A 72089-nucleotide genomic window follows, 5' to 3' on the forward strand; every position below is an offset into this window, starting at 1 on the left:
TCGGAAATTAATTTGACGATGATTTCTACAAATTTCAGGTCTATTTTGAGTAACTGCAGACAGACAGAAGCAAGACAGAACTTGCATAAAACAAATATATTTTTAGAAGATTATATAGAGCTATGTCCCTGCTGCTTGTCTTCCCTGTCTAGCTGCTCTGTATACGCCCACACATAATATAAATTAATATACACACTAAATTCTAATAAGTAGATAAACAATATAAGTTTTTGTATCAACAAACAGAGCAAACTGCTTTATTTATACGATTTGTGCCAGTATATTTCAATAAGAAGTTGTAGTAGTGCTTGCTCAGCTTAGTTATTCGTCCTCGAACTCAAAATTCGGATGTTTCGGCCGCGGTTATTATTGATGAAACTCTGCTGCCAATTGCCTTCCAAGCAGCCACCTCTGCAAGCACAGCCAAAGATGTTGCAGGGTCGACGGCCACAATAAGTGCCCACCAGGCGCTTGCCATCGGCACAAATGGTAATCGAGCACCTTCCGCGAGCGATATTACGTCCGCCAGTATCCCGACAACTGCCTCTTCCCACAGTATAAGTGAGGACCATTGAACGCCGACAGCACTGTGCCTGAGCGCTGCCCACATAGGCCAAGACACAGACGACAGCCAGTAGAATGGTTATTTGCTTCATCTCAGAACGTTTCTAGTTAAAAGTTAACTCGGCTCGAGGGTATTTATAGGAATTTTTGGGGTGACTGAAGTGAATGCAGCTGACATATAACAATTAAAACGAACCCCATCGAATGGAGCTTTTCATGCCCTGAACCCATTGAATAGGGGTATTCTGCTCAGAATTGTATTGTTAAGAGTCAGAAGGCGGCGTGGTCAATGTCGGACAGCATAAGTAACTTACTTAGCCCTCTCTGTTGAGCTGTTTGACTGTTTGTTGATCTTGGAGCTGCTGGGAGCTTGAGATTTGAAACTTCTCATTTAGTTTCATGCAATCGATATGTTTTTCAGTTGTTATGTAATCAATTAAATCAGTTTTAAACGAATACGCAGATTCAGAATTAAGCTATTTTTTTTTCTAGCTTACATTTTTTTTATTTAATTTAATATATTCTATAAATATATATAAATATATATAAATAAATAAACGAGTTTATTTGAAAACGTAGTTTTTGCGGTACTCAGGGTAACTCCTAGTCGGACACTCCCGGCAAGGATTGTTTTACTTGTTTTTTCTTTAGTATCAGCACGTGTCACTTGTCTTTTTCAGTTATTGTGCGTGCAGAAGACAATATATAAATGTATATAGGTACTATTATTGGTTAGAAGAACTCGGACAATGTTAACAAGTATTATCAATGGGCCCATTGTTCAAAACATATGTTTAAATGTAATTTAAAATTGGGTCATAGTTAAAACAGATTGTCCTTAACACATTTATTTTCGCTTATCATTTGCAGTACGAGTATTTTTATTTATAGATATTCTACTCCATTACCATTATATCGTTAAATAACTTGCTTAAAACAAGATCTTCAATAAAAACTGGAAGACTTGAAGTGTTAAAAACTGTAAATTTCAAGTAAATTCAATTTTCAAAATTCAAATTTCAGAAGTAAAATGGATTTTGTGAAAAATAGATATTTTCTTTTTTTTTTAGAAGAATGTAGGTGTATATAAAGATATAATTATAGCTTGCATAAGTGAAAAAGCAATTAAACAACTTAAATTTGTATATTAATAAGCAGAGCTTTCAGTTTTATTTGTAGAAGTCTTATAAATGAAATATTTCAGTAGTTTCAGTTATAGAAGTCCTTTCACTGCCTATGAACTCCATGTGGCATCCACAACTCTGATGTTCTGCCGTCTATTGTTATTGAGGAAACTCTGCTGCCAATCGCCTTTAATGCAGCCACCATCGCAATTGCAGCCGAATATGTTGCAGGAGCCACGGCCACAGTAGGTGCCAACTAGAGGCCGGCCATCGGCACAAACCGTAACTGTGCACGATGAGGAGCTAAATCTACGGCCACCAGCATCTGCACAGGTACCGGAACCGACGATATACCTAAGGGTTAAGTTAACCCGACAGCACTCTGCCTGCACACTGCCCACATAGGCCAAGACACAGACAAAAGCTAGCGGAACGGTTATATGCTTCATCTCAGCGGCTTTTTGGGTGAACATTAACTGATCTACAGGCTATTTATAGCAGTTTGATTGCTGATTACGCAAATATATCAGATTGTATATTATTTTCAATAGGGCGTATTGCCAGCAAGTTAATACGATCAATTGTCTCATTCTTTTCGTAAACTTCAATAAGAAAATAATTAGTTTTGAGTTCAATTGAGCTCATTGTTGGCAAACATATGTTTTAATTCCCTTCAAAATTGAGTCCACTTCAAGTCCAACTTGAAGAGCTATAAAATATATAGATATAAGATATTTGCTTTATAAACATTTGCCAATCTTATGAGTTCCAGCTGGACTCCAAGATTCTGATGCCCAGGCGTCTATTATTGTTGATGAAACTGCTCTCCCAATTGCCTGTAATGCAGCCATTATCGCAATTGCAGCCCACTATATTACAGGGTCCACGACCGCAAAAGGAGCCCACCAGCCGCCTGCCATTGGCACAAATGGTAATCGAGCACTTGCCCAGTCTGCCTATACGACCTCCAGCATCTGAACAGGTGCCTCGAGCCACGGAGTACAAGAGCATCAACGAAGGCCGACAGCACTGCGCCTCAGCGCTGCCCACATAGGCCAAGACACAGACAACAGTCAGTGGAATGATTGCGTTCTTCATCTCAGCACGTTTCTAGTAGAGAATTAATTGAGCTTCAGGGTTTTTATACGCATTTTCTTAAGAACTGTAATGAAAGCAGGTCACCTACTTTCGCTTGGCTTATGTTTTGTGTACTACTCAGGCGCTACTATTTTTATGAACACAGCCATATATCATTTATACAAAGCCCATTGAATCATTTATTTAACTGCTCAACTGGCAGGAGACAGTATATGAATGCATTTAGTTATATTAATTAGTTTTGAGCAATATGGTGATATGGCATAGACCCACTTAGCTCCATCTGGTACTCAAAACTCTGACGTTAAAGCGTCGATAATTGTAGGCAAAACTGTTCGCCCAGTTGCCAGAAAGGCAGCCACCTCCGCAGTTGCAGCCGAAGATATTGCAGGATCGACGGCCACAGTAGTTGCCCACTAGCGGCCGGCCATCGGCACAAATGGTAACCGAACATGTTGAAATCGTGCTGTTGGTGCCACCTGCTTCTCTGCAGCGACCTGATAACACGGTATACGAGACGGTCATTGTAGGCCGACAGCACTGGGCACGAGTGCTGCCCACGTGGGCCAACACACAGACGAGAGCCACTAGAATGGATAATTGCTTCATGTTAGTGTTGGGAATTGACTGAACAACAGGGTATTTATAGGAACTCTCGGCGGAAATGTAATTAATAAAATCGAATCCGAAATACCCTAACATAGTAAACAGTTTTCTCTATTTAGTTTAGTTTAGTTTTCTCACTCTCAGATCTCTTTGCCTTTGGCAGCGCAGCATTAAGCGAAAGAAATGTCAAATTAATTGCATATATAATTTTATTATAATACAATTATGAATCCAGAAAGAGTATTCAGTATTCCTCTTTTGAATCACAGTCACAATCAACAAAATGCCTCCAAATTGCTTTTATCTTCTTTATTGTCAGCACACTTTACCCAATTGTCTTATTGCTTTATTGCACTGATTAACTTGAATAGGACAATATTTAATGTTGTTAACTTTTTATGAATTCAAGTGCATTCATTAATCTTGTAATTAGGTCAAATTGCACTTGCGTTGAGAAGCACGCCACGCTTATAACTTGATCGATATTCATTTTCATTTAGCTTCGAAAACTAAAAAAAAATTTAGAGATTAGATTAATTTTTATAATTTCTATTTTACATATATTATATATATATATATTGACCACATAGCTCAAGTATTTATAGGAAGTAACTGTAATGCTTGTTATTTGATCATCGATTTTTATCGATTCTAAACAAAGAAGAAGAAGAAGTTCAGTTAGCGAAAAAATATATAGCGTATAATCGGATAGTCGGATATATGGAGAGATGGACGTTTCTAGTTGAGAATTGACTGAGCTTCAGGGCATTTATAGGAATTTTTAAAGCTGTTTTGAATGCTGATAACATATAAAGACGAAACGCTGACATGACTTTGACTCATTTTTTTAAATATTAACTTTTAAGATTTATAATCAGTAAAAAATTGTAAATATTTTATAAGAAATATATATTTATATGATATGATATACACATATGATAAGAAAAGAGTATCCGAATATGCTTTCAATTAAATTTTAGTTTGTTTCATTTACACAAAAGATATTTAGTTCGGGTTGCTTTAACTTTTATATTAATTCATTCCCTCAAAAATTGGGTCCATTTCTATTTCAAAGGCATGCTTGCCAATGGAATATTGCACAAAACAAATATACTCGCTTCACTTGCTGAACGGGCATAAAAGGGTCGCTAATGCTAATGTTGTACACAATTAGTCTTAGGCAAATATTAGCTCGTTTAATTTAATTGCTGGAAAATAAAAGTTTATGCTTTGAAATTGAATTTGTTTGTTTTTATATTTTTCATTCATTTTTTCGTTTTTTTTTTGTTTTTATTTTTCGTACATCGTTTAATACAAATACATTAACATTTCACATTTAATAATTATGTTTACTTTTAGTTGCAGTTGATTGTGTTTCATTTCTCGCTGTGTGCAAATACATATACACACATATACACATACATATATGTATGTATTTATGTTTCATATGCTGAAAGTGCAGGTTGTATTCATTATTAATTATGATTTATATTAGATTTACATATGTAGTGCTTGCTTCTGTTTTGGCCAACTATATCAAATTGTATTTGTTAGATTTTATCTTCGTTTTGCATTACATCGAGAAAGTTTGCTTGACTATGCAGTTACTATATAGTCAATATATATATTTAAATATATATACAAATTCAACAGTTGCCTTGTTAACTTTTCATTCTTCTGCTTGGCGTAGTTGGGCGCTTACAAAAAGCCGCCCTTAACCGATTTGTCGCCTTCACTGGACTTAAATAATCTTCATTTAATATAATCAAAAAAAACCATAAAATAAAAAAATCAGGCTAAAAGAAAGGCGGCCCACAGATACAGCCACTAACTCAGAGTGCAGTGCCAGCGCAGCAGGGACGCCAGGCACAACAGCCAGGCAAATGTGGCTGAAAGAGCATCATAATTCGATTATATGGAAACGCACTCGCGCTGTGTGCGGACTCACCTGCTCGGGCGCTGGCACAGGTGCCATTCTCAGTTCGCCGCTGATTGACGCCGCTGTCCCTCAGCGCCATTATGGTGGTGCGCAGCCAGCTCTCACGCCGCAGGCTGGCCACGCCCAGTATATCCGACACGCAGCGCAGCTCCAGCATTTCGCTCTTGCCAATGAAGCGCTGGTCGTCGATATGCAGTCGCAGTTGCAGTTTGCTCGCATAGAGCGGAAAGCCCTCGGTGTTGTGTATGACTTCATTGATTTGCGGCTGCAGCTGCATCTGTGGTGCCTGCCACAAAATTGGAACAGATTAGTGAGTGCTCTAGGCGGCAGTGACCGACTAGTCGATACCCTGAAGCCAGTTGCTTGTGCTAAACTAAAGGCTGTGCTGCTTCATATTTTAAGAGTTTAAAGGCAAGAAACTAAGCTCGAAATTTCATGTCTCCAGCTTTAAAAGTCTATCAAATAATAGTTCCACATATAAAAATTTGTAAACTATTTTATTTTTGCCAGCTAAGCGTAGAACTGAAGAGTCTCAAGCATATAGCTCTTGTAGTATTCGAGATAGCGGCTCAGATAGGTAAACAGACGCACATTCACCTCGCTAGAGCTATTCAACTCATCTATCGGGCCAGCCATGCCTCCTTCTGCCAGTTGCACACACAAGTGGATGCAACAGTCATACCCGGTTTTTTTACTAACGTTCTCAATAGCTTCAGGGCATTAAAGGCGCAAATCGAAATCGAAATAGTGGGGCCGAGCTGCGTTGAAAGGCGCACTTGGCATAATCAGTGTCAGTGGAAGTTTCGCTCGCAATGCCACATGCCGCAAGTAATTTTTGGACATGCAGCATGGCCAATGTTGCAATCAGTTTTAGGCCCTGTCCATAGCTGTCTAATGTGCATTTCGGGCAACGGTGCGTATGCGTAACGTGCCCAAATTGTGTACTTACAGTTTTGTTGTTGATATACCATGTAAGCCGCGCCGCAGGACTCGACCACTCGGAGCTGCAGTTGGCCAGCAGCGTATCGCGATATTTGTACGTCCGTCTTATGCCTGAGATCAGCGGATCAAATTTAGGCAGCACTGTGAAGCAAGCGAATGAGTTTAACGTGAGTTGGGGCACGAAATGAACTTAAATTGTTAAATGTTTGGATAGCTGTGTATGTATAGGTATATGCATAAATATATATATATATATATATGTATATATATTTGTATATGACAAGGAATTGATACGTATTTTTACTGCCATTCGAATTGATATTCAGCTTTAACATAATGCTGCTGATTGGGCTCTGAGTGTACAAGAATTTCTTCGTCTTAGAATAAACACAAATAATAATTGGGTATTCAAGCAATGTAAATAGCTGAAATAAATTACAGAAAAAATATTTTAAAAAATTTTAAATATTTTTCTTCTTGTTTATGCTGTTCTAAGATCCTTTCATGTGAATGTCCTTACAACAGGTTTATGCTTATCAAACATAAACATTATTTTTCTCTAAAAATAACCATTCTTCATGGCCACAGTCTCCCAAGGCGTGTAATTGGAGCATAAGGCACAAGTATTGCTCTCATGTTTTTAAACTCAAACGTTTTGTATGTCAGGAATGGTCGTAAATTTCATGTTGCTGCTTGAACAAGTGTCTTACGATATCGTTAAGCCTTCAGCCTCTACAATTTCCTTAAATTACAGCTTAATGACAAATTTTTCATACTATCTTAAGAGCAACAAAAACTTTTTTGCTTGAAAATTCTTTCGAAAGCTTAAAAAGAATTTTTATTGTTTTTTAAGAGCACATTTTTTTGACAGCTTCAAATCGAAAAAAATCTAACTTAACATCTTCAATTTTCAGCCATACAATTTTTTTTTTAATTGCTGTTTTTATTTGCAATCTGCTTTATACTAGACAATAAATAAATTTACTAGCCAATAAATAAATTTACAAGACAATAAATAAACCGGATGGCTAGGGCTCCAATGAGATCATACAACTTATTAAGAATATATTTTGATATCATTTATTTTTAAATTATTTTTTACAGTATTTTATAGGATTTATCAAAGTTTATAGAGTCATATATAGATGAGCCACTGCACAAAGGTCATTTAGGTAGGCTTAGGTTCTGATATTTTTGCTCATCAATCAGTCAGTCAGTCAATCATTAATTACATACAAAAAGCAGTAGCTTAAATAAAATTGATCAGAAATTATGTTATAAATTTCAAGGCTTGAACTTTAGTTACCTTTATCAACATGCTCGACTAGCGCCTATTGAACCTAGGATAAATATTATATATTTTGTGAAATACACAAATTTCTATTTGCAATTGAAGCATTTTACTCTCAAAGAGCAACATTTGTATTTACTTAACACGGAGTTAACGCCATTTAACTAATAGTCGAATGGGAATCAAAGACAGTGGCTGCAGCTTGGTTGTTTGTTTGTTGTTGGTTGGTTGTGGGTCAGCTGAGGTGTTAGTTGCCAGAGTACACCATCGAAGCACTTAGGTAATTATCAAGCAACCAGCAGTCAGTCTCTAAATATTTGTTCAAAGTGTTAATTAATCTTTACAAATAATTGCACAGGACAAACTTTTTTGATGAAAGCAAGAATAATTTGGTTTATTTCGTTGATACACACACAAACACACCCACACACACACACATATACTGTGTAGAAAACAAAGTATCCGTCACCAGAAACCAACAACCAGCAACAACAAAGACCAACTTGAGTTGAACCACAAAACACTGGGCAGCAACAATAACAGCAACAACAACAGCAGCAAAATTTTAGCTGAGTTTGAGCTATAGTCAAATGAATGCCGACTGCCGCAGTTGTTGCTGCTGTTGAAAATTTGTGAAATATGCTAAGGAGCCATAGTCGGAGCTGTAGTCGAAGCCGTAGCCTTAGCCGTAGCCGTAGCTGTGGCCATAGCCAGGGCCGGAGGCATGGGAATACAAGCGAGCGAGCGCAGGACAGGACAGGGCAGGGGCCATCAAAAGTCAGCAGCAGTCAGCAGTAGTATAAACTTTTTAATTGACTTAATACAAACCACTTTGGTGGAAAGTTTGCCTGACCCTGTTGCTACCTCGCCAGCCCGCCGCAGCGCTCTGGCCTTCAGTTAACCCACCGAGTACCGAGTGGCAAGTATTTTGGCCAAGTGCTTGCCAGCTGATGATGATTGGGAGCATGTTGTGCCGCTTTTGGTGGCATCACATCAGCTCGGACTGGTCAATGTTGCAGGTGTACGGTACGGTTGGTGGTGCTGGCGGTGGTAAACAGAGCTGTGACTCGAATTGGCAAAAGGCAACACGCAGCATGCGGCATGCGGCATGCGGCAAATGCGAAAATTGTACGAAAACAAAGCAATCAACTCGGATAAATAAACCAAAAATGCCAAAGTACCAGTAAAACACACACAAACAACAACAAGAACAACAACGTGAACAACAATACCAAAGGCAACTCAAAATAAACAAAAATCAAACGTAAACAAATGACATGTCTTGTGGCACATTGAATACCCTAACGCATTTGAACTTGTACTCTGTATATATATTTGTTGTATTTTTATATATATATAATATATATATTTATATATATATATATATATATATATATATATATATATATATATAATAAACCAAAATATATATATATATTATAATAAAATATATATATATAAAAAATTTATACAAAATCATATTTAATTTGATATTTGATGAGCTTTTCGTTTGACTGTTTTATAAATATATCTCGTCACATAAAATGCTCTTCAAATATTTTTTAAATATATAATTTAGATATATAATATATATATATGATCTATATCAATACTAAATACTAAAACTTTGCAGTGCGAAACTGCTTGAGGCTGCCATATCAAAGCCAACCTGAGCCTGAAAAATAATTCATTTTAAGCCATTCTTACTACTTCTCATATATCTGAAGCTAGGAAGCAGCTCAGAATCATGAATTTAACTAATGTTCATAGAAAGTGAAGCGAAATTGGAGTGTGGATAATAAACAAGCCAAGTCATCCACAGAAAATTATTTTTGCTTGCTATGGGTTGACGAAGTTATTGATTGACTGCAAGGGTTCTGCTGCTTATGAAAATCAGTTTAAAAAAATTCATATCATTCATATCAAAAATATATTTTTATATTTTATTAGGATTTAAACTTATGCAACTCTAAAAAAAGCTATATATTTATTGTGAAAGTTTTAAGGAATTTTTTACCGAACAAAGAATTTTGAGCTAGTGAAACTGGCTAAAATGAAACTTAAAACTTACGAAAAACTTCTCAAAACTTCTTTCGAATTGTTAGACTAAGGAGTTTTCTAAGCAAATACTTAATTAGTTTGCAAATATCTCAAGCTAAATGTGACCTGTCCTGAAAAAATGGAGCTCAGTTCCTTCGCGTTACATTCAGCTCAATAAAATGAAGTCAGCGTCTGCGCAAGAGTATTGAAAATAAAAGAACAAAAGCCAAAATAAAGTAAGGAAATAAATGACACTATAGGCAGTTGGGGAAATTGCTTGCTGCCAGTTTGAATGCTAAACGAGACCAGAAAACCAACAGCAACGGGGGCAAGAACAACAATGAGTTGAAGAAGTTGGAGTGAAAACAAGCCGAGCATAACAAAATACAGGTGAGGCACTTTGGGGGCAGCTCTGTGTCCGGTGCGAGCACCGCAAATGATGAACCCATATTAAAAACTCAAAAGTCAGAAGTGCTTGATGGACAGAGCTGGTTAGACCTTTAAGTATATATGGTATAACAATATGGGAAATCTCTATAGTAATTAGGTGTGTGTGTGTGTGCTTACAAAGGACACACACATTTAGATCACATCCTGAGCAAACTTTGACGAAACTTAATCAGTGGCTGCCAGTGCGACACATGGCACGCAACTAAGCGGAAAAATATTTGCCAAGCCAAACTTTTTACACGCTCCACAAAGCCTTTGGCTTGTTGTTGTTGTTGTTGTTGTTGTTGTTGGTGCTATCATCAAAGAGCGCCAGGTGATTGCCGTTAGAAAATCGAGACACGGCAAACACTTTTGCTGGCTGTTGGGTTGAAAGTTTTTCAGCTGTATTCGATGCTGGGCGATGGCACTTTGGTGACAGAAATACCCAAGTTGATTGTTGGTCTGTCAACAGCTTCTCGCAGCCATTGAAACAAAAAACTGAGTACAAGCCACTACACTACACTACACTGCGCTGGACAACAGAGCCGAGCACAGCACAGGGCCTCGGCATTAAGTTGAAACTACGTGCTGCATCGGACATGGGAGACATTGTTTTATGCAATGGAGGGCGGTGGCAGAAGCTACCCGGACGAAGGGGCGTGGCTGGTGCTCGAAAACTTTTGTCACCAGCTCAGCTCAGCTCAGCTCAGCTCGTTGATGAAGTTTGATGGCCAGCGCTGGCTGGTTGGCTTTTATATTTGGTAATGTTGGCTCCTCATTTTATATATGGCTTGGATTGTCCTTTTTACGGCTTCGGCTGGACTCACACACACAGAGAGAGGGACATGCGGACAGGCTATATGCATGGCAGTTGGCATATGCCAGAAATGGCTCACAACATGCTGAAAATTCAGTCATTTCTTTTATGTTCGGGCGGTCAGTTTATGTCTCTCGTTGGTTATTGAAAAATACGAGCTAAATATGACAATCTTTTCAAAAGAAAATTGTATTTGATTTAGTCCATCAAATACCTTTCTCATTGACAGATTTTGCGATTGATGTAAAAAGCTTTAAGCCAACTGCAAGAGCTGGCCTTAGACAAGAGCAAGGGATAGTTTGAGCTGAGTCTGATCAGTGAAGCTACTAAAGCTTTAAAGCCTTGAGACTCTTGTAGAGCTCCTCTCTAGACGTGCAATTCAGACTTTTAATTTTAGATTTTACTTTCTTGTTATCTGTATATAACCTCTTAGGCTTTGCATTTTAGTCATGCCTTGGCCTCAAACTAAGTTCTCCTCTCTTTGTCTCTCTCTCTAGCGTCAACTTGAATATCCTAGCATAAAACTTCTCCTCGCAAAGTTTGCTGTATATTCATAGTTTCATTGCAGACGTGATTTACTGTTTGGGAATAGATATCGAACTGTGCAGAGGCTTAAAATTGCATTAGAAACAGGTTTAAGTTTCAATGAGTGGAAAATTATATAATACAGAGTAAATATACTCTATAAAGACTTCAATATGAATACATAAAACAGTGTATATATAATCTATGAAGAGTATAGTCTACACATTATTCAATTACATATGGAAAAACTAATATTCCAGTTACCAACAAAATTAAAAACAGTTAAAATCATTAATGGCTACGCTAGAAATTAAAAAAAAAATAAATTTACAAAACATTTAGTTTTACCATACGGAGACTTTAGTGGAGCCAAAAAGCTGTAAAGTTTTAACTTTTAAAATTAGAAATGATTTGAAATAATTGTTTTTTTTTTTTGCTTAAAATATATATAATTAATTAGCTAATAAGAATTTTATCTAATTTTTTTAATTTTCAATATTATTGATTTTTAAAAAAAATTGTAAAATTTCTCTATTTATTTGGCCAATCTCTCATAAAAAATACAAAATTGCCTATGAAAATGCAAATATAAATTCGCTTAGCATTTTGAACTTAAAATGAGTTTCTTGAATATATTTATATTATTTTTTGTTAAACAAAGGTAAATAGTTCTTCAAATGTGAAAGCTCCCTAATTTGACTGAATATAAAGCACAATAGAGACAAAGGTTCAATGCCTAATCAAAGTCAAAGAGAGAATGGTAAGAAGCGCTTATATCAAGCTGTGGAGGCAGAATAAACTATTTATTTATACAAAGTTGTTATGGGTTTAATTGAAGCATGTTGAGCAGGTGAAATCAAAGGAATTGTAACGGCATGATAAAGCTCGAATGGCATTGGATCTAATCTAGTCATTGTTATTTGCATGTTGAACAAGTTAAGCGTGGCTTACTGCCATATCTAAGCACAATAGATAAAATTCAAATTGACATGCAAATGGCATAGACGACAAACAATCTCGAGGCGAGAGTGGCAGGCGGGGGCGGTGGGTAGCAAGAGGGAAGTATTCTTCGTGGGACATCTAAAAACATCCAATTAAAGGCAAAATGCGAATTCAAATTTGATTGTTACGCGTAAACAAATGCTTAAGTGCGCATTATGCAAATCAATACTCTTAAAGTAGCGTCAATAAATAAAGGACCTCCAAGCGTCGCTCTCAACTTGGTTGCCACGATTTGAAGTAGCAACAAATCGCTGAGCAGGAAAATTGCGACAAATAAATCATTTTGAGCCGCATTCGCGTGCGCGTGCAACAAAAGACATAAGCAGCCCATTTTCATTTGCGCCAAATGACATTTGGGCCCGAATCAATTGATTTGAATTTCAAAGTGTGCCAGCGTACACACCCGACCGTGTCGCCGACCAGAGTTCTGCCGCAACCGTTCCCTTTCCCATGCCCCAGCCTGGCCGCAACCGCAGCGGCTGCGTCATCTACGTTGCCAATCAAAGCGAGTGCGAGCTCAAAATGGCGGCCATCATTGCCCGCGGTGCTGACATTAACAAAACCCAACTACAGCAACGCCACGACCAGGCCAAAAAAAAAAAATTAGCTGCTGCTGTCTTTGTTGTGCCCTCTTCAAATTAGTGTAAAGGGTATGCTCAAGCAGCGTCAAGCTGATGTAACATAAGCTGAGCGAGAAAAGCTCAAGAATTATAGATTCATATTGCAGGGAGAAAGTATAGGGGGAGAAAGAGACGGAGAGAGGATGGCAGAGGAGAGTGATAGGGGGAGAGAGGGAGCGAGAGAGGGAAAAAAGAGAGAGAGAGAAAGAGCAAGAGAGTGGAAGCGAGGGGGAGATAGAGTAAGAGTAACACTGAGTGCGAGAGTAAGAGAGAGAGAGGAAGCGAGAGACACTGACGAGAAATGTAGAAAGAGACGGGGAGAGAGATAAAGTGAAAGACAGTGAGAGCGAGTGACAGCGATAGAGAAACAGACAGACAAAGTGAAAAAGTGAAGGAGATAGTGAATATAAGAAAGCGTGAGAGAGAGATAGAGAGTATGAGAATGGGTATGAGAGAGAGAAAAGGGTAAGAGAGAAATAAAGAGAGAGAAGAGAGGAAGGGTGGGAGGGATAGACTAAAAGTAAGAGTGTATATAAAGTAAGAGAAATAGCGTGAGAGAGAGTGACTGATCAAAGAGAAGGATAAATTGAAAAACAGTGAGAGGGAGTGAGAGAGAGGGAAAGACTGCGAAAAAGGCAAAGAACTCAGCCATATCAGTGATGAGCAGCTAGTTGCATATGCCTCATATATTTCTAGTTGGCAGCATTGATGAAGCCACCTACAGGGTATCCTGCAAGTCGTTCAGCACTTATTGGCCAGTTTTCGATGTTGTCATTGTTGTTGTCTGAGTTATGCCCCGATGTCTAGTGGCTGGGCTGCACGTGACAACGGCACAGCCGCCTTTTTGGAGGCAGATTATAAATTGATTCGTACAAAGCTCACAATTGAGTTGAATTTGGCGCAGGCAGGTGGGAGAGCAGTCGAGATAGGGGCTAGGCTGCTGGGCGACTGAGCTCTAGATTTATTAACAATCATTACTCATACAAATGGCTGAAGCGTGTCACAATTTTGCAGCATTTATGCGGCGTCCTTTGAACTGCGTACGCGCCTACTGTGACTGTCGCTTTGCCAATGATAAATGAAAAGGAGTTGAGCCGCGCAGCAACCACCCACCCGCTGGCATCGCTGGCATCGCTGGCGGCGAACCGTGCAAAGACCATTTATAATTTTATTAAGTGTTTTCAAAATTGCACATAATTTGTTGTCTTTGTGTATGAAGCACACACACAGAGATAGACAGACCTGCAGAGAGGCAGGCGTATAAATCAAATAAGTAAATAGCAATATTTTTTGAAGAGTTCACACTTAGAGAAAGTTGTTGAAATTATTTAATTTTTGAATTTTTTTTAATTTAGTTTTCTTCAGAATCAAAAAAATATTAAAATTGTGACTATAATGTCTTTTTGAAAAATTCATAAATTAAAAATATTTTTTACTAAAATTAAGGCGTTTCGAATAAACATTTTTTATATTTCTTCAATCTTATCTAGACTAGAACTATTTTTTAAAATTGTTTATTTACAGGGATGAACACAATTGTTCGCCTTTGAAAACTAATTCTTCAATCCTTTATCACAAAATGCAGCACAGGTGAAAATACTTAAAAATTTAGTACCAATTCAGTTTGGCACTAGGTAACCATCGTTTGCCTAGACTACGGCATTCAAATGATCCAAGCATGAATCGCAAAAAGCTCGAATGTGACTTGGCTTTCTTCAGCTAAAAATGCCACTGCTAAAATTATCTATTATAGACATCATATCATGTTCCTATCGATAACTCAAATGACGCTTCTAATATAAATTTTGTTTTTAGATAAAAAATGTCTATTAAAATTTAACATTAGATACTTCACAAGCGCAATTCATAAACATTTTATATTTAGTTAAAAGCTTAACTGAGTTAAGAGTGCTTTACTATTTTTTCGAGTGTTTTGTCGTGCATGTCCTGTGCAAAGGACACGCGGCTGCTGAGTCAGTGGGCTGTGTGTAATTTGGCTAGTTTTTGCTACATACCGCCAACGGTCATATTGGCCGCTTTATCGATCAGCTCGAACTCGGGCGCATCGCCGGACACCTCGCAGCGGTATTGTCCGGACGAATAGATATTCAGCTTCTCCAGTTCCACGTTGCAGATGAATTGATTGCAATGCGACGAGCCGTCGGCAATGGTGACACCTTTGACGGGAAACCAATTTGTTGTCGGCGGCGTTAGCGGCGAGTATCTGCAAAAACATAGAATTTGACTGAGTGTAACAGAGAGAATCATCAAGAGACAGAGCGAGAGAGAGAGAGAGAGAGCGAGCAAACGCCTTGGAGTTCGAGTGCTGCGCAAAAATCGAACCGAATCCATGAAATATTTATGAGGCGCATGCAAAAAGCTTCGGCTTCAACTGCATTTTGCGCCAACGTTGCGCAACTGCGGTTCAAATAAAAATCCATCGATTTGCAGACCCGTTTCATATATATATATATGTATCTTCTTTTTTTATATATGAATATCGCGGGCATTATGCTGCTTTCAATGGCTGCTGCAACTGCGGCTGTGCTTGAGGCTTAGTAGTTTTCAAGAGCTTCAATTTGAAACAAACTCAAACAAAAAGGTTAAAAAAATACAACAAAAATAAAAGGTATTACAATGAAATTCAAATTCGTTTACCTGGGCCTCACAAATTGTGCATAACTTAAAAATAAATGTGATTCCGATTGGACTCTTTGATCCACTGAATAATTGCAAACAAATAGTTGAATAGTTTCTCTTTAGGCCTTTTAGCTGAATGGAATGCATTAAACTACTTATTTCGTAATGAATAGAATGCGTTAATGTATTTATTAACTATTTTTTTGGCATATGTTTTATTTATCTTTAAATCTTATTAAATTTATTTTTATTTAAATGTTATATAAAATACGTGAAATGCAAAAAAAAGTTTTAAATGAATTTAAATATTTATATTTTAAATTGAAAATAATTGAAAAATTTTACTCTAGTTATTTATATTTATTTAATTTTTATATTTAAGCTTAAATCCAAAATTCATTCACATTCAGAAATTAAATTTTTAATGAAAAGTTTTAGGTAAACATTTTTTTATATCAAAATTTAGTTTATAAAAATATAAAAGCTATTTATTTTTTAAATATAAATATAATAAAAATATAAAAAAGAAAATTGTTATGAAAACTATGTGAAAAAATAGAAAAATGCTATATATATTTCTTATGAGCAGATAAAACTTCAAAGCTAGGTACAAATAGAGACTCTGGCACGCTGGGTCAAAGCCTGAAATTTCTTAAAAGATAATATAAATGAATTCTGATATATACAGTTATCTTTCTCAGTCCCAGTTTGAAATTCCCATATCATATGCATTGCATATGTGATTTGGTGGCGACCCTAAAGGCAACTCTTTTGGACACATTTTGTTTTTCAGTGCCACAAAATGTGTGTGCATAATAAATGTATTTATATTCCAAATGTATGTATATAACAACTTTCAATGAAATATTCCAAGAGTCATATTCTGAGTGAATGCAGCTTGCATTGTTATTTGCATTGGTTAAATATGTATTTGAAAATTTGTTTTGTTCGGAAAATATTTCATGTTATTTTCATTTTGTGCTTCATTTCAAAAGAATTTATATTAATTTATAATTGCAAAACGTGGAAAATTGTGTGCTTTATACACATATTGAATAGCTCCATTATTGTCTATTAGGGGTATTCTGTATTTAATAATTTAATGTGCGAATTGTTCTATTGATTAATTAATTCGTTTCTCTATTTGCCAAGCATCAAATGCGATAATAACAATCTGTGTCTCGCCTTTGGTATTGTGTTTCCAATTGAATTGCTTGACATGTGCTCTCGAGTGTTGCGGCAACATGTTTTCGTGGCTGCATGCCTCTTAAATCAATAGTCAAAAAATGTTGGCTAAAAGGAAAAAAGCCGAACTTAACTGTGGCAACATTTTGTGCTCGATTAAGCCCGAGCATTGACCAACAATTAAGCCAGTTAAATAAAAACTGCGCTTTACACATATTTAAGCGGGTTTCAGTGGGGGCGAGTACGTGGGTGGGGCAGGCAAATGTCACCTGAGCGCCATTGCTGGCGCCCATAAAATCCATTTCAATTAAGCATTTAAATTAGTCGCGACACTTTCAACCGATCGAGTGTGCAGGGGCACTCAGCGGCTGCTGCTGCCTTGCAACACTGTGCTGCACAGAGTGTTGCAATTTCATGACGTTTTCAATTTGCACCATAAAATCTGCATGAATGCGCCGGCACACTCGCCAGCCATTTTATTATTGCCAGCCAGAGCCGAAAAATATTTTTATGGCTGCTTTTTATTTGTTTTACAGCCGCCACAGCAGCAGCAGCCGTCGTTAAAGTAAAAAAAAAAAATGGCAATGCGTTCGCTGTGCTTACCTGAAAAACTCATGGCCATCCTTATACCATTTGACCGAGTTGAGCGTCCGATTGCCCATCTCATAGCTGCAAAACAGTTTGGCCTTTTGTGCGACATCGATAATGGGCGGGACGGAGAGGCTCGATAGGTGCAGCGCCTCGATGGGCCCAATAACTGCAAAAAAGGGCCAAAAAGTAAATGGTAAGTGGTAAATGGTAAATGCGGCTGTTTATCAAAAAAGCTTTTGATAACAGCAGTGTTTCCAAAAATGTCTTAAGTCCATGTGATCAAATTAATACAATATTTAAGCCATCAACTATGGTGCGCTAAGAGCTTGTGGCCCATTCAGACTTAAAGTTTAAATACTGTTATTTATTTTTACTCAATATTTGCATTCAATTTTGAATTAGTTTTCTTTGTTTTACTGCATTTGAAGTGCGTCAAAATGCTAAGTTGTTACAAATGCTTTAAGCTAATGGGATTAATTCTCATGCTGTGGCATGATTATGCTGTTCGTTGCTAAATACGAGTGAAGTCTTAAGAAGTAAGTCGATTGTGTCCTTCTGCATAATACTTTTAACTGAAACTCTTCTACAACTTCATGCAGTAATTGAAAAACCTTAACACAGTTCTAGCTGTAAGGCAAGCTCGATCTGCCATGCTCTACTTTTATCTGTTGGTTGTGGATATACTTATTTATAGATAGGAATATACTTCCTCGAATTTCTGAGTGAACTTCAAAATATATTAATTTAAATAAATAGATTTTAATATTCTACTTTTTCAGACAATTCATGTCTAGCTCATGAATATCATCAAAATTCAGAATGTGCATAGCCAAGCCACGCAATAAGATAGCCAAGCCATCAGTCGTCTAGCTTACACAGCGCTCAAATGTATGCAACACTTTCTTTGTATACCTCTGTGTAGATGGCGCAAGTCAGTTGACCTTGCTCACGGCGTCTCTATATTTGTCTCTTTCTCTCACGCATAAATATTGCATTTAACTGAGCTTCGCTGGCCACAGGGCGCACTGGTAACTGGCAGGTGGCTTTTAATTAAGTTTCTTTTCACTTTTTGCCTGATAATAAAAATTACAACAATTGGACCAGAGGCAGCTGAGGCAAATGTATTTGTGGCATTGTAATTATTATTGTTGTCGGTTCTGCTTGTGTGTGTGGTTTTTTTTTATCTGAACTATGAACTTTCGTCGGCCGACAAAATAATTAGCGTGATGCCATCTCGCTCGCACACAAATCTCGTTTGTCTCTCGCTCGGCCATTGTGCCGAGCGGAAGCAACAGTTTTTCATTTGTTTATGTGTCCGAGTTTCCGTGGCAGAACCGGATTTAATGGTCCTACATAGTCCTCTCCACTAATTACAACAACAAACAACAGTCAACAGACAACGGACAACAAACAAAAATTAACTTATGTGCCCCATAAATTAGCAACGTAATATAACTTATTCCGTTTGCCTCGGCTTAATGACATTTGCTCAGACAGAACTTTGTGATAATTCGCTCATAAACTTTGTCCCATTATATTAAGTATAATTGATTTATTTGGCTGGCGAAAGTATTATGTATGTATATAGATATAATTTTTCATTATGCATTCAATGTTTGATTATAATAAATATAATTATGTGCTTCGTTAGTTGCAGTTAGCGTTGACTATCACGTTGAAGGTGGGAAGAGAAATCAAGTTAAGCAAGAAGTTTTTATAGGTTTGTTTTGCTTATATATGAAATGAAGACTTGCTTAGTATTTTACTGTTTATATAGTGATATGCTTTATAGTGATAAATTGTAATTCATATTGAATTTTTACAGCTGAGTGTTTTCCTTCTTTTTACAAGTTCAGTCAGCTTATTCATTATCAAATGACATATGATAATTTTGAGAATTTAATTTTTATAATTTTTATTTTTGGCTATTTATTTGAGAGTTTATGTTGAGTTTGCCACAAAAAGGCGGGGCTGGGTGTTGAACTTATAAATATATATGAAACAAATAAGCTTTTATATTTATATATATATAATAAACATATAATTAATATATATTTATTTTATTTATTCTTTCCTCTATTCACTTATTTTTGTGCTTTAGTTTTAATTCGCTTAAAAGTCCTTAATATTATAATTTTTTTATTTAATATTCACAATATATATATTCATATATATTGTGCCTTATTTTAAATTCACTTTTTTTTAAATTTGTTTTTTTTTTTTTTGTAAAATAAAACATTTAGTAACTTTTTATTCTAGTTTTTTTTATGAGCAGCAAAAAAAGCTTCAAATAAATACGAAAAGTAATCAGATATGTAAATTAATGTGAGAAATGTTAAATACATATTTTATTTATAAAATACATCTGTGCAAATATTTAATACTTTTTTATGCATTTTTTTATATAGAGTTTTTATTAATATAATATTTGTTTACAATCTTGTTTTGTTTGCATGTAAAATTAAGTACGGCTGACATGTGCGATTAACTACTTAGCTTGTTGTTGCTGCTGATATAACATTGACAGGGCTTTAATATTTATGGGCAAGAGCCTGGCTGGCTTAAAGCAATTTGCCAGTTCGAAAGTTAGCCGACAAATTGCTTTAGGCCAGGCCAGGCCAAAGCCGAGCCGCATTACTCATAATGACGAGCAAAAAATTCGATTGGCTTAGAAAGCAATTAACATGCTAAGCACACACACACAAACAGAGATACACACACACTCCCACACACACACACAGATACACTCACGCAACATACAACGAAATTAAAAAGGATTTCTGGCGCAAATGACGAGGGCATTTTGAGAGCTTGGCCGCAACTATGTATGCTGCATAGGCTTCCGGCTAAATCTGGCTCAAGTCTTTGCCGGGCAGCTATTGGATGTCTTCTGGTAATACCCTAAGCAGCATGGTTTAAGGCTATACTGGTTATTATGTTATGCATATGTGTGAAATAATAATTAGACAAGAGAGTTTTAGTTACGCAAATATATACTTGAAATCATGTATATAAAATTTAATCTATTTCCATTTCGAATATTGAATTTGAGACAATCTTCTAAGCATAGCTCGAAGACTATGAAACTTAGATACAACAAGCTATACACTATACTGTACTATATCAAAGTTCAAAATGTCTTTGAAAAATACATAAAATTTCAATATATTTCAGCTTCGATCAATGAGCTGCAAGAAAAGTTTTTATTTATTTATGTTTCATGCAAATTAATTTCATAGAGCAAATATCACATATTATAAAGAAGCAAGGTCTTAAGTTCAGCTAAGCGTAGGGTATCTGCTAGTTGGGCACTCTCAGCTCAGACGCTCTGCCTCGTTTCTTCCTTCTTCTTCTGATGGGCGGCTCGCTGACGGATTGTTGGGTCAGTTAATATCACTCAGACATGAGACTTAGCTGCCTTGGCGACGGCCACACACACGCGCATTGACAGTTGGCTGACCATGTGTGAGGGCGATGAGTTGGCCGAAAAGACCAGTTGGGCCATAAGATAATGAATGCGTTGACGTTCAAGCATTTAATGTGCCGAAACAATGATGAATTAGTGACGAGACAGAAATATCTCAAGCGCAAAATAATGAGGCATTTGCTTGGCCTCCCAGCCCCTTGGCCCACTGCTGTTACAATCATGGCCAAAAATTCACTGTGCGGGCAATTTGCTTTGAATTTAGTTGATTGCCGGACGGAATTTGGCGCCATTCGAGCTGTGCGTGTGTGTGTGTGTGTGTGTGAGAGCAGCATGCTTGGAATTTTCGATTAAAGAAAGCGAAGCCCGTACGAAAACATTTTGTATTTAAATTGAAACAGCAAGTGCTTGAGGCAGCCGACTTCCTTACGTACTCAACAACTATACTCTAGCCTCTAGCCGGGCTAGGTAACTGTCTGCGAGCTAAATTTGTCTTTGTCATCGCCTTTGACATTGACATGTGGTTCATTTCTTTGCCCGCCCACGGCTGTGGCTGTGGGCGTTGTGCTCACCGGCTTTAATGTTTCCTTGTCCTGCGCTGATAGTTCAAGTTCTTAGTTTCCGTCTATCGATGGGTATTTGAGCACCTGTTGCTACCCTATTAACAGTTTGGGCAGAACTTTTTCTACTTACTTCTAACTCAACACAATTTGTTTGCCACTCCAGAAGATGTTGCGAAAGTTTTTAGCCCAAATTGATGCTGCATGGCAGATAGTGTATTAAATATTCGTTCTTAATATGTTTATGATTTATGTTCGCAGCAAATTCTCATATGTCTGTCAATGCTTTTACTAGTTACGAAACTTAAGTTGCGCAAGTTGTTGTATGAAAAATGAAGCACATTTCATCATGCGAACATACATATACATACATGCATGCCTGCATGTATATGTATTTCTATCTATGCTGGGCAACGACTTTTACTTTTGCTTTGCTCCACATATTTTTGGGGCAAATTCATCATTGTTTTTTGCTGCTCACCCTTCGCAAAGTTAAAGCTCAACTTTAAGGACAACCGAAAGTTGTTTTTGGACACGTGCGTGCGAGACTCGCGCTCGCATCACAAGTTTTTGACAGTTTTATGCCGCGGGGACTGAGCGGACGGGGGCGTAAGTCATCTAAGGTAGTATGTGCTGATGGATTGTTTGGGTCGACAGCAGAACTGGTGTGTCTTTCAGTGAATGCCGCGTTTCCTGTTGCAAAGCTCTCTCTCCCCTGTTGCAACTTAATAGGAGGGAAACCTGAACCGAACTGAACTGAACTGAACTGAACTGAACTGAGCTGAACTGAGCTCAACTAAAAGAGCTTAAAGTATTTTGTGGGCCGTCTGAGATGAACTGCAACGCTGCAGAATTATGTATAAATTGTAGATAAATATGTAATCAGATGAGCGACTAGCTGCAGATGCTCAACAAAATATAATACCTTAACAGATTTGCTAGGAAAAGTTGTAACGAGTCGACAGTTGATTGCATAAGGACTCTCTGCATTCGCATCCTCATCCGCATCGCATTCACATCCGCATCCGCATCCGCATCTGGCAATGGCTATATAATACAGCCAAGCAGACACCGACAGATAGACGAACGGATGGACCAACGGACCATCTGAGTCGGCAAGTGGGTAATAGTTTCAGGTAAAAGCCTGTAAACGAGCAAACTGGCACAAACGAGCAGCTAGCTAGAGAGTGGAGGTTTGTGGGACGCTGGTGTTCAGCAGCGAGGGCAACGGTGCGGATGCTCGATATCCAAGGCATCTGTGGCAAATGTAGCTCGAGTCGTAGATATAAAGTCATTGAGTTGGAAACTGTTTGCCAGTGCCAAGCCAGCAAAAGATTCAAGTAGCGGCAGCAGCAGCAGTAGCAGTAAAAGCCGCAGCAACAGCAGCAGCGGCAGCAGTAGTAATAGCAGCAGCAGCCAGTTTTCTCCGCATTACCCATTCGCCGCTTGCTTTATTTATTATATAGCGTATACGCAATATTTGCACATGACAAGGCTCCAGCGCAAATATGCAGCTATGCATTGTTTGTTTTACATATTTTGTTCTTTTAGTTGTTGTTATTTTGTTTGTTTTTTTTTCGTAGCGAAGGCATTGTAATTTAATCATCAAATATGTAACGCAAGGTTGGAGAAAGTTTTTTGTTCTTATCAGTACCTTGCCAAAGTTAATATAATAGTACATACTATAAGCCTACATATAATTATATAGCTCCCATTGAAACATTCCCAATTATCTGAAATTTTAGCAAATTCATTTAAGAACAAAGACAATATCTTGCAGCTGCTGTTGCATGAAATTGAAATTTTCGCATTTTGTTTGTCTTTTATCTAATCGAAGCAAAGCTTTCAATATAATGCATTACATCAATGTGCTTATGTTACATGAGCATGCGCTTATTAGCACAACTTCTTCATTAGCTTATGAATAGCTTAGCTGAGATGTAATTAATGGCAATTGCAGCAGAGGGAAAGGGAAAGGGGCTGTCTGCAGGCAGCTAAATATAGACAATGCGAGTGGAGGCAGCAAGAGCTCACGCCATTGGTCACAATACTTATGATCCCGTTATCTTAGTATGCAAGACATTGACATACAAAGAGATAGAGAGGGGGAGGGAGACAGAGAGTAAACACTAAGAGAAAACTATTAAGCGCATAGTAAACAGCTAAGCGTTCTGCTTTAGATGCATGCGAACTGTTATACTCCCCAGTTAATACACTGCAAACTATTTTGCGTTGATAACTTTAGAGTCAGATTCAGTCTGTTTTAGCTTCGACATTCGCAATAGTTAGTACCTTCTTGATTTCTGTGTAGCTTTTTTCAGCTTTACTCCAGCTTTTTTTTTTGACAATTTTGTTTCTATTGTTGCAACTTTTTTAATCATTTTCATATATATTTTCGCAACTTGCAAAAAAGTCATGGCAAATATTCTTTAACATTTGTATTTTTTTTTTAATTTTTTTTAAATTTTTTTTTGTGTGTAGGCAACGCCCTGTAACCTTTGCTGGTGCTGCCTGAGCTCTCGCTTTTTCTTTCTCTTTTAATTAAAACGAACTTTCAATACAATATGCCCGGTCGGCTGGTGGTTGCAACTGGGGCGCGGCAGTTGCTTTTTGTTTGCTGTTAATTTTTGCCAGCTTCAGTACTTTTTTTCTGGTTTTTGGCGTTGGCATTGGCGTGTCCTTTGTTAGATTTCCCATGTCTCGTCGGGACACGTTTTCGTTTTCATTGTTGTTGTTGATGTTGTTGTTCTGCTTCTTGTGCTTGTTGCAGTTCGCAGCGGCAGAGTCTCTGCAGACGCTTGTGTTTATTTATTGTGGAAAAAGTTGCAAACTAAAATTAGTAAAGTGGGTTTGCATGGGGAGCAAACTGTAGCCTATAAAGAACACAAAAAAATACAACTCCAAAGTGTGCCAATTGCAGAAGTTATTAACTCCTGGGAGCTGTGCATTTTAAAAGGGCCAAAATACAAAAGGCTTTAATGCTGAACAATAAATGAGGTTTGCAGTTGCAGAAATGGTCAGAACTAAAGGCGAAGCAGAAAGGTAAGATAAAAAGAAGTAGTGTAAGAGATAAAGAGAGTAAAAGAGAGCTGCTCAGTAAGTGAAGTGAAACTGCATATAGAGCAATCAAATTTAATTGATTCTCAGCAGAGGGCAAAGAAGTCTTAAACGATTATTGAAGAAAATCGATATGAGCCAAAAGAGAATGAGAGGAAATAAGAAGAAAATAAAGGAAAAGGAGAACAACTATATGAGAGCTTAAAGAAGTGTATATAAGTATATATAAGGAAATTTACATAGGATTTCAAAAGAGTTCGTAGTTATATAACATTGATTTTTACTCTCAGATATAATTAGCAATAATCTTTAGGCCACAGTAGAGAGATAGATAGAGAAAGATATATATAGAGATATAGAGAGAAAGGGGATAAGAGAGATGTTGAGTGAGAGCGAAATAAGTAGAGAAGTAGAGAGTACAATTTTAATTCTATTTCAAAATAACTTTTAAAATTTAAATTTCGGTTTATTTTTGCCGAAAAATTGCATGAGAAAATATTTGTATTTAATTTGCTGCACATATTAAAAATGGTTTAACTTGCTTTAGAATGTTTTAAACTTATTCATTCATTTCCCTACAGCGCTTAGCTCCACTTTAAGCTGAACTTTAAAAACAATTTAGCTCTGTGCTGCAGCTAAAAATATATTGAAACTCATTCGTTTTAAATGGCTGACTAAACGCTTGCAAACCAAAGCTAAACAGTTAACCAAAAGATCATTAACGGCAGAGTCAGATAAAAAAGTGCAGGGCTAGTTATCAGAACAGTTTACCTAAGTGTTTACCTAGCAGAGACTGAAAAAGGTGGAGAATAGTTGTAAGAGGGAGAGAGAGAGATGGGTAGATAGTGTAAGTGCAACACTGAACGAAAAGTGCAACAAGCGCTCGACAAACTTTTCTCATTTAACGTTGGCGCAAACTGAAAAGCTACTCAAAATCTATTTGATTTTGGTTCGTGGGCGGGTGACAAAAAAATGGAGAAGAACAGGCGTGAAGAGAACTAAAGAAAACATAAGAAAAACATTGGACACTTACGGACGAGCAATAATAACAAAATATTAAGTTTAAACGAATTTCGAAAGAAAAGTTTTTCGCCTCGACTGCAATTGACGGCCATTAAAGTTGTCGGCTCTGACCACGGAGCCGTCTTGGTCCTGTGCTGGGCCAACGCAAATATCAATTTAAATTTTCAATTGCAGCCGGAAATGGCAGTGTTTAGGCCAAAAGTTTGCTGCAATTTGCAGCAGCCAAGCAAAATCAATAAACTCAACTTCAGCAAACTGTTGCCTGTTGCCTCGTATTTACTTCTATCGATACTCTACCCAAGAGGCTTGTAAATCTATCAATAAATATGTGGTGAGAATTGTGCAAGATGACTGTTCATTGAAGAGCTATAAATAGATGAGATAAGCTACTGTAGTAGCAGCTATCTATGTGTTGTCAGTCTGTTTAGTTGTAGAGTAGCTTAGGGAAGAATTGTCTTTCTGTTGGGAACATTTAATATGAAGATCATGACAGAACCGCATCGGAAAACTACCCAATAGCACGCTCAACTAATCATGTAACTTCCGAAATTTCCAGTTCTTATCCCCCTTCACAACAGACACAAAATACTGTTCAAGTCAACCCATCAAACTGCAAAAGCAAGGAAATTAAACTAACTGAATTTTTATATGAAGTAATTCGAGATTCATAGGCAACAGACTAACATTCAATGCAATGTATTCAAGTCAAGCTTAAGCAGTAGCCAATCAATCAACTCAATTGTGAACTAATTCATTTTAAACTGCTCTAATTTGCACTATTTCACATACTTTATCAAAAATATAAAATATATAAATAATATATATTCGTGGCTTAGACTTAAGAAAAATTAAGCTTGTGTCTAATAATCTTTATTGTTCTCAATAAATCTTAGCTAAAACTTAGTCTTCAAGGTTGTTCTATGCTCGCCACTGGTCAAGACAGTTCTATTAAAAAATAATATAATAATAATATATAAAATAAAATAAAAGAAAAATAAAATATATATATATATATATATAATATATATATATATATAATATATATATATATATATATATATATATATATATATAATATTAATATATTGCATATGAAAAGAAATGTTTATAAAATAATATTAGTTTAAGCAAGCTTTAATTTTAATTTTTTAATTAATTTTTCAGGCTTTTCGTTCGAAACTTATCAGCTCTGAAAGGTTCTACAAGCCTACTAAACTGTGCATTCAACAAACACCTGTCTGGCATGAGTCTCCTCAAAACATGCTTTACAGCAACTCCAGCCAACCTGAACCATATTTAATCTACATATCCTACACAAAAGGGCACAAATTCTTCGGTCTGCTAAGCCATTGCGTTTTTCTTCTGAACTTGCTGATAGAAATTGAATAGGTTTAGGGTTTGGCTGCCTTGGCCACATCCTTATGCTCTTAAAGCAGCTTCTTTTCCATTTTTGTATTTTTCTTTGCTATTCCTTTATTTTTTTCTGTTTGCCACATCAACGCAAATGTCACGCATAATGTTTGAGCAGAAAAGGAAAGCAAAATAAAATAAAATTGAATATATATATATATATATATATATATATATATATATATATATGTATATATATAACATATATACATGAGTCCATATGTATTTTCATTCGATGCCATGTTGCAGCGTTGTTTTTCCACATCGTCTACTTATTTTGCAAAAGTCAAATATTAGCTGAAAAGTTGAGAAAGTTTTCTCAAGCAATTTTTCGCTTACATTTTACCGACTGCCTGGAAGCCTGGCGCTGCTGCTGCTGCTGCTGCTGCTCCTGGTCTATCTGTCAGCAGACGGAATGCTGTTGGCATTTGCCTCATGCTAGCCGCACTTCAGCTCGCTTCGATCCTTATCTACTTAGTTCTTAGAGCTGCTGCCACTGTCGCTTTTCTTTTCTTTAGCTTCACTTCGTTTTTTTTTTTGTCTTTCTTGCGTCTCTTGCCACGCGTTTCAGTTTCCCCCAAAGTGCATTAAAAAATATTGTTGCTGCATGGTCGGATACGAACAGCGCGTATCATTTTTGATAAAATTCATGGTAATTGTTTCAACTGTGAATTTATCGAAGTTTTTCATGTTACGCACAAAACTTTGCCCTGCTCTCGGCAGCCAGCCAGTCAGCCCGCACAGTCCGCACAGCCAGCCAGTCAGCCAGGCATTGCTTTTTATGATACCAGAAATGCTGGGAGATGGGGCCCAGGGTGTTCCCACTGCTGCACGCTTGTGGATTGCCGATGCAGAGCCAAGTCTTTAAAATACATTAAATTAGCGGTTTCATTGCACGCGAGCTTTTAACAACAATATTAAAAGTTTTTTATTGCGAATTTTTTCTTCTTGTTTTTGTTTGTGTTTAATTTCCTGATACTTAAGTAGGGCAAATGATTGCTCTGATTAGCTGCAACAATAACTTTATTAGCGAAAATTTAAGTAATTTTCTTGTAATTAAAATATGAAAAATAACGGCTTAGAACTGATTATTTCGACTCGAGCTTTAATTTAGGTTAAGTGTTCTATGATATCAGGATTTTCTGGATAACTATGTACGTCATTATAGGTAAATATTGTGATAATTAATCATTATCATTATTATTATCATCATCATAATAATTATAAATAATAATGATAATTATTACTACTAATGATATTGTTACTATCATTATCATTATTGTTATAATTATTATAATCATTATTGTTATCATTATCATTATCATTATCATTATCATTATCATTATCATTATCATTATCATTATCATTATCATTATCATTATCATTATCATTATCATTATCATTATCATTATCATTATCATTATCATTATCATTATCATTATCATTATCATTATCATTATCATTATCATTATCATTATCATTATCATTATCATTATCATTATCATTATCATTATCATTATCATTTTCATTATTATTATCATTATAATTATCATTATTATTATCATCACCATTATCATTATCATTATCAATATCATTATTATTACCAATATTATTATCATTATAATTATCATTATGTTCTTTTAAAGCAACGTGAAGAATGTACTTTATCAAAAGTTGGCATTTGATCCAGTCAAAAAGTTTTTAGTTTTAATTTAAAAACCTCATAGAAAACTGTCTCACTTTTGGCCAGCCACAACATTTATATTAAACTTTTGACCTTATCACAACAAAGCCAATAGAATCAATTCTGACCCCCCGTCTGCCAAGCGTGCTGTGCCACATACAAACACAATAAAAGGAGCCCACATTGCTGTGGTCCTCAATGAGAGTTGAGGAGTAGCATGGAGCCGGGAGTTGGAATTCATCTGGACAGCAGACATACGGCCTGGACTTTAGCTTCGACTTGGGCATGCTAAATAAGCAAGGAAGTGGGGCTGGGGCTAGCTCTGAGTTTGACTTGTCTAGCTGCACATGGCAGAGCTCACAATCGCAATCCCAAACGCAGTCACAGAAGAGAGTAGTATATTATTGCCAATAATACAAATGCCAAGGGTTAAAGTTGCCAGCACAAAAGCCAGATAAATGTCTGTTGTTTTAGCTGGGCAACTGTTTTGCACTTCCACACACATTTTCTATCGCACATCGCTTTTCTGCCTAATGGGAGTTTGGACTATTGTTAACATTTTGTAATCGTATTTTTACAAGTGTTATACAGTTTATGATTTATGGAACGCATTGTTTTAGGGACTATTTAATTGGAATTTCAGTTGTTGTCATTGTCATTGTCATTGTCATTGTCATTGTCATTGTCATTGTCATTGTCATTGTCATTGTCATTGTCATTGTCATTGTCATTGTCATTGTCATTGTCATTGTCATTGTCATTGTCATTGTCATTGTCATTGTCATTGTCATTGTCATTGTCATTGTCATTGTCATTGTCATTGTCATTGTCATTGTCATTGTCATTGTCATTGTCATTGTCATTGTCATTGTCATTGTCATTGTCATTGTCATTGTCATTGTCATTGTCATTGTCATTGTCATTGTCATTGTCATTGTCATTGTCATTGTCATTGTCATTGTCATTGTCATTGTCATTGTTATTGCCACTTTTCAGTTCAATTCAAAACTCAGTTATCTTCGATTAAGGTATTCAGCTTAAAAAGTTAAGGTATTTGGAATGGTTTTCTAATGATTTGCAAGGTGTGTGCCCGCTCTCAATGAAGGCATATTTCATGTAAAATTATGGCTAAGCTACGTGTGCCACGCAAATTTATAACTGATGCAAAAAACAACAGTTGCGAAACTGTGGCAAATTTAAACATATTTTGTGTGGGCAAATGTGGAAGAGAGAGTGCGAGAGAGAGAGAGAGAGTGAGTGAGAGAGAGTGAGTGAGAGAGATTGAGTCAGAGGAGAACTTATGGCTGCTGCTCAAGACGCAGTCACAGAATGTAAAATTTATGGTTGGGTCTGGTGAAAAAGTGGCGACTGTACGTGGGCCAAGTACTGCCTGGGGGGCTATGCGAGAGATTATGATTAATTGTTGTGATGTGGGCGTGGCACGTGTGACAAAGCGCAACGGTCAACGACACAACCATGCACAGAGCAGAACGGTGAGCGGTAGAGAGAGAGAGGGAGACAGAGCGCATGAGATATAGTAGCAGCTGCAGTCATGCCATGCTTGCCACATAAATATATGAGGCTGCTTGACATAGTGAAGGCATTAAAAATTAATTTGCTTGCAACATAACTAAGTGCCACCGCCTAGCCGATGTGAAGTTGCGTCGGACCGAGCCGTTGGCTTTGGCCGCAAAGTATGCGGCATATTTGCTGCTGCTAATATTTCACGCTCATTTCTGCGTAATTAAAAAACATCAAATATCCAATTAAACTTGCCACAAGCATTCATCCTCAATTTATAATAATTACAAACTAATTAGCTGTGATCCCTGCGTCAAGGCAACACAGCCTCTCGGCTGCCAGCCCACCGCAAGCAATGCTAAGAATGTGCAAAATAATTATTAACTGAAATTAAACCAAATTACAGCTGCCCAAAAATAACAGCAGCAGCAACAGCTCACCATAGCAATCGAATTGCCAAGATGAAGGCAGCCAGGCAAAAAAAAAAAAAAAAAAAACAAAAAAATGAGAATAATAAATAGAAATAAGCTCTGATTGTGGTCGACTGCTCGATACTCGTTTGCAGCTCAATTACAGCTGGAAATAGTCGAAAAACCAATGTTGTTGAACTCGATATCTCTCTGGGCCATACTCCAATGAACAAGCCAACGATTAAAGCCATTTGAAGCAGATTAATTACTGAATGAATACGCAGAAGAGCTCATTCGTAGAACTAGATATTTCCTGTTATAGAAACTTTACAAGAGCTAAGATTCGAGATGTATATGGGTTTTCTTGTTGCCTGTGTCTACATCGCCTCAATCCAGCCAAGGACTCGCTTAAATCTTCGAGTTCCAAGTTCAGACGGCATTAAAAGTGATATAAAATTTAAATTTTCTTTTCATTAGCAATTCGAAATGAAATGGGGGCAGTAGGCGTTGCTGGCGCATGAAACTGGGGCTGCGGCTGACGAGCTCTGGCCAAAATCTGTACGCAACTACAGCTCATTAAAGCTGGCCAACACGCGTCAAATATTTATTTTAAAGTGCAAATTATGTTCGAGGCAGACAGGGATAGAGAAAGAGACTGGGAGTGGGAGAGCTGGCAGAGAGTAGGAAGTTCTCTCGTCAATTTTGAGAAGTCACGCAGTTTGGTTTTTGGGTCCATGTTGTTGGCCAATGCATTGTGGCCGAAAAGTTCTGACAGCAAAAACGTGGCAACAGCTAAAGTGAGAGAGCGAGAGCACAAAAAACGAGAAGAGAAAGGACCTTCGGCAGGATTTCCACTCGCATGTGCGTTTCGTTAATGGAATTAGAAAAGTTTTTAAGCAAAAAGCCAGGCTAAATATACATACTAACAATATATACTAATATGCTCGTACAGAGCTATGATTTTGTTAAAAAATGTCTATGTATGCGTGAGCGTGTGTGCACTAGAACTATAAGCATGACATAAGCAAAGCGCCAAAATTGCGTAATGAAAAAGTTTTTGCGTCTTGGCGCTGACTCATTGAATGAGCCAAATGCCACACAGCGGCATTTCCTGATTTATACATGCATATATGTATGTGTGTGTGTGTGTGTGTGTGTGTGTGTTATAAAAGTTTTGGCTGCTCAACAAACGCAAATCATGGTCAATGCTAAAGTTAACGTCAACGTTAAGATTGGCGTTATAATCAAGATTAACAACAATTGGAATAGGTCAAGGTTAACAAATATCGGTTTGCAAATGAAGCCAAAAAAACTAGAAATGTGTCTAAGTGATGGATGTTAGAAAGACTCAAAGCTGAAGATCAAGAGATTAAGTTAAGCTAGATTGGAGTTAAGGAGGATGAAAATTTTAAAGTGAGCCGAAAATATTTTTATTAAATTAACAGAAATTTAATAAAAATATAAATATAAAATATATAATTTTGATCTTTCAAAAGCATCTTACTTTGAGCTAAATTTTTGCTCTAAGCAACAGAGCTTAGAGCAAAAATGTAGCTCAAAGTAAGAAGCTGTTGCAAGATCAAAAATTTATGATATGCTAAGTGACATGTATGATATTTGTTATAAATTAAATTCTAATAAGAAAAATGAAGTTATAAACAAATTTTGTTATATAATAAATATCATAATAAAAATAGTAAAAACTGTAATTTATGGCTAAGTTTATGAACTATTAAAAATCAATTGAGTCAAATGCGACACAGAGAATTCATGTTTCCAGTGAAGCATCTAAATATTTTATGGGCAAAGTTATTAAAAAGTCGATTGATCGACCATTTCGTAAGTCAGCTCATATTATATGGTTTTTGGGTTTTTCCAGCTTCACACATGAGAAAGTTTTTGTTTTATTTGTGAAATTTTGAATGCTTCAAGTGCCGGCGCTCATATCAAAGGCCAATATAAAAATCAAATTCAAATTTATGACTCAAAGCGACGCTGGCGCTGCCAACTGAGCCATGGCTGAGGCTGGCAAAGGGCAACAAAACTTTACCGATTTGCCGAGTGGCATTATAATTTCAAATTCCTGGACTGCTAATAAGAAGCGTCCTTTGTGGCCTTTGTGTCGACTGTCCATGCGCTTGTCTGCGTGTAAAATTATGTGAATTGTCTGTCCGGGGGCTATTAAGGCGGCATTCGATTTCGCTTAGACGCGAGTAAATCACCCTAGCAACACTTACAACTTTCGACAGTTTTACCAGCCACTGACAGCACTGGGGAGGCGGTAGGCAGGGGCGTGCCGCAACGGACCAGTCATCGACTTGTGCTGCGGGCCACATAAATCATATTTCAAATAACGCGTGGTAGGGCTGCTGTTTATTATTGATATGCACGCAATGGATAAACGCCAGCAGAGACTTAAAGATGTGTACGTGAAAGAGAATAAAATAAGAATTCAACAGATTGAATATGTATTAAAGTCGTTTAGCATATACTAAATGAGAGGAGAGTCGAAGGTTGTCGTAGCGAATAGAAATCTATAATCAGAAGCAGCTCAAATAACAGCCGTTTCTCGTTTACTATGCTTAACTAAATTTTAGCTAGTATTGTTATAATATGCATAACAAATATCAAGTTGTTTACCAGGAACTAAGTCTAGATTGACAGCACTTGCGGGAGCTAGAAGAGCTGCCAATCGCAGCTGTATTTGCGATTGATTGAACTCAACAGCAGCTGCCAGACTTTGGTCTATCGTCTACAGCAGAAGCAGCTCAGAAATGGACGTTAATAAACACAAAAGACATTGCTTGGGGTACCAAGGAGTTATGGAGCAAAGATTCCAGAGCATATTTGATATATTTTAAGTCAAGTTTTGATCAGCAGAGCAGAGCTTTAAGCTGCAGCACCTAAACACCTAGCCTAGCTCTGTAGGCCTATTTTGGCCAGCTCTTGAATTCTGTTTACAATTTGTAACACCTCGAGGACTCTCTAAATATCACAGGTTCTCATGCTCTAAGGGCTCACAGTGAACCTTCATATTATTTTCACCTAAACACCATATTATTTTGCCTGAACACCTGAATGGCATAGAAAAGGCCAGGAGAGCATATGCTCCTGTAGATTCTTGAGACCCATAAGAGAAGGTATCAAATAATATGCATTTGGATAGGTTGATGTGAACATGCATTTAGCTTAATACGAATTTGCACAAAGTGTGTATATCAAATCAAAGAGCACAGCTTTTATATGTCTAAGCTGAAAATAATTCCAGTCATAAAATTACAAAGATTAAGAGAGCTTCAGCTAGCACTCTAATTGGGTCTGTATGATTTGTAAAGCCAGGGTTTGGCCAGTGTCTATGACAATAAGAGCAGTCTGTGGCTGTCATTCTCTCTTCAGAGCTGGTAGTTAGGTCTACAGTTTATAATGGAATGTTTTTCCAGCTTTGATAACTTTCAGGTCTGAGTTTCTCTATAGTTTTAGTCATTTATAGGTCACCTTGAGTCAAAAGTATTTCTATGAAAAAAAATCATAAAACTAAAAATTTTCTATTTAATTTCAATGCCTGCTAAAAAGTACGAGTTATTGTATATAAAAATGATTGAACTGTTAGTTATTTATATATATTTCATATAATTTTTAATATTCTCACTTATTCTCTAAAATGCGCATTAAGACTTTTGGCATTAGTTTAATTTGAGTTTATTTAGCAAAGCCGAGCAACAATTTGAACGATTTGAATGCTTAACTAATTGTTTATGAATCAATTTGTGGCAGTTGGCTCGTTAAATTTTGGGGTTAAATACTTTACGGCTCTGACGGCCATTAACACTTGGCCATTGTGCACTTTATGGCGGCCCAGACGCGCTCTATCTCTTTCTATGCCCCTTCTCTCTCTCTCTGTTCCCACCATTTTGGCAATTTTTTGTTTTGTTTGCTCTGCTATGCATTGATGATATTACGAGCATGGCGGCATTAACAGCTGGATTTTTATGAAGCCCGTTCAACTATTTTCAAATGATATTCTTGATATTATTATGATGATTATTATTATGGCGATAACTGTTGTTTTTATGCATAAAGTTGGCTGTTTAAGTGCCCCGGCAACGGCTGCTCACGACTGAATATAATTATGGCGCACTCCGAGCCGATGCCAGTCAGATGGAGTGAGAGTCTCATGTGTTTGTGTTGGGGCAACAGCTGCGGGGCATACGCATCTATATATATTAATGAAAATATATATACACATGTGTAATCGTGTGCCGTGCAGCAGCAAATTAGGCTAAACAAAAATAATTGCGAGCGCTGTTTAACTGGGCAACGGGCCGTATGAGTAACAGGTGCTTGTGAATTACTTGTAAGTGGCTCTTGGCCACAAAGTCAGCAATGGAATGCCAACAGCCAGCCGCCACCTTGGCATTGTTGACAGCCATAGCCAGCACACACACACACCAACACACTCTGGCAACAGCAACAACAAAGCAGCACCAACAACAGTTGTTGACTTTTATGCCGGCAAATGTCAGTTGCTAGCCAGCCTCAAGGCACGGCGTTGGCGTCGCAATGCGCAACGCGTACGTATGTGGGTATGGGTGTGGGTGTGTGGGCGTGAGTGTGAATATAAGTACTGCTGTCACAAGGCTTAACATAATTCAAAGGCCTACAGCGACGCACACATCCGGCACACAACAAGCAAAAAAAGCAAGAGAAATGCAGCCACAGCAAGGGAAAGTGCAGCACGCTACGCCCGCACGGACATGCAGAGCTGAGTAAAGGGTTTTTGTGTGTGGCACGTAAAGAAGAAAATTTCTTTATTATGAAAGAAATGTCAACAGCGGAAGTGCTGCATCCAACAACTCTGCTTGTGGCACGCTACTGTGTGGCAAAAGCGGAAAAAATAAAATCGAAAGATAAATTTCTATAATATATATATAGATATTAAATACAAATTAATTATGTGATTCTTAAATATGTGCCAATCGCGCGTATACGCAATGCCATATTATTTATGCATTTCTCATTTTAGGCTGACCTCTTAATATTATTTTATTTATTTCATTATTAAAATAATGAGCTTTAAATGCCAGCTCAGATTCATTTGCTGTTGGCTACTGTGTCAATTCGAATTTATGAGAGGCGCTTTTTCATTTTTCCATTCGGAAAATATTTTAATTAAGTAGCGCCATAAAGAATGTGCCTGTTGCAGTTCAAAAAGTGGATGGCCATGTCAGATATGCGTGTGTGTCTACATACATGATTTCTCTTGCACAACTATAAATATTTTAATATGCAATTTAAAGGTATCGAGTTACGGCTCTCAGCTGAGTGGAAAGAGAATGCTTAAATATTATCAAAATTGGAGTGGAAAAGCGAATATTATTTCAATATTTTATGAAAAATCTATTATATTAAATATAAGTATGAAATAAATATATAAATAATAATAAATAAATATATAAATAAATATAAGTATAAATGTTAAATAAATGTATAAATAATAAATCATTAAAATATGAATTGTTTTACATTTTGAATTTTTCTTACTTTTTGTTTTTTTGACATTTTGCTATCTTCATTTTTATTTATTTTAGAAATTTTTTTTTATATTTTTAAAGAGAAAATTGTCATAAATATTTAATATATTAAATATATTTATATATGTGATATTTTTAAATATTATTGTTCTTATTTAAATTTGAATATATTTACATCTATAGGATTTTGTAAGCATATATATATATATATATATATATATATATATATATATATATATATATATATATATATATATATATATATATATATATATATATATATATATAAAGAAAAGAGATTCTCTTATGGCAAACACTCAGCACACTTTCCAAATAATCACAAGTAGGTACATAAAGAGTAAAATGCTCTTAAATATTATTTAGTTTATTAAATATATGATAAGGAGTAAGCTTAGTAATTTACAATTTGAAAGAGTACAAATTTTTAAGAGAACAAAATTATATTGGTAATGATCATTATCGTTAATGATAATTAGCAGTCATAATCATGAACTTAAATGATCATTATTCCGAATGATCATTACCGCTAATGAACATTACGTCGTACGTCATTATTATTGTAACAATTGGTGTTCATTAATAATAACTAAAAGTAACTAAAATATTAAAAATTATATTTTTGAACATTTAAGCAATTAAATATGTATTAAACAAATAGACATTGTTCAAAAACAAAAATAAACTTAAATATATATTTAAATATTTATTACACAAAAAACATTAAATATATTTATTTAAACAAATACAATATTTATTTAAGAATTAAATATTTAAACTTAAACAATTTAACAAAAAAAAAACTTAAATTTATTCACCATTTGCACTGAACCACACGACTGACCTAGCCCAGGTCGGAAACTTGACTGATCGCCACAGCCGCTGCTGCGCCCTTTTATACCCAAAAGGCACTCAAAAGACAATACTAGCAGAGCAGTTGAGCCCTTTCTGAGTGAGAATTTACACTCATTTTGAGCGGCTGTTTTCTTTAAAGGTACACAACTTGGAATTATAATGAAAAATAAAAATATATTTTAAATATTAAAATAATGAGTTTTATTATATTGACAACTTTATGGCATTATTGTATACATAGGATGTTGGCCATGAGTTTGCCCTAACGGGCGTACGGGTACCAATTTTTACAATGACTCCGGCAATCTATAAAGCGCACCAAATAGGAATTTTCTGTGGATTTCATGATGTTTCTTTAAAAGCCAGTTAATTCTTTTAATTCCAAATGTGACAATTCTCACTAATGACGTATTCATTTAATCGATCATTGGATTTATCATTATGTATGATATAAAATGGAAGAGCATAAGGTAAATTTGACAAACAAGATCATTTTTTGATAAGAAATTTAATTATTTTGTAAGCATTTTTCTGATGCCAATGTACTTCTTATATAATGTCAAACCAAACTCTACAAAACGCACTTACCAGCTATCAGATAAATAGCCAAGTAAAGCAGTGTTGCCTAATCAAAATTATGAACCTGTAAAATAACCACTTTATAGCTGATTTTGGAAACAGACTCAAACTAGAATGAAACTAGCAAAGAAGCTCAACTGAACTGCCCTTGGGCAATTTCCTAACAGCCAACATTTATTATTTACACTTACTAGACAGTTAGCATGTCATTTAATTAACGGGACTTGCGAATGAATAGGGTTGCTTGGGTCTAATTAAATTGAATCGAGAACAGACCGCAAGTAGACCGCATATTAGACCTATGTTAGCCAGCTGCCAATTGATTGTCAGCAGTTAAATGAACCGGCAATTACCTGAAACCATGTGGCTACAGCATAGCCGGCAACAAAATGGATGCGACAAGTTGCTGCAACAGCTGCAGCAGCGCTACAAAGCTGATACAAATCGAGCTGGCAGCAATTTGTTGGGCCATTATTCATGGTACATATTGAGGCATTTGGTCGAGCGGCGCTAACTAAATGACCAACAAAAGTGCCAAATCTTTGTTCACACCTACCTTAACAGAACGGGAGCTGGCAGCCAGGCATAGGGATAAGCGGAGAGTTGAAGCCAGCACAGGGTCCTTCGACTGCTCAGCCAGTGGGTCACATGTGTTTGTGAGCGATTTTTATGGTTTCGAATTGCTGCATCTGGTCGTTCGGTGAACCTTAGAAGTGTTTTTCCTCTACATAAATTTGCTATAAAAACCATTTAAACGGAAACGTTGAAACATTCAAAAGGCAAAGACCCACTGTCGGTCATTGCCAAAACTAGTCAGCAAACCCGAAAACCCTAGCCAAAGCACAAGCCCAAAGTCCGAGCTCTAATCTAAACAAGCAAGGAGTGCTCTAGGCGAGCGTAAGCAGCTTTCAGATACTCTGTTTTTTTTTTAATAATATTAATATTTAATATTTATCTTTTATTGTTTATAAAAATACATATATAATTTTTTATATATTTTGTAGAATTGACGCCAGAAAATTTTCTTTTACTAAAATTTTCACTTGAAAGCTTTTAAAACTCTATACTTGGTGCTGGAACTAAGTGAATTCCAGTTGAAATTACTTAGGAAAAAGAATATTTTATCTGTTAGTTCAGCAATATTTATCAAATTTAGAAATTTAAAAAGATTTTTGGCAAAGAACTGAGAAATTGAACTTAAATTTAATTTAATTTTTGCAGACATGAACTTCTGTAAGGCATTCATTCACATATTGAAGTCTCAGATGTGTCTTAAAATTACTACGACAAACTATTAATATTTATCGATTTTTAGGTTTATTGAATAGTTTGAAAATAAGGATAGAAAACTGATTGAAGGTTGTTAAAATACTGGCTGAAAACAACTTTGACTTGGCTCAATTTGCAATTCAAAATTTATAGCATACTTTTCAGGGCAAAAAATGTTCGCTTCAAATTAAGGTAAACTGTAGATGCTCTACTTAACTGTTCACTCCCAGGGTATAAACAGACAAGCACACACTGTCACACACATTTACACACTCGCACACACACACGTTCACACACACACGTTCGCACACACACATATTTGCACACACACACATTACGCTGCGCTGTAGTTGTCGTTTGACTTGTGGTCCGAGCTGCTGGCCGGCTCCGCTGCCCAAATCTAAACTGCTCCAATAAAGCAAATTATCGTTAAAATGCTGCTGCACATAAGAAGATTTACGATTGCTCAGCTCAGTGCTTGGCTCTAGGTTTTTGGCAGCCCCAGAACCTTGGCCAATGATTCGTTGTACGAACGTTCCACTGCCACTGTGGTTCAGCCCCAGTTCGCTAACTCTGTCCGGGCCCAGCCTCCCATTTTGGCTCTTTGCTTTGTTTGTTTTGCTGCGCTGGGGCTGGCGCTTGATTTTTGCGTACTTTTCGATTCCGATTCAGTTCTGTTCAAGGATACGTTTGTGAAACCTTTTGCGTTTGCCTTTTTTTGGGTTTTTTTGTTTTTATTTCTGCTTTTTTTGTTTTTTTTTTTCTTTTTGCTCCCCCACTTTGCTGGACCCGCATTCGATTTCCCTGGCTAAAGCCAAATGAGCGTATGACCAAAACAAATAGCCCACAAAGTGAGTTGTTCTATGGGCACACCACATGCATGCCGCTCTGTCTCTCTCACTCTTACTGCGTCTGTGTGTGTGGTATGTGCCAACCCAGCTGCGCGTGTGTGCGTGTGTTGGTTTGCAACGCTATGAATGCTTCAACGCTTTGCCTTTCGCCAGGCACAGCTGGTGCACAAATCTCACACAGTTGGTTATTTGACAATTGATGATAGCATCAAGTTGGGTCGCCAAAAATGGCTCACACACTTACGCCCACACATGCGGAGATAGTAACGCACTTTGACCTATGCTGTGTAAGCTAGAGATAGAAACGTGCTCAGCACATGTAGTGAAAACGGCTCAACTTACTGATACCCTGTAGGCATTGCAGCCAACTTCTGAGGCTTGTCGCCTCTGCCTCTTCCAAATTTCTTCTCTCTTCTAATCTACCCCACGTTTACATATTCGTACTGAGCATTTGGCAGTTGGGTTTTGTCATAACGAGCTCACGTTTTGCTAATTAGTTTTTTCAGCATTTACGTGTTATTCGGCTTGCCTAATTAATGTCAAAGCTGTTGGATCCAAGCGTCAGCAGGTTTAAAGTGCTGCACTTGCTCTCATATGCAGCTGAGTTCAATCAAACCATATTTCATATTGGCCCAATGCATACTTATATTATTCGGTAGCATTTGCTTATGCTGCTAAGCGGATTACCATAATGTGGCCATCTCTAATGGAGGCGAAAACTCGTCGATTGTGCGCCACTCGCATTAACTTTTGTCATTCGGTTTTATTTATTTGTACTCGGGGCGGGACTTAAAAGCTTTCGTGGCATTTGATGCTTAATTTCAAGCCGCATTTGATTGCACTTTAATTTTTTGCCAAGAATTTTCCTTTCCTATCATTTTTTCATTTGCGCTCGCTGAATTATTAATGAGCGCAGCTGACGTCGCCGCCTATCGTGTGGCATGTAACCTGCTCCACTTCCGCTTAGGCCTGCTCGCCGGGCTCAGCTGTGTGCTTGCTATCAGCGTGGTCATTTGGAGTCCGCGAACATTTCCGCTTCCGATCAGCGCTAATGAACATTTAGTTGACGATTGTCCGAGCCGCCGCTGACCTGCCCACCTGCATACCGTTCGCCGTCTTATCAATGTTAATGCATGCGTTTTCTCTTTCTCTTTTATCGCTGTTTCCTGTCATTACACCAGCCAGCGCCTTGCATTACATTGTCCTGCGTTCAGTTCGATTGAGCTGCTGGCCTCTAAGATTACAGCGTGCCTTTAAAGTCGACTCTGCGTCCGTTCTCTTGCTTAATTTCGCTAGCAATTATTTATTTAAAATGGAATTCACTGGGCGCGCTTAATTGTTTGACTTGGCATCGAAAACTATGCCCCGGTGCCGGTGCCGGTGCCGTTGCTGGTGCCGGAACTTTGACAACTCGTTGACCGTAAATTTTCAAGTTTCTCATTAGGCGCCTGCCAATGGCAGATGTCCCCAGTCTACGAGTACGTGGCCCGGCCCCATTTAGTTCCCGAAGGGAATGCGGCCGGCTTCTAATCAACTTGGACCGCAGTTTGTCGCGCTACACAAAAGTTTTTTATGCCCGCCTTGGCCAGGTCTAAACGCAAGCGCTTTCCCACCGATTTCATTTCATTTAGGCATCCGTTCAGCCACTCGCCCAGCTTCATTCATTCATTATGCGCTGTTCAGATTTGTAATTTACACCTCGGCCCACAAACAGCTGAACAACGTGGCCCAATTAAATTCTAACGAGGCGCTGCCGGTGCCCATTACGAGCTGCGAAGCAGAGTTTTCGATTCAATATTTCACATTAAATAAAATAGAATAGATACCTGCTAGCAGGTGGGTCCGCATCATTAGTTTTTAATTATGAAACCGTTGTTACTATTTACAATAATCTGTTTTAAATTTAGTTTAGCTAACACTTCGATGCGAATGCTTAAAGTATAGTGCCATAAAAGCTTGCTTTTGGTGCGGTAACATTTTGACAATGCCATAAAGGCCCCGCCTGTCGCCCCGCCCTCCCGCTAGCCGGGCGTCTGCCTCGTCTAGCTGACTTTCTAGCTGGCTAAACTGGAAAATGGCTGGCAGCAATTATGGCCCGGGCGCAGTTTCCTGCAACGACTGCAAGCTGTAAAATGTTTATGAAGCTTTTATGGTGCTTAAGGGGCGTGGGCTAGCTGGGCTGGGTGAATGGGCGAATGGGTCTGAGGCTTCCCGGCTGGCAAGGAATTAACAATATAAATTATATAAAAGGCAGCGGCTGGGTAAAAACTGAGTGCTAAATGGCTTATTACAACGAATATTTTCATTTCTAATTGTGCTTTGTGTTTTGTTTACCTTTACTACTTGCCCCATTGTGTGGCAAGAACGGAGACAGGCAACGAGAGCAAGAGACAAGACGCACTTTTCCCTAAGCAAAAGGTTTCACTGTCCAAGCAACGTAGTTGACTCTTCTCGATTCTCCTGTGGCATTCTGTAATAGTTATATTTATCATACGCCACGTGGCCCCCTTACATTAATATTTAAAAAGCCATTTTTGTTGCGGGCCGCTGCTCGCTTAGCAATTTTTTTTTGCCTTTTTCACTTTTGCATAATCTTTAATTTAAACAAATGCCCAAAGCCAAAAATAAATCCACAGATGACGCAAAAGAGAGCCCAACCGAAAATCTACGCCGAGCCGAGAACTGAACTAAAAATGAAACGTGCCGTGCGAGCAAATCAGCTTAAAAATAATCAAAAAACCAACAATATATATATATATCTATATAGAGAGCGGCAATGAGAAAAAAATGTTGGCTGAAACATATATAAAATAAAGTAAAATGCCGGAAATAATAGCTGAGCAATGCAGGAGACCAAACAAGAGCTGTCATAGATAAAAATAGAGTTTGCTATGATTTGCAATGCTCTACAGCAAGAGTAGCTCAGAAATTGAGCAGAGTTTGGTTTATGGAAACATAAATGTTTGCAATTAAATAAAAAAGTATATAAGCTTTAAGCAAATACTAAAGTTAAGCTAAAGAGGCTTAAATTTAAGCCTGAGCTCATTTTGTAATCTGTCTAAAGCAAAAAAAAACAGCTAAAAATATTAATAGAAATATTTAAAAAAACTTAATATAAAAAATATATTAAAATAAAATTGAAATATATTTAATAATAATTGTAATAAAAAAAATTTTAGTTAAGCCAAAATAAGTTTGCAGAGCATTAAAAATACTTAAGAAATACTTAAATGATTTTGACAATTTCAACTTGGATTTGATTTCCAATACTTTACAGCAAGAGAAAGCTCAGAAATTCAGCGGAATTTGGTGAATGGAAATATATATATATTAAAAATTTGATACAAAAATATATAAGAGTTAACTAAACACTTAAGCTGAGCTAAAGAGCTGTAGAGATAAGCCAGAAATTATTTTTCTAAGTATTTAAAGCGAAAAAAAAACAGAAATATTTAAACAAATCTTTAAAAACAAATTTTTTAAATTATAAATAATATATTACAATAAAATTAGAGTATTAAAAATTATACTTATCATATTAAAAATAGATTTTATTATATTTTTATAGAAAGTCAAACCAAGTTCACGTAGGATTCAAAATGCTTAGGAAATGATTAAATAAATTTTAGCTATTTGATTTTTTTCCAAACACTTTCGTTGCCATGACCGCAACTTTAGTGTATTTAGTAGTCGTCTATAATTTATATAGAGTGTGTTCTTTTTTATTTCTGCCCTATTTGGCCATTGGAGTTTTATAAATGCCAGCAAAGCCGTTGCGACTTGGACATAGATGCCATGCCAGGTTGGCAAACCAGCGGCTACGACTTTGTAAACGGATTTTTGTTGCTGCTGCAGTGTGGCATGCCACTGCAGACGCTATAACTGTATATGTGTGTGTGTGTGTGGGTGAAGTGGCTGCTGCTGCTGCGACACTCAAGGACATATCTGAAATACGCGTGACCAGGATATTTGTGGCACGCGCTCAAAATGTCAGCTAGACTCAAGCGGAATGCTTGCTTTAAGACGATAATAATTTCGCCTCCATTGCAAATAAGCTTTAAGTTACAGACGCAGACAGAGATAGAGACAGATAGAGAGAGAGAGAGAGAGAGAGAGAGAGAGAGCGTGAGTAAATTAAGTGCGTCAATATAGGCGCCTTGGTAACAGCTCTTGACCTAGACTAAAGCCAAGCCAAAGCTGTAGCTGTGCTGGGGCCTGCGGCAAAATTGTTTTTGGTTTTTGCTCAGCTGCGGCTTTTGACTTTAGGCGTAACCTTATGCCATGTGCCTGGCGCATTTCTTTTTTTATTTATATCATATTTTTGCTCGCTTTCTTTTTTTTAGAAATTTATTTATCAACGCTTTTTGTATTTCCGCCGCTGCTGCTGCTGCTGTTTGTTCCGCGGGCCGTTTGTTTTTGTTAAATTTCATATACTTCCTCATTTTTAATTTATGACAATGGCCTGGCTATTGTTGTCGGTCGGCCACGCCCACATCGCGCGCACAGTGTTATTGTAACTGATGCTCTTATAAATGGCCGCAGCCAGTGCTGCCCGCTCCGGCCCCGGCACCGTGGACCCTCCGACAACAACAATTCGTTTGGCGCTTTTATCGCAGCGGTGCGACAGACAGCTCCGGTCAGAGGCGGTTTTTGGCGTAGCTTGGGCTGGCAGGGGTAGGGGGCGTGGTTCGCTGAGGTCACTGTGCCTGCCTGCACGGAACGTGTACACTTTGTATATCCTGTGGCCGCCATTGTCCTTGACTGTTTCATTATGACAGCTGTGCGCTGCTGGCGCTGTCTGTGTACCAGTTCCCGTTCCCGTTCCTGTTCCCCTTCCCGTTCCCGTTCCCCTTCCCCTTGCCATTTCCCTTGCCATTCCTGTGCCCGCTCCTCATGGCATTTTCGTTGATTTTGGTTTTGTTTAGTGGCGCATTTATGCTATTTAAGTGTCATGTTTTCCCTCCGCCTCGCTCACTCCATCTGTCGCTCACTTATTGTTGCTCTGCGGTGACTAAAACAAAAGCCAAGTGTTGGCATTATTATTATTATTATCAACGCGCTTCCTTTTCCGCAGCCAGCGAACAAAAGCAACGCGACAAGATAAAATGCTGCCATTCATGCTCTTGAGTGATTTTAACTGAATTTCATTGGATTATTTTCCTGCATTCCCTATCTATGCTCTACGTCTCCCTTTTATCTCTGTATATATATATTTGTACATCTCTTGGCTTCATGCACAAACTTTAATTCCCTTTGTTCTGGGCTAAAGGATTTGCCTGGAATGGGGCCAATCGATTGAGTGCCTGAAAGCTGATGTCAATCAATCCACACAATTGACAGTAATTAAGTTGCTTTGTCAGTACAGTACATTACAGTACTTATTGCATTTGTTCAACAATAATCTCTCGTTGGCTGCCAGGCAAATACAAACTAAGATTTGTATGCACAGCTTGACTCAATCGAATCTCAATTGTCTTTTAGATCAAGTTAAAACTTTTAACTAGTTTTTAAGATATGCGTGTATGCAAATGTGTTAATATGTTCTATTCAATTCGAGCTGGAGTATGTTCAAAAAATATTTTGATTATCAAAAAAGATGACTTAATATGTATTGAATACATTTTATTGATTGGTTTTATCAAAGTTTTTTTTATTTTTATTTAAATTGTTAAAGTTTTTAAGGAGAAAATTTATATATTTTATATTTATTTACTTATTTCAATTATAAATCAAATAATTAAAAGCTCTTAGAGGTATTCTTTGCTATAATTCGAAACAGGAATTAAGCGTCTAATGTTTATAGCAGCCAAAGTAGGCATGATTGAGCCTATGCAGCAGTCAGATTCTTTGATCTGAGTCATTGTCCAGGTCGATCTACCTCATTCATTTGTCTGATCAAATTTTTTGCTTGCCACTTTATTTATCTATGATTATGTATAAACTCTTCGAACTCTTAATCTAAAAGATTTACAAAGCTGTAGTTATATATTCTCTTCTATAACAAAGGCAATTTTATTTTAAATAAAAAAAAGCACAAATATATGAAATTTAAATTTTACTAGTCACAGCTTATAATAAAATTCTAATAAAATAAAATAATAAAATTCTTCCAAACTAAAATCCAATATACAGACTTCACATTTCATAAACCTACTCTAGAGACTTCGATAAATTGCCTTGGTAGGGGTATTTCTGAGTCGCGCATTCCCGACTTGCACGCTCTTTATTTCATTCTGAGCTCTATAATTCTCTAGCTAATTGCTAACTAAACTGTTAAAGGTTAGCTTAGCATCAAATTCAACAAAAAGCATCACAAATAGTTGTCAATATAAATCACTTGACTCGCTGCATCAGATATGAATGATTAGCGAATTGATTATGAATGAGTAATGAAAAACGGCAGCTTAATCAATTACTTTGCACAAATCGCATAAGCCAGCAGATTTGAGCCATGCTCAGCAATAAGTCTGAATTATGTATTTATTTAATTGAAAATGAATTCTCATCGGCTGCACTGCTGACGCGGCGCAATATACGCTGATAAATGGCGCATCTTGGGCAATATATTTGCACATTTGGTGCGTTATTAAAAGTCGCATCAATGCAGATTTATGTTTACGATATTGCGGCAGCTCCTCGAGTTGGTGGCAAGACGTGAGCGCGCAGCGCCTTCGATTGCCCATATAAATATGCAATTATTTTGCATTTGCCAGCAGCAGCTCGTGCTTTTATTTGCTTGGCGGTCATACGCCATGTTGGCCCTGTTTATGACACTCGCGACTTTTGGGCGACAGCAAAGAGCAAATTGACTTTTACACACACACACGAAGATGCCTCGTGTGGCACTGACATGTGGCATTGGGGTCGGGGGTGCAACCGCATTTATTTGTTGACATATTTATATTTATGCGCATAATTTGCATTTGACATATATTTATATATAAATCTACTTTTTTTATGCTCTCGCCCGCACAGCGCGCATAAATATATATCAAATTGCTGTGCATAGAGACATATGTGCAAAGCCCCAAAGTATGCAGCTTAGCATAATAAAACACATGAAATTGATTTAGACAAATGCATTTGCTTTCTCTATGAATACGAAGAGGAAATCTGAAGTGCGACAATTCTCATCGAAAGAGTTCTTTAAAATGTCTGTTACAAGTTATATTTCAATGATATCTTTTCTATTTTATTCGAAGTTTTCAGTTGGTTTTTATAACTCCTAACTAGTGCAATAAATGAAGTGACATTAAAACGAATTTTTATATAGTTTTATATGTGAAAAAATTACGAGTTGAATGTAAAAATATTAATATTATTACTTTTATAACTTGTAAGTAATAAATCTCCATATTATATCTGTATGCACATCCAATTTGGACAGTGGCAAGCATCATTTTGCTCGCAATCAAGGATTTGGCTATAGCCTTTCTATGCGATTCTCACAGACTTTTATAGCACAAGTGAATATGGAAAATATGTATACTTTTTTTTGTTATTTTCTTTGACTTTTTTCTTTATTCCTACCATCACTGATTTCATGTGCATTTTGACTTCATCATATTTTTTTTCTCTCTCTCTCTCTCTTTCTCTCTCTTGTTCACTGCCTGCCTGTCTCTTTGACAGTTAGTCTTTACCGATTTTCTATGGTTACTCTCTCTCTCTTTCTCTCTCTGTCTCTCTCTCTTTATTTCTTCAACTAAGTCTCACATTCCTTTTATATTTCTATCTGGCTCTCTCCTCTATTCTCTGTCTTTTTCCCTCTGCGTTTCTATTTCTCTGTGTCCGTTTCTCTTTTCTGTTTTTCTCTCTCTCTTTCTTTCTCTCTTTCTCTCTCTGTCTCTCTCTCTCTCTTTTTCTCTCTCTCTCTCCCTTTCTTTCTCTCTCTCTTTCTTTCTCTCTCTCTCTCTCTCTCCCTCTTTCTCTCTCTCTCTCTCTGTCTCCCTCTCTCTCTCCCTCTCTCTCTTTGATTATCTGTTTTCCTGTCTCTTTATCCCTTTGTGCTTGAGTTTTTCTTTCTCTTCTTTTCTATCCCAATCTTTCTTTCAGTCCCTCTCATTCTCTCCATCTCCTTGTCTTTCATTCTTAGTCTATCTGTATGTTCACTTCTGTTTGCTTCTTTGTCTATGCCTTTGTCTTTTTTTTTTTTAATTCGTAGTTCTCTCTATGTGTGTCTTTCTGCCTCTCTGTCTCTTAGTTTCTTTGGCGTTCCCTTGACTCTCATTTTCACTCTCTTCTTCTATATGTATTTCTGCCGCTCTCTGTCTTTTTGTTTTTTTTTTTTTATTCTCTTTGTGTTTCAATCGCTGTCACTTTCTCTTAGCCTCACTCTCTTTATATTTTTTATTCCTTCTTTTGTCTCCTCTTTTCATGCTTTTTTCTTGGATGAAGCTCTTCTATCAATCGATCTTTGCCCCATATTGTCTTGCTGTAATGATGCTCAGTATGATAGCAGTTGCCATCAACTATCAACTATTTGAGGATATATATATATATATATATTTATGTATATAATATGTATAATAACATTGGCAAATTTGAATAGCCGGATATGGCTCTACGACTATCATAAGTAGTTGAATGGATTTACATATAAAATAAAACATATCGAAGCAAAGAGCGAATGCTCTGTGCGTGTGCGTATGTGTGTGTGTGTGCGTGTAGGCTTAAGTATTTATTATGTATTCTGATTCTGTATGCACTTTGTCTTTAATGTATTACAAATTGAAATGCATTGTCAAATTGTGAGTCATGTTTTCACACAGGGCAAGCATTTATTTGCTTGTTGTTGTTGATGTTGTTGTTGCTGTTGTCGCTGCCTTTTGTGGCAGCGATAAGCTTTTTGCATAACCATATCGCATTTTATTTGTCTGCCTAGCAGCAGCAGCAGCAGCAGCAGCAAGAAAATATTTGTTCATTTAAGATAAATTTATGACTGTTGTCGATGCAAATTGTTGCATTTATTGAATTGTTGCTGCCGCTGCTGCCAATGCTCGTAAATAGTTGTGCAAATAAATTGAGAGCGCATATAAATCGCGGCTCGTATGATAGGTGTGCGTATCTGACATTTGTGAAAGGCACACACACACTCGCACACACACATAAAAACGTGCTTAATCACGTGCATAAATATTTGAAAATGAAATTGAAACCCCTCCTTAGTTGCTGCCCCCGTTTGCACTACTTACCATGCAACATGATGCTGACTAGCAGCAGCAGCGCCGACATCGATGCTGGCGCTGGCTGTGTCTCTGGCGGGTGGCTCATTCTCAAATCCTTTCCAATTTCGTATGTAATCCTGCGCAGCTACTAGTTTAATAGCGTCTTTAGCTGCTGCTGCTGCTGCTGCTGTTGACGTTGTCCTTTGGGCGCATTAAGCGGAAACGCTTTTACATTGCCGCGATAACAAACGGAAATGCGCGCCTGCCACAAAAGGAGGCGCAGGATGCGCAGCAGTTGGCTGCCAGTTTGCCTGCTGCTAAATGCTCCGGTTGCCCAGCTACTCCACTTCTCACTCTCTTCTCTCCACTTTTTTATTGTTTTTTATGTCTTTTTTATGATTCTTGTCTGTGTGAGGCGCCTTGTCTTGTCAAGTCGCTGCTGCTGATAATATTTATGCCTTGCTGCCAGCTCTTTAAGCACTCGCCTCGACGCTATGCTAATTGTATTAAAGGTTTGTCGAATTAAATTTTTCCCAGCTCACTGTCAGAATTCTCGTTCAAGATTTATGGCTGTCTGGTGCTACAGCTGCTGCTGCTTCTATTTCTGCGAGAATTTATATGCGTCGCCTCGACTTACAGACATTGGCAAAGACCTGCTTTAGCATTGGCTTAGAGTTCAGACAGACACGCACGATCTGGCTGGCTGGGGTTTCTTAGCTGGCAGCTAACAGCGCCGGAAAGCACGAAGCTGATTGTTGCACTTGCGGCCCCCGGGGCGTATACGTCATGCGGCTTGTCGGCATGTTATATCCATGACAGCGGGACAACGGAACAGCGGAACAGAAACAATGTTGAATTCCATCTAATGCACTCACAGATAAGACCGAAACACGTCAATCTGAGCGTGTAGCCCCACAGATGCTGCAGATTTAAGACGATGATATATATAGACTGAATATTTGTATATATATATTTATATATCATCGTCTGGAATTTGTCTTATTTATTATTTATTGTCTTATTTATTATTTATTTATTATATATATTTGTCTTTATTATTTATTATTTATTTTTATTTAATATTAAAATTCAACTTGGCTCTTCTTAGTTGAGTAACTATAGAGTGGAAAACTCATAGAGTGGATTCAAGCATCTTCCACTGATGTGACGAATTCATTTGTCTGAATGCCAATCGTGACTGCTTGCGCGTAAAGTCAAGCTCGCCTAAAACGACAGCTGAACTGGACTGCAGGCGAAGTTTAGCGGCCTCGCCCGGGCTTGCAAATGCGGCGCAAATCAAATTGGTCGCCAAATGTTGGCTGGCCTGCGTCAAAGCCATCCATCAAGGACGACAGCTTTAGGCGGACGCAACTTTCCATGAAATTGGCTGCGAGCTGCCGTTGCGAGAGACTGAGACCCGCCACTTGAGACTTAATAAACTGCGCAGACACAAATACACAAGCAGCAAAAAAAAAAATGACAGCAGGATAAACAGCAAAAATGTGCATGTAAATAAATAAATGCTTAACTCTTTCAAAGCCTGCTAAAAAAGGAATATTGTGTGTGGCGGCGGGTGTGAGTAGCGTGCGGCACATACTTATAACGAGTATTTGCCCCAAATGCCCCAGCGGCATTAACATCAATTCATCATCACAGTGCGGCGCAGCAGTATGCGCACAGCAGTTTGTTTAATTTTTGGCAACAAAAAGTGCCGCACGTCAAAGGGCCGCAGGCGAAAAGAGGGAAGCGTGATTGAGTAGAAAGTATACGACTTGCAGATATCCTAACTACAGCGTGTAGTTGAGTTAAAAGACATTTTGTAAAATGTATACGACTGGAAAATATCCTAACTAGAGCGTGAAGTTGACTTAAAAGACATTTAGCAGAAAGTATACGACTGGAAAATACCCTAACTAAAGCGTAAAGTTAATTTAAAAGACATTTGGCCATAGCAGACATTAAGTTCTTATCGATTGAAGGTAAGCGTAATAGAGTAAAATGTATACGACTAGCGGGGCTGGAGCTTGAAGCTATGCTACAAGCCATTTTGAAGAAAGTATTCGACCAGCAGATACCCCAACTAAGGCGTGTAGGGATTTAATAGGAATGTAGTCTAAGCAGACTCTTCTTCTTGAAGAAAAGAAAGAGAAGGCATAGAGTGGAAGGTAACGACGAGCTTGACCTGAACTGTGAAGCAAAGTTGCTTTGAATAATATTAAGTATAACTTAATATGCATCAAATTAATATAATTGAGTTCATTACACTCAGCAAGTCAGTTTCTATTAAACTACGCCACTTAATAGTCTATTATGGAAAAGATTCTAAACTATGTGTGTGCAAAATAATGCAAATTCTTACATATTTCAAGGGGAACTAGAGACAAGTACCTAAAAAATGAAATTCCATTAAGATTCATAAGACAAGGCTAATCAAGCAGCTATGTAACAAGTGAAGTCTTCAAGTAATTGCTACAGAAACTAGTTGGAAAATCGATATATATCGATGTTAAGAAAATGCCAGTTTGATTGTCAGCAGATAAAATCAACAAATTAAGCAATTGAAAATGTTAAAAAATTCTTATAGAATTTTATAATATTCACAGACTTCCCATAAGAAGTGTGTATCAAAACAGGGTATCTCTAAGAGGGAAATGCCTTGTGCTGCCCGTAGCTGTGCTGATATATACGCTCTGTACATCAAGTCAACCAGTTGGGCTTAAATCCAGACGCCGCGTCGCAAATGCAGCCAAAAGCAACCAGCGGTTCACGTCGCCAACATGACCACAGTCCATGTTGTTGTTGTTGTTGTTGTCGTTGTTGTTGTTGTCGATGCGGGTTGCTCATATGCACAGGCTTTAAATACTGCTTGGCTTTTTTTCTCTCTCATATTTTGTGTGTGTGTTTTTTTTGTGTGTAGCCTCCGGCCTTGTTGTTGTTGTTATTGTTGCTGCGGCTGCGGCTGCGGCTGGCGCTTTCTAAACAAGCGGGTAAAACACCATGAGTCAAATAAATTACCCCAGCATTGTTGTTGGCAAATTTTTGATGGTTTAATTTTGTGGAAAATAAGTTGAGCCGCTGCTGCCTCTGCTGCTGCGACCATATACACACACACACACACTCAGACACATGAGCAAATAAGTCATATGGCGCGTTTTGGGGCCGTACTGCGCTGCGTATACGCAATAAAATAAACGCGCCGCAGTTACATTTTTGCGCGCTGTTCGCAGCTACGCGGCGCACATTTTATGCCGCATTGCCAGCTTTATTTATTTATTTTTATTTGCCCAGCGCCCTTTTATTCATGCATTTATAAATTATTGCTGCCCACCCTCCCCCTCCGCACCCTAAGCATGTACTTATGTATTTGTGTTTGCGTATTTATATTCGCCGGCGTGTGTATGTCACTTGAAGTGCTTTGCATTTTCAATTTGCAGCCGCACCTCCTGCTCGAAAGAAAAAAGGCACAACATTGCATATTTATATTAAAAATTTATGATCTAATGAGCTCAGCTCGGCACACGGCTGTAAAGAGCCTGTCAAATAAATTAACCAGCTGTTTCGAAATTGACTTGCTTTAAATTTAAATCTGTTGTAAGTCAAGTCAAGCACTTAACTTTGAACTGCCTGTCCTTGTAATATGCTTATATGAAGTGCTGCACTTGAGTTGTCATTACCCTCCATTAAAGACGACTTCAAATGAAAGGCGCTGCCGTCTCCCAGCGCTACCAGCAGCCTTAGTAGCAGCTACTTTAGGCCTGAGTTCATCGTGCTGCTATTTTGGGCGCTGTCAGTTTTTCTTTCCTATTACATTTGATCAATAATGCTTTGGCTTTAAGCAAATATATGCTGTTTGCCAACTCATATTCAGCATCATCATCATCATCATCAACGTAATCGACATGATGATCACGCGTAACCATCAACTTGATGCTACCCCTGTGACATTGTCAAAAGGGTTTAAGTGCCAGCTCTTGAGCAACGAACAACCAGCAGCAGCAGCAGCAGCAGCAACAGTAGCAGCAGCTGACAGTCATCCCCTTATTGCTAGACAAATATTCAGGCAAAAGGTTTGCTTTGAGCGCTGCGAGAACGTGACGAGCAACTTGTACCCTCAACTGTATAATCTTTAAGCAATGATACGCTCAGCTTTAAGACCTGCTTCAATTTATTATACATAAATTTTCCATTGATTTGTGTGGGCATAGGAAATTAGCTGGCAAATGAAAGTTGATAAAAATAGAAGAAGGAAAATATTGATTTAATATTCACATTTAAATATTACAAAAATTCATTTATAATATAGAAAATAAAAAATATTAATTGTCTTTGTATTCCAAATTTAATAAATACTGTGAAAATGTATATTAAATTGTAATAAATTTTATGCCTTTTAATTTTCTATCATTTTTCATTTCTATGAAACTTCTTTAATGAAAATTTAATTAAATGCTGAGCTCACTATTAGTTAAGTCAAAGTGGAGAATATAGTAGAGACTACAGTAGAGACTAAAGTGCTTGTGATGATATTGCACATCTAGAGCTAGAAGGCTTGCAGCTTTAAGATTAAACTGGGTTAGCAACTGGTTCCAAATTGGAAAGTTTGAAAGGCAGCCCAAGAGAACGGAGGGTGTTTAGTTGGTAAACAGAAAATGCAGTGCGACACAACGGCCTGAGTGACAGCCTCATTGACTGATAAAGCACAATAATTAAAATACTTAATTATTATTATAAAATTGATGTGTTCAAATAGTAGTGATGCCAATACTAATACACTTGCTGCACTTTTGTACTAATACTAACTAATAAAAATACAAATTATAAAAATAACAATAATGTCTAGAATGATCGAAATATACATCACTCTAATAATAATTAAAATATTGGTAATAAAATATAATTAATATTACTTATTATAATGTTACTCAAAATTTTAGTTTTTTTAATTTTAATTATTAATTAATAATATTATTAATTAATAATATATAATTAATTATTGTAGTAAAAATAAAAAATATTTAATAAAATCGTTAATTTCAATTTTTATATTAAAGATAATCAATACTAAAAATATTTAATAAATCAACATAGATTATTTTAATACTTATAAAAATTATAATAGAAATTTTGTTAATTAATTATAAATATACTAGAACGTTTTTAATTTTTCTTATATAAATTATATATAAAAAATTAAAAGACTTATAAAATACATATATCATAAAAAGAAAAATTTAATAAATTGGAGAAATTATAAACTAAATAAATGAAATGAAATTAAATTAAATTACACAATATATATTAAAATTAATAAAAAAAAGGAAATTATTTAAAATTAATCATTAAATCAAATTTAAGACAGAATTACTTTAAATATATAGAATTGAATGAAATTAACCAAATTTAATAAATGAAATAAACTAAATGAAAATAAATTGAACTAAATTAAATAAATTGAATTAAATTAAATATTTTTAAATTAATATATTTTATTAAAATTAAATAAAAGAATTAAAATACATGAAAATTATTAAAATTATGAATTAAATAAGATTTAAAACAATAAATTAATCAAATGAAATAAACATAATAAAATTAAATTAAACTAAATTAAATAAATTTAATTAAATTAAATTAAATGCACGATCAACACAAATTAACATAAATATCTTAATAACAAAACTGAATCGAAAAAAGTAGACTTTGCCAAGGCTAATCACATCTTTGTTATCAATGTCTTACTAGAGTCGTTATCATTCCCGCAGTTCCGCTGAGTTCTATGATTAGTTTTTGCCGCTCAAGCATGAGACTCTTTTCACAGTAATTCTCGGACGTATTAAGCTTTCATTGGGCTGTAACAAGCGCGACCAATTCACTTCACACTTAATTATGCTGGCCTTTGTCAATGCCGGGCGATGGGGCGTGGCGTCACGCCCACTCTCAACACCTTCGGTTGAGCTGAATGGGTGTTGCAGATGCCTGCACACGGCCTCAAATCGGCTAACAATAAACAATTAATTACGGTGCAAAGTCGATGCCTTCGACACATAAAGGGTCTAATTAAAAAGTTGTAAATGCTTGCGGAAATCAGGGAACAACAATTTAACAGCAGCAACGACAACCCCAGCGGCGGTGGCAGCTTTTTAATGCTGCTCTTGCAGGAAAGGATTTGTGGCACGGGGGCAAAACCGTAAAAAAAACACGCAATTCACCTTCGTCATTGTCATGTTAATTAATTTGGTAGCACTCGAGAAGTCAAGTTGGCAATTTCGGCTGCTCAACCTTTGACCTCTTGCCAATGCCAGCAGAAAATGTCAAAAACATGCGTAGCAACAATAACAAAGACGCCCAGCCTTTCGCACTCGTTAAGACTTTTCAATGGCCATCAATTTTTAATAGCCAGCCCCGCAGCAGCATTTCTATTGGCAGAAGGTTCTGGCAGGACCTTGTCCATGTCCAAGTCCGTGTCGGTGTCCAGTCTTGGCGCGCCACAGTTCAATGCCTTCGGCATGGTTCATTGGGCTCTTGCAGCTGGCTGGCTGGCCCACCTGGCACACAGCAAGGATTAACACTAGACAGACAGAAGGACAGGCGGACAGACGGGCAGACGGGCAAACACTCAGTCGCACTCACTTCACGTGACTTGGGTTTACGTCTTTTTCTTTTGCGCACGTTGCGTTGGCGACGTGTGTGGCACGCGTTAACCTCTGCACGCACAGAAGGCTTTTCGAGACTGATGCTGGGCCAATTGCTCGGCGCGCACAGCGTGTAGCCAAAGCGGGCAGCGACGCCGACGCCGGCAGAGCGAACTTATTTCTCGCCTCAGCCATCGTCGGTACTTTTTAGGATTTATTCCAATATTTGCTGTTGTTGCTGCTGCTGCTACTGCGACGTCTCTTCGTTGAAGTCATGAAACGAAGACACCGCAAGCACAGCATCAGCTAGAGCTGCTGCTGCTGTTGTCTTTTGGCAAGACCGTCAGCCAGGACATTAGCGGCAGCGCTCAGCGTAACATATTGTCGTATCAAGGACGAAGTTCAACACTTCGTCACCTGCCTCAACAATGTTCAACGCTCGGTTTTACATTTGCTGCGCCACTCCTACTCCGCCTCCCTCTCAATCTGCCATTGCATTTTGTCTCTTTTGTCGCTTTGTCGCCAGGTATTTGCCCCACTCTGTAGCTCTCTTAAGCGACACTTGGCGACTCTGCTTACTGGGTCAGTTCTGAGTGTGTTGCTGTTAATCAAATGTTAAATAACAGTCGAGCTGCACTAATTAATTGTTGTGAAGTATGAGAAACTTACATAAAATTCTTTTGATTTCAAGTTTTCTTTGCGCTCAACACTTTGTTGCCTTAACAGCTCATAACATGATTGCAGACTGTTAAGCTAACAGCAGTGCTTAGAAGTCTCCACTCTGCTAACGCGCTGCTGCTGGCGCTGTTAGCCCTAACAGCAAATGTTGCTGCTAAAGGATTTACGTTAGCTGCTTTGTTCGGCTTTTAAGTGCTTCGCCTCAGACAGAATTTCAGACATTTGGCAATTACATTGACTCATACAATGGGCATGAGAATCTTGCGTCTTAACATTTTTTCTTCCATTTTTGTTTCGGTGGGTCGCAATAAAAGCGTTAGGCTGCCTTTTTGGCCACTTCACGTAGCCAAGATTCGCTTGGATATTTAATGGCATTTGCGCTCGTAAAGTTTTGAGTGTATCTTTCTTCAGAGACGACACAGAAATGCAAAGCACAGAACGACAATGTAGTCGGCCAGCAATTATCTTTGACTTGCTTTTGCTATTAGCCACTGACCGGGTCCAGCGCCCCTCCCGCCCAACCGCCGTCAACTATTTGCGCATATTTTATGTGCCAAAATGTTGGACTCGACTTTTATGGCCTCCAAGCTAAGCGGCCGAGGCCCCGCCGAATCGAGTCCAATGTAATTTATATGCATAAATATAAATATTGTGCTCTTGTCTTGAGATCTAACTAGACGCCGAAACGTTTATTAATGGAGTTTCCAGCACAGCTCAAGATTATATATAAGTTGGGCAGTAGCCGAGTTGTAATAGGTATTTGTAGCTAAGTTATGCCTGCCTGAGTGCCCTTTCCCCTTCAAAATATCATGCTCACGGCTCACGTTTATGTTGTTGACTCAACTTAAATACGAATTAGGCAAGTCTCATGTGTAAACAAAGGCGTTTAGTTGCAACATTAATAACGGCAACAGCAGCAGCAGCAGCAGCAGCAACATCAATGTCAACAGCCATTCCGAAATTGAAGTTGGAAAAAACTCGTGTTTTTCTTCATGAAGCGCGCTAATTTCCGTGGATAATAGTTTCATCTTCGTGTTGGCGGCCACAAGACAGTTTCGTGAGTGGCCCAACTGGCGCCCTGCCCCAGCTGCTGCTGGCTGACATGTTCCATGTTGTCGTCGTTCGTCTTGCTCATGTTTTGCTCGAGCTGCGTGCGCGTGGAAAAACTTGACAAGTTCGCAGCGGCTTTAAGTTGTCGGCCAGAGTTTGGCAAGGCTAACAACCAAAATTGATATACCCGTCGAATGGGCTTTGGCATGGGGCTAGCTCGCGTGAAATTGTTTGCATCCAGCCACGGACATGTTTTATGGCTCCAGCTTCAGTTGCGCGCTCATGTCATAGTCAAATTGACCAGAGTCCAGGCACAAAAGCGCAAAAAGGAAAAAAAAAGAGGTGGCATGCTACAAAATGTCACAGCCAGTGACCCAGACATCAGCAGCAACACTGGCCAAAGAAAAACCAACAACAAAAAAAGGGATTTGTCGAGACAATTGCAGCTACGCATTCGGCGTATCCTTGCCGGGTGCCAAGTCCTTGGAGGCAAGAGCTGCATTGTTTGGATTGTTTATGGCTTGTTGATTCGTGCATGCGATAAAGCATTTATTTTGGTCGCTAGCCTCCAACTGGAGAGCATCAGCAGCTCCCCAACTAGAAATGAGCCACGGCAATTGCACCCTCGAGAGAGACAGTTAGCCTGGTGTTGCTGCAGTGGCCATAGTGCTTTGCTGCAAATAATATGTTGCTTAATTTGATTTGAAATATATTTAGATGGAGCCAATGGCTGTGACAGCCATTGGACGAATGAAGCCTGAATCGAATCACAGAGCTGTAATAGCTTACCTCGAGTGGGTCTACTTGATTAGGCTAGTTTTAGATTTTTAGATATATAATAAAATTGAGCAACTTTAGTTTGCTGCCTCTCCAGGTGTAGCTGGCACTTGCCTACGTTAAGCTTGTCACTCTGTGCACTGGACTGCTCCTTGAATAACTCATTTCATGTTTTATGCCTCAATTTTAATAAGACTTATCGAATGTTCTTTTCTGAACTCTCTCTCTCCCTCAGTCTCTCTTCCTCTTTGTATTCTCTTAATGAACTCTTTGCTTTCAGCTCATCTTCGAGCAATCAGCGGCTCTGGTCAGCCCTGAGCTTGCCTGACGGGCCAAATATCTGCTCAAAGAGAGTAAGTACTTATTAATAATTTCTTTCTCTTCTTCTCTACTTTGTTTATTTACATTTTTACTTAAGTCTTCTTTACTCAGCTTTTTCGTTTCTATTTCTTTTAATATTATTTAATTATTTTTATTTCATTGTTTAATGCCTATGCATTTTTTTAAGATTTTTGTGAAGCAGCCTAGATTTTTCGAGCAGCTACGAATCAATTCAAAAGAATTTTATGGAAATGTATTTACGGTGTATACTGTATATACTGTCATATTGGAGCTCTCACATAATATATTTATAAGGCTTAGAGCTAAATGCGTTATAGAGTCTAAGACAATGAGCTGCAATAAACAAACATAAAAAAAAAATTAATAATTATTTTAAAATTAATTAATAATTATTTAAAATATATACATAAACTGTTCTAATCAGGTAATCTGTCCATAACTATATATGTACTATATATATATATATACTATACATATATGTATATGTATATCTACTATATATTTAGGCAATTTAGAACCTTTCAGAGCTGTCGATGCACGCTGCACAATCTTTCCTATTCGAGCGCTAATTAATGAATAATCGTACAATGATTGGAGCAATGATTGCCATGCTGTCCGCTACTATATGTATATATAAAGCCAATGCAGACAATTTACAGAGCTGTCGATGCACGAGCAGCTAGACTAATCGAACGAAAGTCAGCTGCAGCTGCAGACGTTGGCTAAGTCTGATCAAGCTGTGCCGTGAGAAGGAACACGCTTGTAAGGAATCCACATGATATGGAACGAATGACTACAATCTCTTTCCAAATATAAATCTCTTACAAAGCTATTCTTATGGGCATTCAGAGAGAAACAGTTCTGTATAGAAATTTCCTTATTTCCATTAACACGCTTCAATTGCATCATAATTCAATCAAATCTGAGAATAAATTTCAATGTGAAGTATCAAGCCAAACCAATCGAGAGCTTATATATAGCTTATATAGATAGTTTATGGATTAATCTGTAGATGAGGCTTAGACTGATTCAACTGCAAAACTTTTTTTGCCACGCTCGATAGAAGGCTATGTGGGTAGAATATTAAGACTTGAAATGAGCCTTAGAGAAGATCAAGAGTTCAACTTTTTTAACTATAAAACTATAATTATTATATAGAACTACATTCCCACTTGATGCCAATGTGCCTGGCCAGATCTTTTAGACCTATACAATAATAATTTAATCCCAAACTCAAGTCTCTCGTTTCAATTTAATGTATTGCCTTCAAGCAGACTCAGAGCAGAGCTCAGCTTCATTTCTGAATGTGCATAATGATTGTCTTTCACTCTGTCAAGAAATCATAAAAAATGCTCAATGAATGGAGAAAACAAGAAGACTAACTAGCATGAAATCAAAATTTGTTATGCGACTTGTAACAAAAAGAAAAAAAATATGAATAAAATATGACAAGAAGGTTAGCCCGAAATTTCATTAGGCCAGAACATGCCCAATGTCAATATGTATACACATATATATATATATATATATATATATGTATATATATATGTGTATGTAAAGGCTTAGGCGCTTCAAAAATGATATATAACAAATGATCAACACTCGAAACTGTTGCGTTTAATCTTGGAGTTTAGCCAATGGCCCCAGGGCTATTAATCATTTTGGGCATCAAGCATGAAAGCGATTACTCATACATAGATGACGCGTGGTGGCCTTTGGAGCTGCTCTGCACGGCGGCAAGAGCAATCCGTAGAGCAAACATTGCTTAATAGCCAGCCAAATGGCCAGAAACAAAGACAGACTTGGCCTGTGCGGAAATATTTGCTTAAGTGTTATTTCTGTCAGCTTAGCCGGACGGCCAGGCAGCGTCAAATTATGCTACAATATATGGTTATATTTATCGCATTTGATTGCGCGTATTAACCGAGAAATTAATAAGATAACTTTACGATAGGGAGAGGGGGAGGGCGAGCGACTGACTCGGTTGGTATTAGCCAAAGTTGTTTACTTAACAGTTTGGCCTAATTTGTTTTTATGGCTGAGCTCAGACGAGCGAACGATGACTTTATTTCTGTGTAAATCAGCAGATTTATAGATTTTCGGCTTGCTGGCTGCTAATTTGATTTTGAGCAGAGGCAGCACACACACACACGCACACACACACCCTCATGCGTGTGTCATTTAAATAGAGTCAAAGTTGGGCACATGTTGTGCCAAGTTAATTACCCAACAGACGATGGCAGGCGGGCCTTGCGTCCATCTACATAAAAGAATAACAAATTGTTTCAAGGCCTCGGCACAAATTCAATTGCTTAGTGAAATGCCATTTGCCAATTGTTTGTTTTAAGTGGGCGCAACGGACGTGACCCGTGTGCATGCGTGTGTGGGTGAGCGTTTATTGCGGCTAATTAAAAACAAACAATGGCTGTATAAAGTAGGTTGCAACAACAATGGCTGCAACAACTAGAGCCGACCCAGCCAAGGCAGCCAATCAAGTCAAAGCCTAGCTCACATTATATTAGGAGCATTCGTGTGGACTGAGAGCCGCAGTAACCGCAGCCAGCACTCGGCTCGCATTTCTTTTTCACTTTCGACATCTTTCAGCTTGCCGCTCCACTTGATGTGGCCCGGGCTTTTGTTAATGCGGCGACATAATGAAACAATTAGAGGCATGAAATTAGGTTACAGTCGCAATGCCAGTTGCCAGTTGCCAGTTGCCAGTTGCCAGTTGCATGCAAATGCAGCAAGTGCGAGCTAAACAAGCGTTGAATGCCTTGCACAAATAAGGCAACGGATAGCACAACAGCAGAACAGCAGAACATGGCTGAAAGCCACAAAGACGAAGCAAGCAGCAGCTGGCTGGCAGGGCGTGGCAGTCGTGGGGTCGCCGCCCACAACTGGCTGCATTATGCCAGCTCCCTTTGTCCCTTTGTCCATTTAATGCGCCAGACGATGTGTTATCAGTGTCAAGTGCTGCGCAGCAAAGTATGCTATAGAAATTGTATTCAAGCCAAGCTGCAAAAGATCCATTTAACTCGGCTAAGCTGCATTTTGGTAACGCTTGGCCAGCTCTTGCATAAGCGTGAAGGGTTGTTCAAACAACATTGACTGACTTTGCAGACAAATAACCAAATTGCAGTTCATAACAAATTGATGAAGTCAATATCATTATATAACAAGAATTGCATAAGTGCGTAATGTATACCTTGATAAAGCTCTGTTTGCTTGAACACAGTCGAATTAAACAACATTTATAATTAAGTGATATAAGCATTGACCTTCTATAGGTTGCCTTTTATTCGGTCAAGTTTGGTTAGGCCTGCAAATACTTCTTACTTTTTTCTGCTTCTGTAGTATTATGTCTTAGACTCCTCTGCGGCCTAGAGGTTGCACTGCTTTCAGTCTTCGTCTATCAGTGTTTGTTCGCAGTTGAGTTTGATGGGACCAGAGCTGTGCCACTGTGAACTGTGTAGAACTGAATCCCTTACGAGTTAGTCGGCTTCAGTCTATATAGTATTTTATGTCTCTATAACTAGTTGACTTCAATAGACAAAGTATTCTTCTTTCTATCTATCTGCATTGGTTTTATCCTGCGTCTGCTTGCCAAAGGACATTTTTACCATTTCTAGCAGGACATTTCATTAGCTTTGTAGCTTCAGAGACTTGAAATTTTGTGGCTTGCTCACTTGCCTTATAAAGTATCTTATTTATGCACATTCCGAATTATGGGCTAGAGTTTCTATGATTTGAAGTTCTGCAATCATAAAAGTGGATTTTACGTCCATCTCTTCGAGGTCTATCGCTCACAGACGAGGTCTATCGTGCAGACGGATATCAAAATTATATAATTAATTATATATTATATAAATTATTTAATCACAACTGAGCTCAGTTGTTGGCAACTCTAAGTAATATTTCTAGAAATTCACTTAAAGTAATATACAGTGGAAAACTTCAGTGGCATCAGAGTCCGATTAGTTAAGTCAGCGACGCCGTCTGAAATATGTTGGAAATCTGATCATCTGCCCAAGGCATAAACTGTTCAAGCCACTCTGATTGGATGCAAAAGAAAGTCGATGCTTTCTGCTTTTAGTATAAAGAGTCACAATTATTGCAACAACCTGCGATCAGCTTGATATTCACTTTAAGAATGTCTTCCAAATCATTCAGCAATAGGGAACATAAGCAGAGTGGGCATAGGCAGAGCAGGTATAAAGAGAGAAGCGAGCACAGGGCAGAGCTCTTTCAACTCCCACTTAAAGTTCAGCTTCTACAAAACTTATTACTTATTGTTATACAAGTGAAATTAATTTAAAAAAAGAATTCTTATTACTAAACATGAGCTAATAGCGTCTTGCAAAGCGGTGGCAGAGTCGTCGATCTGAAGATACAAATTAAGAATTTATTCTTCAAGCTTGCAGATGTCACTTAGAGAAATATATAAAACATATGGAAACATAGCAATAATAATCCAACAATTCTATGGCTGGTCGGCGTAGCTTTCACAGTCTTCGAACAAGTTCTCTACAGATGCTCTTCAGCTAGCTTTGAGTCTCTCAAACTCACGATTCATTGAAATTATTTTACTAAACAGAAAATATAACTAACTGAAATTTTATTTGCCTGGCTTAATTGCTGTGCTTTGGCAGAGAGCATTTTGACTTGTTCGCAATTGAAATCGAGTTTCGAAACTTTAAATAGCTTGACAAATATTTGAGCAGCATTTTGGCATTTAAGACTAATGCGAAAGTATTTGTAACTGAGCATATGAGGGCAGCCGCTGCGCTGTGTTGATTGTTTTCGATGACCCTTGTGATAACAGAAATAATTTTGGTGCTCAACTTTTTGTTTGTTTATCTATTTGGCGACTCGGCAGCGTTTTGTTTGTGTTTGGCTGGCTGCAGCAGCCAGCAGAGCGAATGTTTTCATTACGTGTGTTGGCTAGAGAGACGCAGGGGGAGTAGCGAGGGGGAGGCAGGGAATTCATATGCAACGCGTTGTCTCTACGCTTGTAGCTGTGCACACATTGGACAACTAACTAACTGGCCGGTGCTAACACCTATTGGCCAGCTGGCAGCTGTGTTGACGTTGATTTTAATGCTGGCTGCTGGTGGTGTTAGTTTTTGCATTTTATGCGCTCGTTTGCCATGGCCAAATCGTGAAAGGAAAACACGCACGGCCGCCCGGGCTTAACGGCTTTTCAATTAAAGGAAAAGCTTTTCCCCACGCAGTCCCACCGACGCACCGCACATATTTTATTATATTTTGTTTCATTTAATTAAACAAATGTATTCAATGTTAATACAGCAACTTAACTGATTTATACGCCCGGCCAGCGGCTGCTGCTGCTGCTGCTGTTGTCTCATTCGCAATTTGGCCAAATTAATTTGGTAAGAAATCACGTAGATACGCAATTAACATTGCGTTGACGCCCCAGTCCGAGCCAGCTCGACTCCATTCGAGTCGACTCTCCCATTTTATATGCCATTTCAGTTACTGGCCACGTACGTGGCGTCCATCTCTTGTTAAAGAGCCTTAACTACGCTGACAGCTTTCGAATGCAAAAGCCATCATTGCACATAGATACTCGCAACTATGTACACATATATCTGCTTGTTACATGTTGTTATGAGCGTGCAACAGGGCGTATGAGTGACGTGTTTCCTTAAGCAAGAGCTGGAAGCGTAAGGCTAGCGCAGCTAGTTCGCCTTTAACTAAATTGTAAACGATTATTTAATGAAATATTCCTTTTATTGGCTCACACATTATTAGGCCTTTCTAATTTTTATCAATAAATAAAACAGCAGAGGCAAAAAATAGCATAAATTCAAATTAGCAGATTTTAAATGTTATCCATGCTGAAATTCAACAAAAGCTACTGCCAATGCAATGCAATTTATTATTTATGGTGCATTTAATAAAAGCCAAATAAAATCTATGGCAAAAACCGAGGCAAACAACTCAATCGCCGCATTGATACACTATCATCTGTGGATAGAGGGTATCTTGCCACAGCCAACAGTGGCCAGCGCCCAACTCAGAGTGTTTCTATGTTAATGAGACCCGTTTAAGATTCATATTATTTATTTACTTATGCCAAGTGAGTGCATCTGCTGGTCGCATTCGCTGAGTTTGCTCTTTTTTCTCCACGATTTTTGCACTGTGAATTATGAGCTATTTTACAAGGTATGAACGGAATTCATGTGATTTGCATTGTTTCAAGCTCGCTCTCTGCCTCTGCCTCTCCCTCCCTCTCTCTCAGTATAATTATTGTTTATTATAATTAATTTTCCAACATTTTTGGCAGCTTATTTGAAGCTCAGATTTGTAATTCATTTATTGTGTTCAGTATTCAGTTTTTGGTTTTTCCTTTTTAATGCGGCAAATCAAATTAAATTACATGAGCCCTGCACAGAAATATTAAATTTAAGCTATATACCCTTTAAAGTGTATGAAAATAGTGAAATACTACCTTTTCGATTCCATGCTCTGATATATAGTTATAGTCCATGTCTGTATAGACCTCACTAAAGACCTAAAACAACGTTCTTCTATGATATACAGACGTGCGAGCAGCCCATATAATCTCTCTGTATATCATACCTTTAGGCAACGTCTATCACAGACTGCAGCCAGTTGCTGGGCACCTGCTAGTCGATCATTCGGCGTTGCAACTGCTATGGATTATCAGTGATACGATTTAATGTGCAACAAATTACGTTGCATAAATTATGAGAAATATATATGCAGCATAAATGCGGCTATAGCCAGGTATTATAAGTCAAATCCAATTTTAATTTCATGATTACAAAATAATGTTTGGCCCAAACTTTGCTACAAAAGACGCTTGGGTTTATTTAAGCTAGAATAATTGGATGAATGTTAAATATTTGAATTTAAGCAAATAACTGGATTACTTTTTATAATGGAAATGGGTGAAATAAAAAAATATTAGAAAATATTAAATATATAATATATTAAATATAAATGTATGAAATATATAAAAGTCAAGCTAAATTGACCTTCAAAAATAAATTAAGCTGAATTAAAATAGAGAAAGAGAGAGAGAGAGAGAGACAGATAGAGAGAGAGAGTGAAGCAGTGAAAGTGACACAAGTAAAACAGGAAGCCACAGATAGAGGGTAAAAAAGAGAGGGAGTGAGAGCAGAAGAAGGGTAGAGAGTGAACTGGAAAGATGGTGCAGGAGAAAGAGAAGGAGAGACACGGAGAATGGCAGAGAAGAAGGGAAAGGTGGATAGAAAGAAAGAAATAGAGGGAAGAAGAGAAGGAGGGAAAGAGAGTTAGAAGAGAATTTGACAGCGAGAGAGAGAGAGAGAGATCCCTCTCTGGAAAGATAGATAGGGAGGTAAAGACACGGGTAACGACAGACAAGGCAGAAAAAGAAAGGGAGAGATAGAGCTAGAGAGGGAGGAGGTGACAGAGAGAGAGAGACGGAGAATTACAGAGAAGGAGGGAAAGGTGCAAAGAGAGAGAGAGAGATTGATATAGAGTGAGGCAGAGATGGAGAGAGAAGTATAGAAAGTGTCTAAGAGAAAGGGGAGACTGCTTTCTTTAGAGATCTTAGATCTATATATCATATATATATATATAGAAAATATCAGCTATATCGACCAGGCACATAGCTCTCCTTAGATGATATACATGCCTCAATTGTATCCTCATTGAACACTGTTCGCTTCATAGATCTACATCTAATTCTACATGATATACATGATGTGTTCATAACCTAAATGCATGATATATTTCTCAATATGATAATCTGAACATTGTCAGCCACATCTCTCGATGATTGTGAATATTACTAGACAAGAATGACTCAGCTACAGCCGCATGGAATTCAGCTGAACTCTCATACAACTATACAGCATATGGCTTGGCAGTATAAAAGATAGTCTCAGGGGAGCCACAATTCTATCCAATTGATCTACGCACTCTACTCATAAACTATAATTACCCAAAATATGTGCAGTCTGTGTTTGTTTTTGATTTTTTGCTTCGGTTCACTTGCGACGCATTCCGAAATTATTTGCCTGGTCACGTTTTATTGTTAATTTTAACAAATTTTGCGAACTGATATCAAATTTAACGATGGCCCATGACGTTGCAGGCGCAGGCTGGCAGGACGAGTGCCTGTCCTATGGCTCCTGTGACAATGAAACCAAAATAAAAGCAAAAAAAAAAAAAAAAACAAAGCAGCGCTGCCAAAAACAAACACAGACACGTTTTAAATATTTGGCTGAATGGCACATATTTTGTTATAGGCCGGCCCGGGCTTTGTGCCCTTTGCATCGTATATTTCAGTGTCCACACACACACTGCCTGGCCTGCCTCTATCCCTCTCTCTGCCTGTGCCGCTGCTCTAGCAGTCTGCTGCTTGTTGAATATTTAAGCGGTTTTAAAACATTTGTTACATTCCTTTTGGCTCAGTTCTCTTTTTTTTTTGCAGCTCGCTAGTCTGGGGCTTTTATTGTTTTGGTTATCAACGCTCAGCGCTTTTAAAAAATTCAATTGCGGTCGGAAGTCGTCGCACTCACATAAACTGTGCAGCGCCCCAACCCTGAGCCGGCCCACTCTGCCCCCTCAGTTTATCTGTGTGCTCGGCTCCCCTTTGAGCAACAATTTACATTTAAATGGCGATAAAAATGCGATACAAATTTGAAATTCTAGACGGCCCGGCTGGACTATAGTGGACGCTGCTGCACCTTGCCTTAATGATGACATCGACGTGTAGCTCTGCAGATATCTAGATATATACATATATATATATATATATCTATTCATTTGCACAAGTTTTGGGCCAAATGCAAATTTAAATTCTTTTCAATTGTTATTGTTGTTGTTCTATTTGCACTTTGGCAGCAGCAGCACTCGACGCCTTGGCCCTCAGACAAAGACAACAACAACAACGAGGCACTGCGAGCAACATACGCTAGAGCTCATGTCCCTGTGGGCATCCTTTGCCATTGTCCTTGCCTTTTGCGGTTGCCATTTCAATTTTTATTTTATTTTTATTGGTAGTTACGACTTTTAAATATTTAATGCAGGCTTTTTCATGTCAAAATATTGCACTGAAAACATTTTAAGCATAATTTCAATAAATATTCAATTTGTGGTTGAAGGCAACTCTTATAGATAACAATTAAATTTGGCATAAAATATATTAAGTATTTTTAAGGGAGGGCGCGAAGAACTATATCAAAGTATTTTCAGCCTGCAGATTTTGATTTACTATAAATAAGTTTTCAATGGAGTTTAATAAATTCTTGCTGGAGCTGCGCCTTGCTCTGGGCTGTGGGCTCTGGGCTCGGGCCACACTTTGCCAATTTCCGAAGTGACAAAATCAGATAATTTACAGCGCCGTCAATCTTTATCACGGCCATTGCAGTTGGCTGCCCCAAAATAGCAACAGCTAAAGCTGGAGCTGGTGGGCGTGGCCGTGAGCCCATATTTTTGCACATGCCAGCGCATGGCGATAAGCAAGTGCAAATCAGTTGCCAGTGCAATGGGGCAACAGAAGAAGAAGAAGAACAAGAAGAAAAAGAAGAAGCAGCAGGCATGGAAAATGCGAAAAGCTTGAAAATCATTTGATTTTCTGCTGCATTTAGTTGGCGCACTTTGTGCCCTCTGCCAGTCGCTTTTTGCCATCGTTTTGGCCATCGTTTTGTACGTATTTTATTTGCCGATTAACCGGGCTTAGTCGTCTTCGCTGGCGCAGTTGAAACCTTGCCAAGTGGGCAGTGCCAAATGTGTTATCGGCCCTCAAATGTTGCCCCCAAAAATTCCAGTTGACTGCAAATGAACTTTCGACCGCATGCGGCAAATGCTGCTGCGCCCGCATTATTATACCTTGTGCAAGACGACAGCTGCGTCAATTGCAAATGCATAAAAATATATGCCCGATCGGTATCTACTTTGTCCTCCACTTATAGCCACTAACGTAGAGCTATAGAAGCTGCTGTCGTACTATTAAGACTAGATATTCTTTGTCTGCTGATTTCTCATGCTCATTTGACTTCGATTTGATGTTGATATCGAAAAGACGTCGCTGCTTTTTGCTTACTTAGCTCTGAGCTGAAGTCGAATGCTGTTCGATTCATATTTCATGCTCCAATTGGCTTGGCTTCCCTCTCCGCGTCCCTCAGCCCAAGTTATGGCCATAATTGCCGGACACGCATTTTAATCAAATCAAAAATTTACGACACTTTTCGCGAGTGAAGCGTAAAAATTCAGCATTTTCTATGCAGCCAAACCTCCTTCCTGTCTGCCCCCACTTGTTTTTGTTGGCAAAAATCTGTTTGGCGCTTAGAATCTTGCAGCAGCTGCAAACATGGCGGATGAGTCCTTACTACGTCCCCCTCTTCATCTCTCTCCCACTTTGTGTGCCCCAGCACTTGCTCATATATGCAAATATGCACTCTGAAACAATAAAATTGTGCATTGAGATGCAGCTGGAGTGGAAGCTGTGGCTGCGTGGGTGCAGGCAGCGGTCATGGGCGGGGCACTAAGTAATGCTTCGAGTAATTTATTCAACGAAGCAAAGCAACTAAAATGCGAAATGCGAAATGCAAAATGCAAAATGCGTGAAGATTTCGCTACCGAAGTGACGAGCCATGCAAATTGATATGCTGCTCGAAAGCTGCAATGCTATTTGCACAGTGCCAATTGTGGCACAAACATATTTGCGCTGCTGCAAATGTCTTGCGAGTCACTGTGCTGTGAAATTTGGCTAAATTGAAGATGCTCGAAATAGCTCGAAAATTGTACTTATTAATTTGATAAGCTCGCATAATCAAAGTTGGTTGGCTACAGAGAGTTAAGCGAGTTGAGGCTAAATGATGAAGTCATAGAAGAACAGAGCTTCAAAGTTTTTATGGCAGGCACAGGTTGCTCACTCTATGAGTTACTTACAGTTTTATAGAGGTTTTGCATCTGAGGGAATCCAAGACTAGAGTCAAACTTAAGCCTAAGCCAAGCTCCTCACAGGCTGAACAGTAACAAAGCTAAAGAGCTTCTGCTTTCTAGCCAAGATTTACTTAGCCTCTTGACACATTGAAAGTACTTGAGTTTCTGTGAAATTAGTTCATATTTAGCTAATCGTAAGAGGTCTTAACTCAACTGAGTCTGCAGTCCATCGAATGCTTAACAAAACAGCTACAAAGCAAGCTGTGCTACCTAAACCTCACTGAAATTCCAGCTCTGTCTATGCTCGCTTCATCTTTCTTCATCTCATCGAGCGACGTCTGTTAATTTGTCAAAAAAAATCTAAAGCATTTCATATTAATTGATATATATTTTTAAGTATTTTTCAATTTATATTCGATGCCTATTCGAGCTCATGCGACTGACACTTGAGCTTGACCACAAGGAATTTGTAGACTCGACTCCTGTTACTCATTGTCGCATGCACTTTTGTGGCTTGTGGTTCGTATTATGTAATGCTTCGTCACCTTGTCGTCAGCAGATGCCATGTTCGAAAACTGCCAACCAATCAGAGTTAAAATCAGATGTCAGCAGCAACTGCAGCTCAGCTCTGTCCTCAACTGGTGTCCTGTGAACAGGAGCTTGGCCTGACTATAAAGACTCACTGCTCGAAACGCGCTCAAGTACTCAAACAAAGACGAGTCTGCCGCTTGCCCCTACCCCAACTATTTTGGCTGCCTGAGAGCGGGATCTGTGCAACATTTTCTCTAGCCTCTTTTGCTGCAGCTTTTGTTGACATGGCTTTTGCGGCATTGTCGCAGCCGATGTCACATGTTGTATGCAACACACACACGTGTGTGTGTGTGTGTTTGTGTGCGGGCGGCTGACGTCGTCTGTCAGTTAGAATTTTGTTTGGCTCTTCTTTTGCATGATACTTTTTGGCATTTGGCGGCAGCTTCGCACTTGCAGCTCGTCGCTTAATTATGTGAGCCTTGAGGTTGCAAAAAGTAGTTGACACTTTGACATGAGCCGCGCTAAGTTGACAATAAGCTCAGACAGTGTGTGTGATAAGTGGGCGTGGTCGCAGCTCAAAACTGAAAACTGAAAACTGAGCAAAACAATTAGGCAAACATTGTAATTGTGTGCACCGAAGTGAAAGTGTTGGAAAATATCTTATCCGTGGTATGGAAGATATAAGAGATATATGAGATAAATTATGTAAGGTTTATAGATATATAATATATAAGATATATGAGATATATAAAATATATAAAATATATATGATATATAATATATATAATATATATAAGATATATGAGATATATGATATTTACAATATATAAGAGAAATATAAGACATGTAAGATACATACGATATATAAGATATATGTGATATATGAGTTATATAAGATATATAATATACGCAAGCAATAGAAAAAATATGCATATAAGAGATAGCATATAATTGTTTTTTTTTAGTGAATCAATCTATCAATATTTTAAATTTATTTTAGTAAATCAATATTTAAAATTTATTTTAGTAAATCAATATTTTAAATTTTAGCGACTATTATATCATTTATATGGTCAAAATAAAATTTAAGCTTTAATGTCATAAAATGTTCTATTAAAAAAAAATATTTCAATGTATATAAAAATTAGCCGTTATATTTTATTATAATTTAAACATGTGCAACTCTAAAAGAAAAAAATTATAAATTCAATTTTTATGAATTTTATGGCATATGACTTAAGTAAAATGATATTAAAAGTATTTTATCCATTGCTAATCTGAAGAGTTAGTGTATTAGGAAAAGTCTAATTTTATTTCAAAATATATAGAGAGTTTAAGATTCCTTTTAATTTCTTTAATTTCTATTGGAAGAGGATAGTCAACTTTTAATGCAGTCTTAATTCTGGGAACTTTAAATTTTTCCAAAAATATCTGAGTTATTTGTAGATTAGGAATCAAGAAGAAAAGTTTTGACAACAGCATATCAGAGAGGCCTAAGAAACTAAATGGCATAGGTAACTAAAATTAGAAGTCTAATTGAAAGTTAAGTAACTTTGTCTGTTTCTGATTGCTACGACTAGTGCCATGTATATAGATATATATATATATAAGTGCTGCGAGCTGTTACATCATTTTGATTTAGCTAAGTGCATTGTTCGTTTGTTATTGTGAATCATTGTTGAATCGTTATTTGCATTGGCCCGCTTGTAATACTTGGCCAACTTCAATCATCAGTTCCGTTTTGTTTGGCAGTTCTTTGGCCAACAAGTGCCGCTGACAAAAGTGTAATGGAATAAAATATTAATAATCGAGCGAACTTTTTGCCAAGTGTCTATCATCAAGCCAAAGGCAGCTCAGCTTGAAACTTGTACTGGACTGGACTTCAGCACGGACATCAGCAGCCAGGCATCGGGTATCGGGCATCGGGCATCAGCATCTATAATTCCTTGCGCTCAAACAAACTTGGGCTATCCGGGCCGAGCTGAACTGAACTCTACTCAGCTGACAGTTCGACGGACTTTTGCATTGGCTTTGCCCAGTGCCCCCCGCGTGCGTTTTACAATTTGTTAATTACTGCAAAATGAACTTTCCCGTTGATGAGCTGAGCTCGCAGAGTTGAGATGCGGCACAGCTTGGACTTGAGCAAACAGCAGAAGCAGCGGCAGCAGCAACAGCAGCTGCTTCCTGTGCAGCTCAGGCATGTCTGTGTCCATGTCCTTTTTCGAGGATGCTGACAATGTTTTCAGTGCTGCGACCCGGCTTCCTCGCCGATCATCACTTCTTGCCCGTCGCCATCATTGTTGCATTCATTCACTTGCCACGCCCCACGCTCCACCACCCGTCGCTGCTCACTAATGCGGTTTGTTTTCGCAATTTTTGCTGCTGCT

General features: G+C 37.8%; 2 protein-coding genes across 2 annotated transcripts; both read right to left on the bottom strand.

Moving 5' to 3' along the window:
• Positions 1–1798: 1798 nt before the first annotated feature.
• LOC111596767 (protein Diedel-like) lies at positions 1799–2137 on the bottom strand. Its single transcript, XM_023311119.2, has one exon. The coding sequence runs from the start codon at positions 2135–2137 to the stop codon at positions 1799–1801; it is 339 nt and encodes a 112-aa protein (XP_023166887.2).
• A 3082-nt stretch (positions 2138–5219) lies between these two features.
• On the bottom strand, positions 5220–48875 carry LOC111596661. Its single transcript, XM_023310970.2, has 6 exons — positions 48797–48875; positions 17426–17579; positions 15013–15221; positions 6281–6414; positions 5341–5617; positions 5220–5281 (listed from the first exon to the last, which is right to left on the bottom strand). Exons 1-6 carry the CDS (start codon positions 48873–48875, stop codon positions 5220–5222), a joined length of 915 nt encoding a protein of 304 aa, XP_023166738.1.
• Between the last annotated feature and the right edge of the window lie 23214 nt (positions 48876–72089).

Source organism: Drosophila hydei, unplaced genomic scaffold (genome assembly GCF_003285905.1).
Source record: "Drosophila hydei strain 15085-1641.00,03,60 unplaced genomic scaffold, DhydRS2 tig00008119-arrow-pilon, whole genome shotgun sequence".
In the NCBI taxonomy this organism is placed as follows: domain Eukaryota; kingdom Metazoa; phylum Arthropoda; class Insecta; order Diptera; family Drosophilidae; genus Drosophila; species Drosophila hydei.

Excerpts from the sequence above, each read along its gene's own strand:
- LOC111596767 (XM_023311119.2), bottom strand. The coding sequence starts at position 2,137 with ATGAAGCATATAACCGTTCCGCTAGCTTTTGTCTGTGTCTTGGCCTAT.
- LOC111596661 (XM_023310970.2), bottom strand. The coding sequence starts at position 48,875 with ATGAGCCACCCGCCAGAGACACAGCCAGCGCCAGCATCGATGTCGGCG. Across the intron at positions 15,222-17,425 it reads GATGGCCATGAGTTTTTCAG|ATACTCGCCGCTAACGCCGC; the intron begins GTAAGCACAGCG and ends ATGTTTTTGCAG. Across the intron at positions 6,415-15,012 it reads GGCCAATATGACCGTTGGCG|TGCTGCCTAAATTTGATCCG; the intron begins GTATGTAGCAAA and ends CTTGCTTCACAG.